The sequence below is a fragment of the Primulina tabacum genome, chromosome 7, assembly GCF_025594145.1.
Source record: "Primulina tabacum isolate GXHZ01 chromosome 7, ASM2559414v2, whole genome shotgun sequence".
Classification (NCBI taxonomy): domain Eukaryota; kingdom Viridiplantae; phylum Streptophyta; class Magnoliopsida; order Lamiales; family Gesneriaceae; genus Primulina; species Primulina tabacum.
Window position 1 is genome coordinate 14,989,769 of NC_134556.1, and position 72,089 is coordinate 15,061,857.

General features: G+C 38.6%; 1 protein-coding gene across 2 annotated transcripts; it reads right to left on the reverse strand.

Annotated features, from left to right (window-relative positions):
- Positions 1–31,391: 31,391 nt before the first annotated feature.
- On the reverse strand, positions 31,392–46,457 carry LOC142551156 (26S proteasome non-ATPase regulatory subunit 1 homolog A-like). Of its 2 annotated transcripts, XM_075660222.1 has the most exons (13): positions 46,183–46,457; positions 45,358–45,421; positions 44,976–45,081; positions 44,050–44,161; positions 43,794–43,962; positions 42,763–43,235; positions 42,521–42,656; positions 42,187–42,432; positions 41,871–42,091; positions 41,526–41,784; positions 41,038–41,270; positions 40,446–40,959; positions 31,392–32,080 (listed from the first exon to the last, which is right to left on the reverse strand). In XM_075660222.1, the coding sequence occupies exons 1-13, from the start codon at positions 46,332–46,334 to the stop codon at positions 31,757–31,759; spliced, it is 3,009 nt and encodes a 1,002-aa protein (XP_075516337.1). In that variant the 5' UTR covers positions 46,335–46,457; the 3' UTR covers positions 31,392–31,756. The 2 variants fall into 2 exon arrangements, with proteins under 2 accessions (XP_075516337.1, XP_075516338.1); XM_075660223.1 differs by lacking the exons at positions 45,358–45,421; positions 46,183–46,457 and adding an exon at positions 44,226–44,293 and having other exon boundaries at positions 44,050–44,136.
- Positions 46,458–72,089: the final 25,632 nt, after the last annotated feature.

Consider the following 72,089-nt stretch of genomic DNA (forward strand, 5'->3'; position numbering starts at 1 on the left):
TCAGTTTACTACTTTACTACAACCGTTGTACAATGAAAATTAAATTGTTCAACATTTTATCCAACATAATATATTGATTATTGATATTAAACCTAAAAATCTAACTCTTCTAGTTCATCTCCATATTTTTCCAATACTTCTTCTGTATCGGATTCAAACTCAAAATCCATGGCTTCTTCTTCCTCTTCATCCGATACAAATTCTTCTTCGTGAAGTTCCCTTACATCTTCAACGTTTGTCTCAACATCTTCATCTCCACCATCAACAATCCATCCTTGTGCCATAGTTGCTTCACTAGCAAGTAAAACATCCACTCCTTTTTCTTCTTGCCTTCTCTTCTTGTTGATGATCTTGGCATTGAATTGAACATAAACTAAATAGTTCAACCTTCCGGTATCTAGTCTATTTCTTTTCTTAGTATGGATCTATATTAAAAAAATATTAATATTGAATACATATATAAAAATATATAATAATAAGTATAGAATAATCAATTAAGTACTTACTCCCTCAAAAGTACTCAAATTTCTCTCACAACCGGAAGAACTTGTATAGTCAAAGAAAGAATTCTTTTGCCATTTTTTGCAATTTAGGTACACCATTTCCATAAAGATGTCACCATCCAACTAAACAAACAAATGAAACAATAAAAATTATCAAACAAAAAAACAATAATTTTTTTTAAAAAATTGTTCTTACCCGGATCATATTTCTCATCATTTTTTGTGCATCCCGCCATAGCCAATGCTCTTCCAAATCCACCATCTCTGTTGATATACTTCAACAACTCCACATTTACTACCTCACTTTGGCTATCAATGTCATCGGGAAAAAATGATTCAACACAAGTGAAAAACCCATTTGTGACCACTTCTTCACTTCCAATGCTCCGATCATTGAAGAAACAATAAGGGTTCAAGAGGTAGGCGGCCAAATGTAGTGGACGATCAAGCCGATTACGACTTTTCTCATCAATAATATCATAATTTGCTTTTTTTTTAAGTGTAAACCGCCTAGGCGGATTTTTAATTGTAAAATCGCCTACGCGGCTTTCGCGCCAGGCGGCCGATTAATATGGTGGCGCCTAGAAGTTTCGACTAGCCTAAAATCGTGGTGGTTTTGGACCGCCCAGCACCTAGGCGCCGCCTAGGCGGTCCTAGGCGGGGATTTTTAGAAAACTGTTAAAAACTCATTGTTTGCCCAAAACCGGTTTTTCGGGAAAAGCTCGACTCGTAAAATAATTTGAACTCCACTATTTTTATAAAATTTAAATCATTTTTAATCATATTAAGAAGCCTTGAAAATATTTAGCGAAAAATATTTATTCTAGTCTCGATCGTCCCCGGTCTCCTTTCCACTACCTATTATCGAATATCTGGGTAAAATCCTTCAATTTCATGAAATCATGTCATATAATCATTTAATAATGCAATCATACATTTAATCATTTAATAAATATCATGCAAGCATTTAAAAAAAATTAAATAAAACAATTATGCAATTCAAATAATACGTAGGTTAGGTTTTTCAGACGTTATAAATCTCCTCCCCTTAAATAGAATTTCGTCCTCGAAATTTTTCTTGTCTCTATAAATGCAAAGCTTGACTCTCCTAATCACTTCATACTTAACCCTCTGAGCTTAATTCTTACTCTTCAATTCGGTCCTCTCAAATTTCCAAAATTGCATTTATATCCCAAAAATTTTCAATGTTGACTCCTAAATCCAGCTCAAGTAGTGTATGCAACCTATTCTCTAAGTTCTTCATCTTCCTAAGCAATTTTGAAGGATCGTTTGCTGAGCAATCTTTCGGATGCTTCAAACAAAATATTCTCAAATGAGCTGTAATAGCTCGTGTTCTAAGAATATTAACACTGATGAATTAAATCCAGTTTGGTTAAAAACCAAGCGGAAGAAACTCGAAGTAATTTTTCGTGAAGAAGACTGTTATATTATAAAGATTTTATCTTATGTAAACTAAATAACCAAAAAGGGATAGATTAGTTTTTGCATTCATCAGTTTAGTTATGGTGACAGCTAAACTAATGGATACTCTAACTGATCCAAACAGTTTAAAAACAATAGTTAAACAGTTAAATACACAAGATATGTTTATGGATGTTCGGAGACTTCAACTGCTCCTACGTCACCCTTTCTGCCACCTCGGGTAGGATCCACTAGAAGACTTTGATTTATACAACATCTTGTACAAACCCACTCAGCTAGGACTTACCTACTGCCTAAACTGAACTCCTAGACTTAGATTGAAGGCACCACAACATCTATACAAACCCACTCAGCTAGGACTTACCCACTGCCTAAACTGAACTCCTAGAATTAGACTCAAGGCAGCACCTTCCAGTCAACACTTCTTTAATATCTATGTGAGAAAGACTACATACACAAGTTTAACGTCATTGTGCAAGACTGTATTTGAGTGAAATATGCTTCTAATCTTAAGCTGGTATATCTGTAAAGAGTTCCCTCGACTGGGCTGAATCCTTCTCTCTTTAAGCTGATATGACTTTGAAGCTGATATATCTGTACAAAGAATAAAAGAATAAATAATTCCTGCTATAGTCTTCAACCAATAACTGAAGTCAGTTGATCTTCATTTCTTCTTCTTTCCCTTGTCTTCTCCTTTCTGATCTTCTATTTCTCCTATTTCCCCCTTTTTGTCAAGCACATCAACTTTCTTGGATAGAATACGAACATCTGCTGCGATATCTTTTACAGCATTCATTACAGTGTTTTGCAGCATATCAATCCTTTTGGTGAGTGTACTCTCCAGAAAATCAAATCGTCTGCCGACTAATGCTTTAGTTTGAAAATGAAATTCAGTCGACAGTCTATCTTTCTTGATTTCTTCCATCTAGAGAAAGAGAGAGGTCACATTCTGATTGATTTGTTGTAGTCTGTTCGGGGTAAACTCATTGTTAGAGTTAATCTTCAATGAGTGTGAAAGTTGAATTGACTGTATTTCAGAAATGGCATTCATCATATTGACGAGGTTGGTCTGAACAGTCTGAATTTCTTCAAACAGGGCTTCAGTATCTGAAATACCAGGAGACATGGCTCCGAAGTTTCTGGAATCTGCACCCTTTCCTGATGAGTAAAGACAACCAAAGTGTCATCAATTGCTTCGGTTTCATGCATCACCATTCCTGAAATATTTTAGTTGTATGTTCCTGTTGATGATGGGGAGGAGAAGAGACATTAGGAAGAACAAAAGTAGTAGAAGGTTCTTCAGTTGGTTGAATAACTGGCTCTTCAGCTGGCACTTCTTCAGTTGTAACTGAGTGAAGCTGAGCCTCTTCAGTTTGTTCAAAAACTTCATGTTCAGTCATAACAACTGACTGAACTGGCTGTTCAGTTTCTCCAAAAATAGTCTTCTCAGCCGGTTCTTCAGAAATAATAGGTTTATCTGCTGGTTCCTCAGTCAAGATGTAAGGCTTGAGATTATTATTCTTCATTGATGTGAGACTCGGAAGATATGAGTATGCATGATATAAAATGAGAAGCACTAAGTGAGATGGGAATAGGAAAGACATGGAAAAAGATGAGAAAATATTCAAATAGTTGTGAAGGGCCGAAGATATGACGCACATGCGCGAAGAAATGCGTGCATATGCGCGACACATCCCGAAACATTGGCGCACATGCGCGAGATAAGGCGCGCATATGCGCGACACCTCCAGAGACTTTGGCGCACATGCGCGAGATGAAGCGCTCATATGCGCGAGGTGTTGATGCCGAGACAATATGTCTCGCGCATATGCGCGAGTTAAGGGCGCGCATATAAGTCCAGCATGCACACTAAGTTGACACATGGCATGAGCTATATAATGTGTAACACTTTCATTTCTTCATCTCCATCAGCAATAACCGAGAGAAAGAGATTCAGAAAAGCTCCAAGTTCTCCCTAGCTTAGAATTGTGATTGTCTCACATTTAGTTATCCGATTTTCGATCCGGGGTGATATTCGTACTCCTCTTGCTATTGGCTACAAAAGGAAGTAAGTATTGTTAACTTTCAACATGTTTTGAAGTTAAGATGTTGAAGAAATCAGATATTGATGGTTATTATGTATTCTTGTGATGTCTCCGAACGTATATTTGAAAACGGATCGAAGAAAGATTATCGTATGTGATTATTTTGTATTTTCAGAAAATGTGAATAGGAGATTATGCAGATTTTGAAGTGTGGTGAATGATTATTGAGAATTGGGAATTGTTGATATCATATATGTGTTATTGAGTTGATCGGTATCGAAATAATACGTCGTTATGCCGTCCAAAATGTACCGAGAATGAATATTGTTACGTACATGTATGGATTGAATAGAATGTTGATCTTGTATCTATTGAACATTACCATTTCAGATTCATTGTGCCTCACTTCGACTTCGAGACCTCGACATCGATAAAAGTTCAAAAAGAAAGGTATAATTCATGTGACTTTGGGGAGACACAACTCAAATGAGATTCAATTTGAGTTTCCCAACAAAATCACATACTAGATTATGTTTATATTTTGAATGTTTATGCCTTGTTTATAGATTATATTCAAGCCTTGAGATAGGAGTCATTGACAGATTTGTCAAACTAGATGTTCGGTAGTATCGTCGCATTGGAGCAGTTCGACTCCATGTGTAGACACTCGATACAGACATGACTGAAATCTAGGAATGAGACGTACCGTTACTCCGATTGGGAGGGTAGGTATCAGACAGCGACGTCTTATTCACATCGGAATCCCTAGAGTAGAGTCGAATTGACTCAGGACATGATTTGATTGATATTGCATGCTTATATTGATTTGGTTTCATAGACTATGGAACCTGTTGCTTTTGATATTATTCATGATAGTTGTTTCATGATTTATATTTTGTTTATGCATGCATACCATGTTTTATACTGGGATTGGTTCTCACCGGAGTTTCCGGCTGTTGTTATGTCTGTATGTGTGCATAACAACAGGTGGGACAGGATCAGGGTCACGACCGAGATGAGATCGAGATAGAGTGGTGACTTCGGGCACAGAGGACTGCTAGTGGTTATTGTACTAGACTTGTACTACTTATGATTTGGAGATTGTATGGTATGGAACTTTAGTTTGGTATGGATGTATTAGGACAAACCATGTATTTACGTTTGTTGTAATTAAATAAAGAGAATTCTTATGCTTGGTTTATATACATTTAATTTAAAGTTAAAAGCAAAAATTTGACCCAGGTTTTCTAACAACGATCCGATTAATCCCGTAAAGAACTCAGTTAGAGCCCGGGTCCCCACACAAGACAACATCTTCAACTGATTTGGATGTTCCCAGCTGAATATCAGAAGTGACTGATTTGATGACCTCATCAAGATTGGCCAATGATAATTCAGCTTCTGAATAAAGCTTCGGATCAGCAGTTGAAGTAGGTGCTGAAGATGATGATGGTTGAGCAACTGAAGTGGAAGGAGCAGTTGTTTGTTGAGAAGATTCAACAGTTGTTTCCTTGGAAGGCTCTTGAACTGATTGTTCAGCTGGCTCTTCTGATGAAAAATTTTGGGAGGCTTCTGGAATGATCAGTTCTTGATGCATTTCCAAATTTTTGATCTCCATCTGCAACGTGAGAAGATCCGAGTCCAGTTGGTCATGCACAGCTATGTCATTGTATGCAGTTTGACTGGTAGGATCATTCAGTCGCAGTTGAGCAACTATCTTCTGTAGCTTCTTTGCTCTCAGTTGATTGAAGAAATAATTCTTTGCCTCCAGAGCTTGAACGATGGTAGATGCCTTAACTACCTTCATAACAATATTTTCCAAGTCAACAAATTTCTTCAATTTTGACTTCTTCTGAAGCTGCTTGGCAAAGACTTCAGTTCTGAATTTGACCCATTCATTATAAGCCTTGAGCTTGTTTTCTGAAAATTCATTGATCTCTTGCCAAATTAGATCAATGTGCGTTTGGATTGCATTATTTGGTCCGGGCTCTTCTTTCAATTTGCCCTTGCCTTTTGAGTCAGTCAGGGCATGAGGAAGGCTCAATCCTGAAGTAGTCGCATCAACTTGTTCTCTGGTCACTAGCCCCTTTGGTCTGGCAAGAGGTAGAGGGGTGTATCCAAAGATAGTGATCAATGGAGACTTAACTCCAGCAAGCTTCTTCTTTTCACCAGATTCGGTGACCTTCTTATTTGTTAGAACAACAGAGGTAACTGATCATCAGTTGAGGATTCGGTTGGAATAGCTTTCAGAGGGATAGCCTTGATAGGTTGTTGAGCCCCCGACTGCATCAATTTTTCAGTTGGGATGGTTCCCACTGCAACAGCAGGTTTTGTCTTCAAGGTTTTGGCTTCTTGATGACCTTGGGAGATGGAGTTTTCTCCGAGTCAATTTCACTTATAATCAACTTGCGCTTGATTGTCTTCTTCTGAGGTATCTTCTTTTTCTGAACTGACTTGGGAGCCTCCTGTGTCCCTATCTCCTTCTTTACCTTCAAGAACTGATCAGGAGACATGTCCAGTTTCTACTTTGATGGCTGGACATTCTTAGCATTGAAGATTTTCAGTTTTTATGATTTTTCAGAGTCATCAGTCACCAGTCCTTTAACTTTCAGCAAATAGCTAAGCAGCACCGCATAACCCTTTGATTGCTTGGACGATTGAAACATATTCCTCAGATGTTGAAAATTATATTCTTCCTAGTTCAATCTCCGACCAGTCATGATAACAATCATAGCTTGAAATTTCTCAAGAGTAAGTGCAGCTAAGGATCCAGCCTTTGCTAAAAGCCATTTGGCTACTATATCTGCCAGCAGTTGTACCTCTGGCTTCAGCTCCTTCTTGGGATCGAAAACATTGATTTGTCGACCATCAGCAGACAGAATGGTTTGCATCTCTTCAACATCATATGCCTTTACTTCAGAGAGGTTAACTAGCCCATCAGTAGGCAGTTGAAATAGGTTGCAGAAGAAGTCATCGTCAATGATCAGCAGCTGATCATTTACCTTAGTCGCGATACTACCGGTTGTAGTTACATAGCCGTTGGCATAGAGATCCTGGATCTCTTTAGGATAGATTACTTGGGAAGATAATCCCAAGAATTGTTTCATTCTTGCTGCTTCAAGTTTGATGAATATTTTCTTCACAGCTTCATCAGATACAGTCATAACTGAGTCAAAGTTTATTGCCATTGCGTCATGACATGAGCTGGGATCTGATTTGCCATTTGAATGAATGTTTTTTTGCGAGAAAGAAAACTAGAATTTGTTTTTGCTCTGTAAATTTGAAATAAGCGTAAGGAGAAAGAAAACTGAATTGGAGCGGGTATAGTACTGATGTAAGTGATTGTTCAAATATTGGACACGTGTCAATCCAGGAAAATTTGAATTAAAAACGTGTGTGCGTGTGGTAAAAACGTGTGTATAGTATTCATGGATTATGTGGGTCCACATTTTAAAATACTATTCATTGAAAGACAGCAATTAATGCTTCGACAAACAGTCACATCATTTAATATAGAATATTATTCGATTTATTAGTTAACATATCGGAGAAGATCAGTTAGATCAGCAACTGAATGACCAGTTGAAAACTTAGTCAGTCCAGTTGAAGACCAACTGACTATTGTTTTCTAAGTTAACTTTTCAAATCAATATTCTCCCTCAATAAATGCATATAATTAAATGTAAGGGTAAGAAAAACTCAGTCTGAATAAGTCAAAAGATGTTTCAATTGACTTGAGTCTCTTCAATCTTCTTTAATATTAAGCTGTAACCTGTCTATAAATAAGATAAAAAAAAATGTCAGATAACAACAATTCAGTATGTCTAATTCAACCATTTCGGATGCCTGCAGCAGTACTCATCACTTAGGGACACAAAGGAAACTTCCTCAACTAGAAGTTGTGAATAAAAACATCGAAGAATACGTCTGCACTGAAGATCTCCAATCTATTCGACGACACGGTTCAATTCCACTACCAAACAGAGAGCTGTAGCAAGAAAGTACTTCAGGCGTTTTAACATCTGTCACGTTTCACAGTTTGTCACTGATGTAGTTCTGTTGCATGTGCTGCTGTGGAAAGAGTGGCATCAGCTTGAGAAGATATCTAATTCATAGTCCTTCAGAGAACTGCATTGCCATGAACTTATTAATTTGTTAAATGTTTGGCAAGATGCTGTAGGAAGAGAACTGAATGATCTTGTATTGTTTCGATTTTATTCTTAATGAAATCTTGATTTGTATCATTGCTGTTGTCTCTTTGTCTTTCTGCAAAACTTAACTTTCATCAGTTGATAAATAGCTAACGAACTGAATACAATAACTGATAAATGACTAACTGACATCAGTTGACAAACAGTTAACGAACTAAATATAATAACTGATAAATGACTAACTAACATCAGTTGATAAGCATTTAAATGATAAATGACAAACTGAATGAATAGCTATTGACAAAGCATCAATAAAACTGATATAATTAAGATAAATCAATTAAACCAAGTATATTGCGAAAGTGAGAAAACTTAGTCTCTGGCAATGGTTTGGTGAAGATGTTAGCAGCTTGTTGTTCAATTGAGACATATTCCGGTCTAATAGCTTTCTTCAGAGCATGATCTCTGATGAAGTGATGCCTGACATCAATGTTCTTGGTCCTTGAGTGAAGAACTGGATTGTAAGTTATTGCAATCGTGCTTGTATTATCACAAAATATGGGAGATTCTTTAGCATCAACTCCATAATCTTTCAGTTGTTGCTGAATCCAGAGTAGTTGGGCACAGCAGCTTCTAGCAGCAAGGTATTCTGCTTCAGTTGTGGAAGTAGCTATGGATATTTGCTTCTTGCTGAACCATGAGATCAATCTGTCTCCTAGAAACTGACAAGATCCACTGGTGCGTTTACGATCTAGCTTACATCTTACATTATCTGCATCTGAATATCCAACTAAATTGGAAGAAGAGTCTTTAGCGTACCATAATCCCACATTTTGAGTGTCTTTTAGATATTTTAAATTTCTTTTGGCAACTGTAAAATGCGATTGCTTAGGATTTGTTTGAAATCTAGCACACATGCAAACTGAAAATACAATATTAGGACGACTAGCAGTTAGGTACAATAATGGACCTATTAAATCTCTGTAGAGTGTCGTCTCAACTGATATTCTCCCTTTATGATTGTCCTAGTTTGACGGATGAAGTCATGGGAGTGCTTGCAGCTGAACATGTTTCCATGCCAAATTTCTTGAGCAATTCCTTCGTGTATTTGGTCTAATTGATAAAAATACCAGTGTCCAGTTGCTTCACTTGTAGTCCGAGAAAGAATGTCAGTTCACCCATCATACTCATCTCAAATTTGTCCTGCATTAACTTGGCAAATTCTTCACATAATTTAGGGTTAGTTGACCCAAATATAATATATATTTGCACAAGTAAAATGTGATCATTCTTAGAAAATTTGAACAAAGTCTTGTCAATTGATCCAACAGTAAAATCATGATCAGTTAAGAATTTTGAAAGTGTCTCATACCAAGCTCTTGGAGCTTGTTTAAGACCATATAAAGTTTGGTTCAAATGATAGACATGATCAGGAAAAGAGTTATTGATAAAACCTGGAGGTTGTTCAACATAAACTATAATGTACCGTACTTTTAAACTACTTAAGATTTGCGGAAAAATTAAAAATTTTCTTAAAATAAATTGTGAACCTTCAAAAATTTGATAAAATAAGTTGTTCATCCCAAAGTAGTTGCACAAAAGATCTCAATGTAAAGTTTGCCAAAAGTATTCGTTTAAAATTTCATAACCAGTAACATAGATCAGAGTATTTTTGAACATTCATAAAAACTTAAAACATGGCGGTCCTCGGGTTTAGCCTCCCACTCAGTCCAAGCCAGCTCACTGGTCCTCACCCCTCGTCTCCTCAAATGCATCCTCACCTGTATCGATCAAGTCTAGTGAGTCTAAAGACTCAACACGTATAAACTGGAAGTAACGAGTACTACGTAATAAAATCACATGCAACTTCAAAATAGAACGTACATACTTGAACTTGAACGTGCATATAAAAGCTTGAACTTACTTACATACATACACGTGCCATAACATGAAACTTTTCTTAAACGTGCTTGCATACTTGTACATACATGAACATACATAAAGTTCATCATTTTGCGTAGAGGACATGTTTCAAAGCAAGTGACCCATACATAATACGCCTGATCGGACTAAACCACAGTACTGAGCTGACAGGGAAAATCCACTGCCACATACATGAGATCTCCGTTCATGCTTTAACGGGTGGATTGGTCCCTAGTCATGCTTTACCGCTTTTCAATCCTGATCTAAACCCGTCCATTCTTTAACGGGGTGGATTGGTCCCTGATCATGCTTTACCGCTTTCCAATCACATAAATAAATTGGTCATAAGACATTTAGCATACCTCAAAAACTTAAAAATAATTTCTTTGCACGTCAAACATACTTACTTGGCGTTGAGGGATTCGTTGGATCTCGCTTGGGGTCGTTGCTACACAAACTAACACGAGTTCGAATACATAACTTGCATAACTTAGACGTAGATATTCGTGCTCACCACCGAAGTAAATAAATAGCTTATGACATTTTAGATCACTCGTGACTTGACCTCGTTTAATTATCGTACTAAACCATGACATAGACCCCAAAACAAATATCAAAGGGAAACCTAAACTATTCCCAAACAGGAGGTACATGGACCCCGTGCCCAGGTCCGGCTCCTGGTCCGTTTAGGTACTGTAAAATGCGTGTGAAGAAAAGGGAAGGCACGGACCCTATGCCTAGATTCGTGTAGGGGTCCGTGTAGATACTGTAAAAACACACCGAAAAGAATGAAGGGCATGGACCCCAGTGCTAGGGTCCGTGTGGAGGTCCGTGTAGGCTCACAAATTTGACACTTCAAAGGAAACAAAGGCATGGACCCCGTGTAAGGGTCCGTGTAGCCTCGGATAAAAATCAACCTGCGGAAATTCTTATATTGTGCTTATTTCTCCCAATTCAACAGAATGGACAAAGAATCGATACCTCAAGACCCATCCTAAGGTGCTACTACCTTGTTCCAAACCCATGCAAACAACGACATCCAACCTACGATACAATACAACTCAAAAACACAGAAATTGATACCAAATCGTTTCCTACGACTTCTAATGAATTCGAGTGCTTATCGACACTAACCAGCATATCAATTGCCGTCCCAACATCATACTAAACATACCTAAATGCAGAAATGGTCACCCGTCGATCCCCAACGAAGCTTTCAACAATAAAACTTCAAGAACACATCAATAACATAATTTTTCAGAAAACGCAGTTTGAGCCATCCCACGAAAATGATCATATCTCATTCAATTTTTATCCAAATATTTCGAATTTTATATCAAATCGAAGGTATAAAAAAATTCTACGTTTCTTATGTTTAAAGGTTTCCCAAAATCTCGACCAAAAAATCGTATTATTTAAAAGATCAGTAAAAACGAGATTTGAGATCCCAAAAATGGTTTCAAAAGTGACCAGAAACATGATTGCTTAAACTTCTACACATCACACCTGTATTTTTACGCATACAAACAACGCAACACATACTATGACATGATTGATGCAGGAAAAATAGAATATATGTGCCTTTAAATCTTTAACGTTACCGAAACGACGACTCCGAAGCGGGAAGAATGCGAGAGACGATCCGGGACGCTTGTGGAACGGTTTACTTGAAATAAAGTCAACAAAATTTTGCTGGAAGGTATAGAGGGAGGGGGCGGCTGCTCTTAGTTGGAGGAACCCTAGGTTTTCTCCTCTCCAAAATAATAAAATCTGAATTGAAATTTGTGTGTGTGTGTGTTAAAACGTGTTTGTGTGTGTGTGTGTCTCGGTGTATGTGTGTGTGTGTAGTCAAATTAGGGGATTAAAATATTGCTTAATTAAAAATTAACCCCTAATTAAAAGTTTATTAAACACTAAATAAAATACTAACTCCTCACAAAATACTAGCATCTAAAAAAAATTGAAATAAAATACACAATAGGTACACCTTTTAAAATTCTGAAATTTTAGAATCACCTAATAACCAAATTAGGATTTTAAAATGCTACAACTAAATAAATTATTTAAAATGTCCCAACCTTAACTTAAAATAAAATACTACATTTAAAAATTGCCAAAATCGTCACCGGTCTCCTTTCCTCGATCCCGCATCGAATAATCGCCTGAAACATGAAACTCGATAAAACAATTAACGTTATCACATAAATATTAAAATAATGCAATTTAATAAATCATGCATCACTAAAAATAATTTGAAATTTAAATAAATTATTTTACAATTAAATAAATGAATTGGTTTTACGTGTACTGATTTTGGGCTCTATAGTTCCTCCCCCACTTATATAAATTTCGTTCTCGAAATTAAATCTTACCAAACAGTTCTGGGTAGCGGTTCCTCATATCAGTTTCGGTCTCCCATGTGGCTTCCTCCACTGATTGATTCAACCACCGGACTTTGACCAACTTGGTCACCTTGTTCCTAAGTCTCCGCTCCTGTCTATCTAGGATTTGGACAGGTCTTTCCTCATGTGATAGATCTGGAGTCAACTGCAACGGCTCGTAGCTCAAAACATGCGAAGGATTAGCTAGGTACATTCCTCAGCATTGAGACGTGGAACACATTGTGTACACCGGCCAGATTCGGCGGTAGGGCTACACGATAAGCTAGTGTCTCAACTCTGTCAAGAATCTCAAACGGTCCAATCAATCTCGGACTAAGCTTGCCTCTCTTCCCAAATCTCATAACACCCTTCATGGGTGCTATCTTTACGAAAACATGATCACCTACGGCAAACTCTAGATCCCTTCTCCTCTTGTCAGCATAACTCTTTTGGCGACTCTGTGCGGTCTTCATCCTATCACGGATCTTGACCACTACATCTACAGTCTGCTGAACAATCTCTGGACCAAGCTCTGACCTCTCACCGACTTCATCCTAATGAATCGGCAATCTGCACTTCCTTCCATATAATGCCTCGTATGGAGCCATACCAATAGATGATTGGAAGCTGTGTTGTAGGTAAACTCCACTAGAGGTAGCTTAGATTCCCAAGTCCCCTGAAAATCGATCATACATGCTCGCAATAGATCCGCCAAAATCTGAATCACTCGCTCAGACTGGCCATCTGTCTGCGGGTGAAAAGCTGTACTGAATAACAACTTCTTCCCCATGGTTGTGTGCAAACTCTTCCAAAAGGACGATGTAAACCTCGGGTCCCTGTCGGACACAATAGAAACTGGGATTCCGTGCAATCGGACTATCTCCCTGATATAAAGCTCTGCATACTGCGTCATGGAGAAAGTCGTCTTTACTGGCAAGAAATGTGCCGACTTAGTAAGTCGATCCACTATAACCCAAATAGTATTGGATCCCCTGACTGACCTCGACAATCCAACAACGAAATCCATGGTGATATTCTCCCATTTCCACTCGGGGATAGGGAGTGGCTTAAGCATTCCTGCTGGCCTCTGATGCTCTGCCTTCACCTGCTGACAAGTGAGGCATTCAGACACAAATCGGCGGATGTCTCTCTTCATCTCTGGCCACCAATACAAAATCTGTAGATCCTTGTACATCTTGGTACCTCCCGGATGAATGGAATACGGAGATGCATGTGCCTCTGTCAAAATATCCTCTCTGATCGAATCAACACTAGGCACCCACATTCTACCTCTGTATCTCACAATACCATCGGACATTGTGTAAAGTACACTGCCATTGGCTTCGTCTTTCAGCCTCAATTTCTGCAACTGCTCATATGAAGGCTTTCCCTTACGGATTCGGTCTAGCAAATTGGATTTGACTGTCAGATTAGATAGTTTGGGAGCTCTGCCCTTGGGATAAACCTCCAACCCAAAACTCTGAATCTCAGACTGAAGAGGTCTCTGTACTGACAACTGTGCTATGACTGTAACCTTTCGGCTCAAGGCATCTGCCACGATGTTAGCTGTCCCTGGATGGTAGCTAATCTCGCAATCATAGTCTTTCACCAATTCTAACCACCGTCTCTGTCTCATATTCAGCTCTTTCTGCGTGAAGAAATACTTGAGACTCTTATGATCAGTGAATATCTGACATTTCTCGCCGTACAAGTAATGTCTCCATATCTTCAACACAAAGACAACGGCGGCTAGTTCTAAATTGTGAGTCGGGTAATTCTTCTCGTGCACCTTCAACTGCCTGGAAGCATTAGCTATGACCCGACCCTGCTGCATCAACACTGCGCCTAATCCGATCTTAGATGCATCGGTGTATAACACAAAGTCTCCTTGCCCTGATTGCATGACTAACACTGGTGCGGAAATAAGAGCTTGCTTCAAAGTATCGAAGCTCTTCTGACATTCATCACTCCACACGAACTTGGTATTCTTCTTGGTCAATGAGGTGAGCGGCACTGCTATTGACGAAAACCCCTGAATAAACTTACGGTAGTAACCTGCCAAACCCAGAAAACTGCGGATCTCTGAAGCATTCTTCGGCTCAACCCATTCCTTAACGGCTGCTACCTTTGCTGGATCCACCTCAATACCACTGCTAGATATTATATGGCCCAAAAATGCTACCTTCTCCAACCAAAATTCAAACTTACTGAACTTCGCAAATAACTTGCGACTCTGCAAGATCTGTAAAACTGTCCTCAAATGCTGACTGTGATCCGCATGGCTCTTCGAGTAAATAAGAATATCGTCAATGAATACTATGATGAACTGTGACGGCCCGTATTTCGTGTTCATAATTTTGCGGAATTATTAAAAATTTTCTCTTTAAATAAATAAACTTGTAACGCATAAAAACTTTCGTAAAATAACCCAACGGTTTAACATAAACATAGCAGCAGAAACTGAATAATGTTTTAAACAATTACTTAAAATATATAAAAGTTATAACAAGAGTTTGAACATAAAACTGAATAACTAAACATATGGTCCTCGGGTTCGTACTACTGCCGATCCGAGCTAACTCACTGGTCCTCGCCCTCAGCCTCTGCATCGTCAGTACCTACAACAATCAAGTCTAGTGAGTCTAAAGACTCAGCATGCATATATCGTGAATAACAAGTAAATATATCATAAAATCGCCTGCAATGTAAAAATATCGTATCGTAAAGCGTAACGTGAAAATCGTATCGTGAATAATTATAAATACGTGCATATCTGAAATCATACGTCAAAGCTTTGCTCGATAGAGCTCTGTCATAACATATCATATCGTAATTTTTCTGTAGAGATAATGTTCTACGCAAGTGGCCCATAACATAACATGCACGTCTGATCAGACTAAACCACAGTATACTGGGCGGTAGTGATCATCACAGCCCTTGGACTGGATATCCGTACCCATACATAATCGTAAACCGGTCGTAAGTCACCGGGTGAAGCAATCCCATAAGCATAAGGTGGCCACAAGACATATCGCATATATATCAAAAATAAACAATTTATATTTTTATGCACGTAATATAATTATTATCATGTTTTAATTTACCAATTGAGTTGGATCGTTCCCAGGCTCGCTGCGACCTAATTCTAACATGAGACACATCCAAATAATCTCAACTTGACCAACATCTCATAATCGAACTAAAAACGAGACAATTACGCCCAACAAACTTAGTATCTAACCATGACTCCGTACCAACCCAAAGCAACATCGAACCATCGTTTAGTCATGATTAAAATACACCTAAAATACTGGAAAATATAAACCAAGGGCTGTAATACACGAAATTTTTGCATGGAGGACAAAATCATGAAACGCTCTTTCGAGAGTCACTTTGGCACATTGCACCGTAAATTCTCGTACGACCTCTAAACTTAACCAAATCACAAACGGCCAAAAACATGACCTTCCTAACTCAATAAGGTACTGTCCAGTCCAAGTCCATAGGCTAAAAGCCAAGCAAGAACTCGAAACAGCCCTCTGAACCGAAGCTCAAAGCTGCTGTCCTGAAAATGCAGCAGCGGCTGCTGTGATTCCTTGGCTTCGGTTTCAAGGCTTTGGCCATTGGGGGCTTGAACCACTGACCAGAGCCTCTTACCAATATTCTAAGGAGTGGCTCAGACCATGACTAAGGGCTAAAAGACAACCACAATCCAAGCAACCACCCAAAACAATCCAAAGCTTCACCCGAGAACACATATGCTGTACCGTGTGGAGTGTTGCTTGTTCTTGCTGTCATGTATCATTCCAGTGGCCATATGATCAACCATGGCATGATCCTAACATCATGAGGTATTGTGTGAACCATGGCTAAGGGCTAGAAGCCAAATAAGATCCACCCAAACACCTAGGACAACACAAAGCTCAAACCGAGAACACAAGAAAAATTCTGTACCATGCGATTGTTTGGATCGCTTGCTGTCATGTGTCATTCCAGTGGTCATATGATTGACCATGGCTCGATCTAGACATCATGAGTTACTGTTTGAACCGTAGCTAAGGGCTAGAAGCCAACCAAGATCCACCACAAACCAAGAAGCCGAAGCTTCACACACACAAACAAAATTCAGAAAAACTGAAACCGAAGGGGCACTTGTCTTGTTTATTTTAAAAACCGACGGGACCATGAACCAAGCCATGAAAGGGCATCTAGGCCATGTCCTAGACATGTAAGAAATTATTCTAACCATGGCTATAGCCCCTAGGACAGCCATGGTTCGAACACATACCTTAGACAACAAACCAAGAAAATCGAAACTCAAATCTGCACTATGGAGAGTTGCTGTCCATTCAGTGTTGCTGGGGGGAAAGGGACTTAAACCAATGGACTAACACCTTCCTAACACACTCTAAATCATGTCTAGATGCAGCCTTGGGTGCCTGGAAATCGAGCCAACCTCCTGAACCACAAAACAAGCCAAAACCGTGAGGTACAAATGAAAGCCAAAAACATACTGCACAGAATTTTCAAAGGTTTCTTGACATGATTTCGGTTTTGTCATGGATCAAGCACATGGAATGGTTTAAAAATAGATATATAACTTGATTGAAGAGCAAATAAATAATATAGACATGCCTTAAGTTGTTTTTACAATAAACAACACAATACGTCGGATCGGGAGACACGGCAACGGAAATGAAGACACCTTGATATTTTTGTTGTCTTGGCCAAGAATGGGAGCTGCCAAATCTCCTAATTTTTGTGCTAGGGAGAGTGGAGAAGGTGGTGAAGGCTTGTGGTCAAATAAGGTGGTGCATGGGGGAGTAAATGATGCCAAGTTGGGGGGGGGGGGGGGGGGGGGGGGGGGGGGGGGGGGGGGGGGGGGGGCGGGACATGCATGATGAATGGGTGGCCATTGTTTTCTTGTTGGGGGAGTTAAATGGTGTCAAGTTGGGAATGCATGATGAAATCCACTTGATTTCATTAAAATAAATTATTTCTTAGCTCAGAATAAATTTAGGAATATTTTTGGATCATAAAATTCATCTCCGATTTGCTATCTCCGGTCCGGTCTCGCGTATATATCTAAAAAGCTAAAATTTGAAATAAACTGATTTAAAAATCCTTAAAAATTACGTAAATGATTTAAATGCAATTAAATCAACAATTTCTTAAAATAATAACCATTTAAAATTAAATAATAGAAATTATGCACATATCTAGGCATATTGGTTTTTCGGGTACTACACGAACTGATCTAGGTAGGGCTGAAACACTCGGTTCATGAGGTCCATGAATATTGCTGGAGCGTTTGTCAGTTCAAACGGCATTACCAAGAACTCGTAATGCCCATATCTGGTTCTGAAGGCTGTCTTATGAACATCTGCCTCCTTCACCTTGAGTTGATGATACCCTGACCGAAGTCTATCTTAGAGAACATTGTAAGCTCCCTGCAACTGATCGAACAAGTCCTCGATCCTTGGAAGTGGGTATTTCTTCTTGATCGTTACCTTGTTCAGTTATCGGTAATCGATACACAGCCTCATGCTCCCATCTTTTTTCTTTACGAAGAGTACTGGTGCGCCCCATGGTGAGAAACTAGGGCGAATGAATTCCTTGTCTAGGAGCTCCTGAATCTACTGTTTGAGCTCTAACATCTCAGCTGGAGCTAATCGGTACGGTGCCTTGGAGATTGGCACAGTGCCTGGCATAAGATAAATTGAAAACTCCACCTCTCTCTCTGTGAAAGGCCTGTGACATCATATGGAAAGACGTCAGGAAGTTCTCTGACTACTGGTACATCAGTTATAGATGGAGTGGGCACGTCAGGTGTGGAAACAATACTGGCCAAGAAAGCCTGACACCCTTTGTGCATAAGTCTCCGCGCTTGCATGCAAGAGATCATGGGAGGGAAACTCCTCCATCTAGCTGGCTCGAAGAGAAACTACTCCATGCCCAAAGGTCTTACCAACACTGACATTTTCTGAAAATCCAATAAGAACTATGTTCTTTGTCAGCCAGTCCATTACCAAAATGATATCAAACTCTAGCATCGGCAACACAATCAAATCGGCGTACACTAGGTGGCCCTGCAGTTCCAGATCGATGTCTCTGACCACGCTAGTAGCTAACAATTCTTCCCCTGATGGGACTGTCACTGAGTAGCTCACGTCGAGTCCAATAGACTTGACGTCCATGTGACTAGCGAATGTCCTCCGAAATAAAGGAGTGGGTGGCTCCTGAGTCTATCAGGGCCTTCGTGGCTAGTCTCTTTATGAATATATTTCCTGAGAGATGTTAGCACACACAAACTTATGTCCCAAGTTCTAACCACAACCTCAAGCATAGAAAAAATTATATCCCAAGTCACCAAAATATTAACTAGCACACTAAAATCTCGAATACGATTCAAAACATGAAAGGCAAAAATTTAATACTGTACTGAATTGAATAAGTTACCAGTCAACAGTGTCGTGTCTGGGTTTGCCTCCTGTGCATGCATGGCGAATACTCTGCCTTGAGTTGGCTGCCTCCACTGTGGGCAGTCCTTTAGCATGTGATCACTGGCTCCACATTTAAAGCATTTGCCTGATCCATATAAACATTGTCCCGGGTGCTGGCGGTTGCACTTCGGGCACACCGGGTGCTCACCCGGCCTCTGGGCGCCCTCTGCTGTGGCATAGGACCCTTGCCTTTCTGTGATCCCTGAAAAGGCTTCTTCCCTGGCTGTCCCTGGAATGGCCTCTTGAATTGAGGTCGATGTTGCTGCTGTTGCGGCGCCTGATAGGGCCTCTTGCCCTGTCTGTCAACCTCAATATCTCGCTGATCCTGCTCTGCCGCCAAAGTTCTTGACACGGCAACTGCATAAGTCGTAGGACCAGCAACTCGAACATCATGGCGCAAGATCGGCCGCAACCCATCCATGAAATGCCTCAACTTTCCCTGGGCATCATTAGCTATCAGGAGCACAAAGTGACACCCCTTCTCAAACTTCCTCACGAACTCAGCTACGCTGCTGTCTCCTGACGCAACGTCATGAACTCCCTGGTCAGTCTAGATCGTACTTCTTCAGTGAAGTACTTGAAGTAGAATACCTCCTTAAATCCACTCCACGTCAGTGTTTGCAAGTTAACTGACACTAATGCACTATCCCACCACAGTCTGGCGTCTCCTGCCAGAAGGAATTGTGGCACACCAAACTCTATCTGCATCTGTCAGTTCCATAAAGTCAAAGATTACCTCGATGGACTTAATCCATCCTTCAGCTATCATCGGGTCAGTAGTCCCCAAAAAATCCTTTGGGTTCGTCCTCCTGAACCTCTCATACACTGCCTCTGGTCTGGGCCTAGCCCCGTATCAACTGCAGCCTAGTTCTCCGTAAACTGTGCGAAGAACTGAGTCATTCTTTCAAGCATCTGTGCCTGCATATCTGGCGGTGGCGGAGGAGGAGCGTCTCTCCCTTCCTCTCGAGCCTTCCTGTCCTCATCCTTTACTTCACGGTTAATTATGCGTCTAGGAGGCATACTGTTCCAACAATTTACCCAACACGTAAACCCAAGATGCATGCATGAACATAATATCAATAGCATAAGATGCACGTAAATCTAACTTAAAACATGGACATGCTGAAATCATGGCTTAATGCTTAATACATGGGATAATTCAAAACCTTAAAACTTACAGACTTGAGGTGTGGCTTCGTGAGCTTCTCGTAACTGGCAGTAGGCGTAACCATTTACAAGAACACCGCTCTGATACCAACTGTAACGTACCTTACTTTTAAACTACTTAAGATTTGCGGAAAAATTAAAAATTTTCTTAAAATAAATCGTGAACCTTCAAAAATTCGATAAAATAAGTTATTTGTCCCAAAGTAGTTGCACAAAAGATCTCAATGTAAAGTTTGCCAAAAGTATTACTTTAAAATTTCATAACTAGTAACATAGATCAGAGTATTTTTGAACATTCATAAAAACTTAAAACATGGCGGTCCTCGGGTTTAGCCTCCCGCTCAGTCCAAGCTAGCTCACTGGTCCTCACCCCTCATCTCCTCAAATGCATCCTCACCTGCATCGATCAAGTCTAGTGAGTCTAAAGACTCAACACGTATAAACTCGGAAGTAACGAGTACTACGTAATAAAATCACATGCAACTTCAAAATAGAACGTACATACTTGAACTTGAATGTGCATATAAAAGCTTGAACTTACTTACATACATACACGTGCCATAACATGAAACTTTTCTTAAACGTGCTTGCATACTTGTACATACATGAACATACATAAAATTCATCATTTTGCGTAGAGGCATGTTTCAAAGCAAGTGACCCATACATAATACGCCTGATCACACAAAACCACAGTACTGGGCTGACAGGAAAAATCCACTGCCACATACATGAGATCCTCGTTCATACTTTAACGGGTGGATTGGTCCCGGGTCATGCTTTACCGCTTTCCAATCCTGATCTAAACCCGTTCATGCTTTAACGGGGTGGATTGGTCCCCCTGGTCATGCTTTACCGCTTTCCAATCTCATACATAAATTGGTCACAAGACATTTAGCATACCTCAAAAACTTAAAAATAATTTCTTTGCATGTCAAACATACTTACTTGGCGTTGAGGGATTCGTTGGATCTCGCTTGGAGCCGCTGCTGCACAAACTAAGACGAGTTCAAATACTTAACTTGCATAACTTAGACGTAGATATTCGTGCTCACCACCGAAGTAAATAAATAGCTTATGACATTCTAGATCACTCGTGGCTTGACCTCGTTTATTTATCGTACTAAACCATGACATAGACCCCAAAACAAATATCAAAGGGAAACTTAAACTATTCCCAAACAGGAGGTACATGGACCCCGTGCCCAGGTCCGGCTTCGGGTCCTCGTAGGTACTGTAAAATGCGTGTGAAGTAAAGGGAAGGCACGGAACCCGTGCCTAGGTTCATGTAGGGGTCTGTGTAGATATTGTAAAAACACACCGAAAAGAATGAAGGGCACGGACCCTGTGCTAGGGTCCGTGTGGAGGTCCGTGTAGGCTCGAAAATTTGACACTTAAAAGGAAACAAAGGCACGGACCCCGTGTAAGGGTCCGTGTAGGGGTCCGTGTAGCCTCGGATAAAAATCAACTTGCGGAAATTCTTATATTGTGCTTATTTCTCCCAGCTCAACTGAATGGACTAAGAATCGATACCTCGAGACCCATCCTAGGGTGCTACTACCTTGTTCCAAACCCATGCAAACAACGACATCCAACCTACGACACAATACAACTCAAAAACACGGAAATTGACACCAAATCGTTTCCTACGACTTCTAATGAATTCGAGTGCTTATCGACACTAACAGGCATACCAATTACCATCCCAACATCATACTAAACATATCTAAATTCAGCAACAATCACCCGTCGATCTCCAACAAAGCTTGCAACAATAAAACTTCAAAAACACATCAATAACATAATTTTTCAGAAAACGCAGTTTGAGCCGTCCCATAAAAATTATCATATCTCCCTCAATTTTTATCCAAATATTTTGAATTTTATATAAAATCGAAGGTATCAAAAAATTATACGTTTCATATGTTGAAAGTTTTCCCAAAATCTCGACCGAAAAATCGCAGTATTTAAAATATCAGTAAAAACGAGAATTAAGATCCCAAAAATGGTTTCAAAAGTGACCCAAACATGATTGCTCAAACTTCTACACATCACACACACCTGTATTTTTACGCATACAAACAAAGCAACACATACTATGACATAATCGACGCAGAAAAAATAGAATATACGTGCCTTTAAATCTTTAACATTATCGAAACGATGACTTAGAAGCGGGAAGAATGCGAGAGACGATCCGGGACGCTTGTGGAACGGTTTACTTGCAATAAAATCAACAAAATTTTGCTGGAAGGTATAGAGGGAGGGGGCGGCTGCTCTTAGTTGGAGGAACCCTAGGTTTTCTCCTCTCCAAAAATAATAAAATCTGAATTGAAATGTGTGTGTGTGTTGTGTGTGTTAAAACGTGTTTGTGTGTGTGTGTCTCGATGTGTGTGTGTGTGTGTGGTCAAATTAGGGGATTAAAATATTGCTTAATTAAAAATTAACCCCTAATTAAAAGTTAATTAAACACTAACTAAAATACTAACTCCTCACAAAATACTAGCATCTAAAAAAAATTGAAATAAAATACACAATAGGTACACCTTTTAAAATTCTGAAATTTTAGAATCACTTGATAACCAAATTAGGCTTTTAAAATGCTACAACTAAATAAATTATTTAAAATGCCCCCCCAACCTTAACTTAAAATAAAATACCACATTTAAAAATTGCCAAAATCGTCACCGGTCTCTTTTCCTCGATCCCGCATCGAATAATCGCCTGAAACATGAAACTCGATAAAACAAATAACGTACATCACATAAACAATAAAATAATGAAATTTAATAAATCATGCATCACTAAAAATCATTTTAAATTTAAATAAATGATTTAACAATTAAATAAATGCATGGGTTTTACGTGTACTGATTTTGGGCTCTACATAAACTTCTTCTTGCAACTGACCATTCAGAAATGCATTTTTTACATCCATTTGATAGACTTTGAAGTTATTGAATGATGCATAGGCAAGGAACATTTTGATTGCTTCCACTCTTGCAACTGGTGCATACGTTTCATCATAGTCAATTCCTTCTTCCTGCCTATATCCTTGTGCGACAAGTCTTGCTTTGTTGCGTGCAACTGAACCAACTTCATTCAGTTTATTTTTGAATACCCATTTGGTACCTATAATTGTTTTGCAAACTGGTCTTGGAACGAGTCGGATGGATTATCTATCACCAATTCTAAAGGATGTGATTTCTTCCATCTGAGCTCAGTATTTGTTGCTTCCATATCAGCAACTGCTTCTGTTGGCAACTGAATGTTTTCAGTTTCAGTTGGAGCTGAATCAGTTGGTAACTGAATACAATCTGTTTGCTCCACAAACTAATTATCAGGAGCAGGTTCATGTTCAACTGATTGATCTAGTATTTCTGGTTCAGGTGTTTGAAGGATATTTCTACTGATATGATTTTTTTTCTTCATTTTCATCCTCCAAACTGATCTCTGTAAATCGATCAACTAGCTCAACTGGATCAGTTGGCTTATCAGTAAGTACAGTTTCATCAAAAACAACATGAATAAATTCTTCAACATTTAAAGAACTTATATTAAAAACTCTATATGCTTTGCTAATTGAAGATTATCCAAGAAATATTTCCTCTGCAGATTTAGCATCAAAGGCTTTTAAATGATTTTTACCATTATCAAGAATAAAATATCTGCAGCCAAATACCTTGAAATAAGAAACCACACTTTTTCTTCCATGCCAGATCTCATATGGTATTTTCACATGATTCTTATTAATCATTGATCTGTTCTGAGTATAACATGCAGTGTTTACTGCTTCAGCCCAAAACCTTTGAGAAATACCAGAATCAGCAAGCATTGTTCTCGCAGCTTCTTTAAGGGTCAGATTTCTTCTCTCAGCTACACCATTTTGCTGAGGTGTTCTAGCTGCTGAGAGCTCATGCTTGATTCCAGTATTTTATAAAAAAGTTGAAAGATTTTGATTGATGAATTCAATCCCTCTGTCAGACCTTATTCAATCAATCCAATTTATTTTTTATTTAAAATTCTTTTGAAGAGCTTAATGAGTTGTGCAGCAGTTTGGTCTTTGGATTTGAGAAAAATAACCCAACTAAATCTTGAAAAGTCATCCACAACTACTAGGGTATATTTCATTCCCCCTAAACTCATGACTGATATTGGACCAAAAAGATCCATATGTAACAGTTCTAAGCATCGGAAAGATGATTTGCAACCTCTGTTTTTGAATGAAGATCTTACTTGTTTACCAAACTGACATGCTGAACAAACTTTATCTTTTGAAAAAACTATTTTGGACAAACCAGTTACAAGATCATGGTTACTCAGATAGACAATAGATTCAAAGTTTAAGTGGTTCAACCTCTTATGCCACAACCAGTTTTTAGAAGACTTGGAAGCAATGAAACAAACTGGTGCATAAGGTTGTTCAGTCCAACTGACTTTGTAAGTATTTCCACAATGATTTCCAGTTAGGATAACCTCATCAGTTGAGTCTCTAAATGAACAAGTGTATCTGTCAAACTGAACTGAGAAATTATTGTCGCATAATTGACTGATGCTTATCAAGTTATACTTCAAATTCTCAACTATCAAAACATCTTTAATTGTAAAGTTACCATGGATAAGCTTACCCTTACCCACAGTTTTACCTTTGGAGTTGTCTCCAAAACTGAAGTTTGGTCCAGTATATTTGATCAATTGAGATAGCAAATTTGCATCTCCTGTCATATGCCGCGAACAGCTTATGTCTAGATACCAAGTTGATTCTTTGTTTGTACCTGTTATCTACAATCACACAGTATATATAATTTTGGTACCCATATTCATTTGGGTCCTAAACTGATTAGTCCTTTAGGAACCCAGACTTGGACCAGTCTAAATGACTTCCCAATTGCTGTGTTCCAAATGGTTTTTCTCAAATTCTTGGCAATATGTGTGTGATGTGAGGATGAAACAGTATGATTTGTATCCTTTTTCAACTGACTATTCTTTTGATATCATTTCTGAACTGGCTTACAGTTTTAGTAATTGTAATAGCCATTGGTTGATTACTGATTTTTGTAACTGAATCGTTTAGGTGACCAGTTTCTTGTATCAGTTGAACTCTCATAGCTATATCCAATTCCATACCGTTTGCTTTTTTTCTTACTTTCAGTCAATTGAACAGCTGGTTAACTAGGTTCTGAGAGTTCATTTACCATAGTTAATTTTACAAAGGTAATGCACTTTCCTTTGTTTTCATTCAACATTGATTGTGTATCACTTGCAGAATTTTCATCATGATTGTTAAAGCCTAAACCAGTTTTATTATCAACTGATTTTTGTGAATTATGCATTTCAGTCAGTGCAACTGAAGACTTGTTCCAAGCTTGAATCAGTTCAGTATGTTTTCGAAATTTCTGTTTTTAGCTGACATATCAGAGCTTGATTTTCAATCATTTCAGATTTTTGTTGTGCAATCTCCCTTTTTAGACTCAACAGTTCAACTGACTCATCAGTTTCTGTTTTGTTGTCATTGGGATCAGTTTGCTCAGTTTTAACCTTCTCAAATGATCGAGCAATTTTGTGATACTCATTTACCATGTCATGCAATGTGGTAATGAGTTCCTCAAGAGTGAAATCAGTAGAGCAAAGTCAAATACATGTTCCCTTGCTGACTCCAGTTCAGCATCATCTGTCATTAAGCACTTGACTTCTTCTTCATCTTCATTTGAATTGATTGGGCTTTCTGGTTTTGACTCGTCACTGTCAGTTTCTGCCCACTTAGATTTGCTCTCTTCAGCCAAAAGCACTTCATGTTTCTTTTTAAATGATTTCTTGTCATCCTTGGTCCTTATTCTGTGCTCATAGGGCTTTTTTCCCTTTTCAGTTGATCCTCGACTGTCCTTCTTTGGCTTAGGACGGTCTGCTATGAAATGATCAGATTTTCCACAGTTGTAGCAAGCATAGGATTCTTCTTTGGACTGATTTTTCTGATATTGCTCTGGAAGTTTCTTTGATTCCTCCTCATAAACCTTCCAAATTTCTCGACAAATAATGACATAGCATCATTGCTCAATTGATCAGCAGATTTGTCAACTGAACCAGTTGGTTCCAGTCTGACAACAATTAAAGCAGTTGTGGCAGCACGTGTAGAAAGTTCTCCTTCTCTGGTTTGTAGTTCAAACTCGTAAGCCTTTAGATCAGCAAACAAGTATTAAAGTTCGACCTTGTTAAGGTCCTTTGACTATCTCATTGCCATGGTCTTGACATCCCATTCTTTGGGAAGACCTCTGACCACCTTCAGTGCCACTTCTTTGTTCGAATACACTTTTTCAAGTGCATTCGGCTCATTGATAACACCACTGATCCTTTCGTCATATTCGTGCATAGATTCTCCAGCCTTCATCTTGATGTTGTCAAATTTCTGAACAGCAACTGATAGCTTGTTCTCTTTTGTTTGCTCGTTTTCTTCACACAGCTGGATCAGTTTCTCCCATATCTCTTTGCCAGTTTTGCACATCTTGATTTTGCTGAAACTGACTTTATCCAGCGTTTTATATATGATATCATTAGCCACATTAACTAGGTTGGCTTTCTTTTTATCCTCAGTTGTCCATTCCTCTCTGGGCTTTTCTATGCGATGAGGTGCCCCATCAGTAATGGCAACTGCTGTATTTGCTTTTAGGATCTTCATGGGACCATCAGTAATGACATACCACATGTCGTCATCTTGTGCAGCTAAATGAGCCTGCATTCTGATTTTACAGTCGTCAAAATCTTCTCTGAAAAACATCGGTATTTTATTGAATGAATACATTTTGATCAGTTTTGTGAATAAGAGTATTTTGAGACAAGATTCAACTGCTCTGATACCACTTGTTAAGATCGGTTGATTGGTTGAGATGTGTTTAGAAGGGGGGGTTGAATAAACACTCACGATTTTAGAATCTTTTCGAATGAAGTGTTAGTTCTGTGACAAACTGAAACTAGGAATCTTTTCAGTCAATGACAATCAATTTAACTGATAACAGTTGCGAAAATAAACTGACTGAAAGATAAAATAAATAACTGAAGTAGTAACACACAAAGATTTATGGATGTTCGGAGATTGAAATAACTCATACGTCACCCCTTCTATCACAAGGATAGGATATGCACTAAAAGACTTTGACCGATACAAAACTTGTACAGACCCACTTAAGTTTGGATTTAACACTGCCAAAACTGAAACACTTAGTTTACTAAATATCTCACAGTTCTTCGACTAAACTTAGCACAACTGATCTAGTTAAGATCAAATAAACAATAAAACAGTTTGTGCTTGTAAGCTCGAAAGAAGTACTTGTTTGATCAACATAAACACATCTCAAGAAAATCGGAGTATTAAAAAATGTCATGCATAGAATCTTAAAACATGGGCAGTCCTCGGGTTTAGCCTTCTGCGCAGTCCAAGCCGGCTCATTGGTCCCTACCTCTCGTCTCCTCAAAGTCATCCTCACCTGCATCGATCAAATCTAGTGAGTCTAAAGACTCAACATATATAAATTGGAGATAAAAAATAATACATAATAAAATAACACGCATATTTAAAGTAGAACGTACATACTTGAAACTTGAACGTGATAACATAAACATAGACGTGACATCCTCATAAAACATTTCATGAACATACTTGCATCATACATACTTGAACATGCGTAACTTCATCATTTTACGTAGTGATATGTTTCAAAGCAAGTGACTCATAAATAAATGCACCTGATCAGACTAAACCACAGTGCTGGGCTGGCAGAGAAAGTCCATTACCACATACATGAGATCCCCGGTCATGCTTTACCGGGTGGATTGGTCCCTGGTTATGCTTTATCGCTTTTCAATCCTGATCTAAACCCGGTCATGCTTTACCGGGGTGGAGAGGTCCTCGGCCACGTTCACCGACTTCCAAACCCGTTCATAATTTGGTCACAAGACATTTAGCATACCTCAAAAACTTAAAATATTTTCTTTTGCAAGTCGAACAAACTTACTTGGCGGTTGAGGGATTCGTTGGATCTCACTTGGGGCCACTGCTGCATATACTAACATGAGTTCAAACACTTATCTTTCATAACTTAGACGTATTAGTCATGCTCACACCCAAAAATGACAAATTTCCTTATGACGTTCTAAATCTCTCGGGACTCGACCTTGTTTAATCATCGTACTAAATCATGACATCAAACCCCAAAACAATCCTTAAAAAAATTAAATTTTTTTTTATGGAGGACACGGACACCGTGTAAAGGTCCGAGTACGGGTCTGGGTAGATGCTGTGATTTTGCATTTAGAAAGAAACAAGGGCACGGACCCTGTGTCAGGGTCCGGCTAAGGGTCTGTGTACATGCTGGAATTGTAAACCAACAGAGAAACACTACACTTATGGCTTATTCCTCCTAACTCGATCATACGGACCGTGAACCAACGCCTCGAGACCCATCCTAGGATGCTACGGATTTAACTCAAACCTTACAAACGCCCCAAACGACGACGCACTCCAAACAATGCAACGCAACCCGTAAACACAATATTTTGACACCAAAACGCATCATACGACTTCTAACGCAATCAAGTGCCTATCGATGCGAACCGACACACCAAAAACCATCCGAAAGCAGCAGCGATCACCCGTCGATCCCCAACGGAACCTGCAACAATAAAACTTCAAGAACAAATTTTCAGAAAATCGTAGTTTGAGCAGTCCCAAGAAAACCATCATAACTCGCTCATTTCTTATCCAAATATTTTGAATTTACTGTCAAATCAAAGGTATCAAAAATTTCTACGATTTACGTGTTGAAAGTTTTTCCAAAACATCGACCGAAAAATCGCAGTATTTAAAATGACAGAAAATTTCGAGTTTTGAGATCCAAAAATCATTTCAAAAGCGATCCAACCATTTTTGCTCAAACTTTTGCATAACATACACATGTTTTTCATACAATAAATATCAAAATTATTACTATAACAAGATCGATGCGAAAACGAAATAATATACATGCATTTTGATTTTAAAAGTTACCGAAACGACGATACCAAAACGGGAATGATGCGAGGGACGATCTGGAACGAACGTGGCACGATTTTTCTTGAATAAACCCAACGAAAATTGCTGAAAGATACAGAGGAGAGGGGCGGCTGCTCTTGGTTCTTAGAACCCTAAAATTTTCTTCTAAAAAAATGAGATGGTATGAAATGAAATATGTGTGTGTTTCAGCCGTGCAAGTGTGTGTGTAGATGTGTGTGCATGAGTTTGTGTGATTAATTAGGGTTAAAATGTTTAATCATCCAATTAACAAGATAATTAAAAATACTCATTAAATTGTTACTAAAAATGCTAGTTTAAATGCTAATAAAAATGCTAACTCTCTTTAAAAATTAAAATACACAATTGATAAATCTTAAAAGTTTTTTTAAAACAAATCTTAAAATCACTAAATAATTAAAGTAGGCTTTAAAAATGCAAAAAACTTAATAAATCATTTAAAATACCCCATACCTAATTTAAAATAAAATATCACATTTTAAAATTGTCAAAATCCTCTCCGGTCTCTTTTCTTCGATCCCGCATCGAATAATCTCCTGAAACATGAAACTCAAGAAAACATTTAACGTGCATCACATAAACATAAATAATTTAAAAAATACATTTAAATAAATCATTTTAAACTTAATTAAATAATTTAACAATTAAATAAATATATGAGTTTCACGTGTACTAAATTTGGGCTCTACACGTTGATTAAAAACTCGATGAAACGAATAAGTTTAAACGTATTATGTATCAAAACGAGTTTTAATCAAGTTTTTTAGCACATATATAATTAAACCAATGAGTTTTCATGCATATTTTATATCAAAATACCGTATATAACATGATCGATACATAAAAGGAAATGTTTAGACATGCCTTTGAGTTAAAACACACGAATTATCAAATATCGACATGGAGAAGAACGGAGGATGAACGAAGGGTGTTGTGTTGAGTTTTTCTTGCTCGAAAGTTGCTAAATTAATCAAGTATAGTGGGGGGATGATCGGCTAGGCTATTGGTCGAAGAAGAAGAAAAACTTCAAGCTTTTCCTTGCAAAAACTTTTGCCGAGAGTTTTGTGTATGTGTGTGTGAGATTTGGTGTTCAATGTGTGTGTGCGTGTGATTTGTCAAGATATAGTAGGACTCTTCCTCCATATAGAATAGAGTATTAGTTAGATATGTTAGTTTAATTAAAACATTAATTAAATTTACTAATTAAGCTCTTACAATTAAATTACTAATTTATCCTTCCAACTTTGAAATTAAGAGTCCTACAAATTTTAAATTCTTTCTTTAATCAAATACCACCTAGTTTAATTAAGTCATAGAAATAATAAATAAATTATTTTATTTCAAGTGGACAAATTTAATTTCTTTATTTTTTCGAATTATGCTAATTAAAATTTTTAACGCCTTTAATACACTCGATAAGTTAAATTTAATTATAAAATACTCAAATTTAAATTTATTAAAATACGAAATTTATTGACATAAAATAAAATTTTAACTTTAAATTTTTAATATTTTAATCGTCTCCGATCTCATTTCCCTATTCGACATCGAATATTCGTTTGAAAACTAAATTAATGAAAACATCTTAATTATAATAAAATTTCATAATAAAATAAATATATCTACTTTTGAAATGATTTAACACATAGCATGCATTGCTTAAATTATTAACTAAATAAATAAATTAATTCAATCATGCATGGGATTTACGTGTCCTGAGTTTTGGACACTATATATCAAACTCGAGTCGAACATTTTCGAGTTGAACTCGGACCAAAATTATTTTTCGATAGTTCGCGAGCTTTAAATTTTTATCAATATAATATAATTATATATTAAATATATATGCATTTCAAGTTTTCAAACTTTCGAACATTCATTTTCGAATCTTAATCTTATTGTCTAGATATATAACTCATGAATATATTCGAATATTTCTAACCAAACTCAGAACTCATATCTAATCAAATTCGAGCCAAAAATTAAAATTTTTAAGCTTTGAATCAAGCTCTAACCCAAGCACAGTTAATTCGAACCAAATACGATCAATATGTTTTTACTAATATATGACCCAATCCGATTCTTTTACACCTCATGTCATTCAAAATTCAAATTTTTCTAAATTTTATTTCACTCTTATCCAATTCAAATACTTCCATGAAAGGGATAATATCCTCAAATTACTTTAAAACCGCAGTTCTTGTCGTTAAGTACAAGATAATTGAATTAAATTGACAATTAATTAAACTACAAAAAATAGTGAGACGATTCAAGAATTCAACACCTAGAAATGGACACACCTTTCAATCCACTGAAATGCAGATTCAAATACTGTTTCTTCTTCCGGACGGAGAATAAGAAAAATTACACGAAATAATTCTATTGGCAATGGCAATTCAAATTTTTCCAATCTCTTCTCCCCAATTGCATTCCTGTATGCACCAGCTTAAAAAACGTGCTCTATGATCAAGGTTGGGAAAAGATGGGTCTGTCGTCCTCCGGTCATTTGTAGCCGCCAGTGTGAAAGCTACTGAGCTTCTTCTGTGTAAACTTACAAAGAACAGAGCAGTGCGAAAAACTCACGACGTGTATTCAAATGGTTGTGGAGGGGCAGGCTCATCATCAACAGCCATTGCAAAGGTTGAACCCTGTTGTCCAGCAGATGATCCACCTGCATTTGATGTTGTCGATGATGGTGCATCGGTAAGTGATAACTGTTCGGGTTCGTGCGGACGCAAATCTTTCAACAGAACAAATCCTGAGGGAGCAGACTTCACAGGGACATATCTACTTTCTTCAAGGAATTTGATAAATTTTTCTTGCTCGGGAACGACTCTGGCAGGGTTGGTCAAGACTTCAAAATATGGCTCGGGTTCAGCCTTCTTTTCTGCTGTGCTATCAACCTGACAGATGACAGACATTCAGAATCTTCTATTTAGGCACAGTTTGAAGTTATACATAATTAATCCTTGATAATTTATCTTCATCCTATCTCATGTCTTGTCGTATTATTTATCCATCTACTAATCATTTATTTTACCTCAATCAAATCATTAAATTTTAATTACAATATTATATTTAATAAATAATATTATTAATATTTTATTAATCATTCGAAAGACAAAATTTAATCAATCAAATCAAAGAAACTATTATTTATTAATCAAATCAAATACTATATTATCTATTATTATTTATTTATATTAAATTATTTATCACAATTGTAATGCCCGAGCTTTTGATTCTGTTAATATGAGATTATTGATTATGAATTGATATAATTATAGACGGACTATTACGAGACCAGATTGGCCAAAACATATGAAGGGTGCAATTTTAAGACGGAACTTTGGGCAGAGGATGCGGCGCCCGAGCGGTAGTTTGTGACCGCCCGAGCGCCAATGCATCACAAGATTGGAGTTTGGGCAGAAAGTCTGGCGCCCGAGCGGCAATCTTTAACCGCCCGAGCGCCAGAGTTTAACAAAGATATGTATCGGGCAGAAGGCTCCGCGCCCGAGCGGTAACTTGCGACCGCCCGAGCGCCGACTGAAAAGCATAAAGAATGATGACACGTATCATTAACATGCAGCTGATATATATATACGTATCACGCCTTCAGAATTTGGCAAGAAAACCGAGAAAAGGGTCAGGGGAAAGTGATAGAAAATCCTTACGCCTTTTGTGAGAAATTCGTCCGTCCGATTTTAAATCCGACTTCAGTACCGTGTTCCTATCGACGTAGGCTACAACTGGACGTAAGTTTTACTACGTTTTGATATGTTTTGAAATTATGATGTTGTCAGAATTGAATGGAATTCATATATGATGTTCTTGACATGTTAGACATCATAGAATCGAAGTCGGATTAAGAAACGGACTGATTATGTAATTGTTATGAATTTTGGAGTCGATTTGACTGAGATTCGATATCAGATTTGTATTATCATTGAAATTATGAGTTATACCGGTATTGATTATGAGTTCTGGAATTATTTCTGAGATGTTGGGATTTACGGGGTTATCGAGACTGTATTGTTATGTCGTCGAAACCTCAGTAGATTGATATTGACCAGATTTACGATTGACTGAGATTGTATTGTTATACTATATGTCGATTGACATTGATCAGATAGTATGTTGATTTGAGTATTGATCAGAACAGGTTCTGAATTGAGTTACATATTGATATTGTGTCTGTTCGGTATTGTTATTACCAGATTGAGAATGGACAGAGTTGAATTCAGGACTTCGTCTTCGTCAGACCGAGAAGATAAAGGTATAAGTCAATGTGGTATTGGGACATCGACTCAAGTAGGATGTACTTGAGTTTCCCTAAATCACATACTTTACTTTATTGCATTGATATTTGCATTGATTTGATTGATATACTTGTTCTCTTGAATTATAGATAGCAGGTATTAGACGAGTAATCTTGTGACAGAAATGCCTGATAGTGGTGGGATCGCCACGGGCACATTGCACTATGTCACTAGATGGTGTAGAAATCTTGGGACAGATGTGCCTGATAGTGGCGGGATCGCCACGGGCACATTGCACGATGTCACAAGATAGGATAGTGGCGATAGAGCCACAGTCCATGATGGATAGGTCAGGACACCGGATGTTGGTTATATCGAGTAATAGGATTGGAATTCTTCTATTACGGAATTCGATATAGGAACACCATATTTGGTTATATCGAGTAATAGGAACAGAGTTCCTTCTATTACGGAATTCGATATAGGAATACCACATTTGGAAACTGGGATCCCTAGACTAGGATTGAGTCTAGTCTGAGTCGTGGAGTCACGAGCATTGTCGACAGTTTGATATTGATTATGTTTCAGCTTTTGATGATATATATTGCTGTTATCTATCCATGCTTCTATGTTTATCATATGATTGCATGTTTCGTTGATTTATACTGGGATTTATTCTCACCGGAATTATCCGACTGTTGTCTTATCTGTATGTGTGCATGGCAACAGGTGGCATAGGATCAGGGTCAAGAAGAGAAAAAGGCTGGATTAGATAGCGTGGAGGTCCGGGCTTCGAAGCAACTTAGGATTCAACACTGAGATATAGTTGAACCTAGTTGAATTCTTGTAGATAATACAGGATTTGTATATTTATGTTTCATATGTAAATTGAATTGAATTACATTACGCTTCCGCTTTGTATTTAAAAAAAAAAAAATTTAGACCCTGTTTATACTAATCGATTAATTAGTCCCAATGATGAGTAAGAACATGATTAGCGTCCGGGTCCCCACAACAGGTGGTATCAGAGCATTAGGTTCCAGAACAGTAGGTTCTAGAACTGTAGGTTCTTGAGACTGAGGTAGAATAGAGTGAGCGGGGTAGATTGAGTTATCTTTCCTGCATGTGATTGCTAGCATGTGATTTACTTATAATGTTGATTTACATTGTGTATGCTAGCATGATATTATATGTTACTGCCTGGATTTATATAGCATATGATTGAATATAATGTTGAAATTACATTATATATGCTAAGAATTCAGTATGTTTTTACTGGCTATTAAGCTACATGTTACCTGAATATCTGAGTTGATTTGGTAATATGTATTAGTTGAAACTGGATCAGAACCAATTCTTGATCAGAGGTAAGCTGATCAGGATTGGGATTGAGACGGATTAGTCTCCTGTTACCACTAACATCTGTGATTATCAAATATTCTTCTTAGAAGAGTGCGAGAACGAGGTAGTACTTCGACTGATCTGATGGATGTATCAGAAACTCTGATGGAAACACAGTTGATGAGATTTCAATCATTTCAACCGCCGATTCTGAGAGGTATTGAGGTGCCAGGCGATTGTGAGAATGGGCTGGAGGATATAGAAATGTTATTTGAATTTCTGGGGTTCACAGATGATTGTAGAGTTAAACTGGTTGGGAATCAACTACGGGAAGCCGCTAGGAGTTGATGGCTGGTAACTAGGGAAGCCCTAGCACAGCGTGGTTCCATGATTACGTGGAAAATTTTCAAGGTCGGATTTTATCAAAGATTTGTACCTCTATCATACAGAGAGGATAAAGGTGCAGAGTTTACAAATTTAAGACAGGGTCAGTTGAATGTCGATGAGTATTTGGCCCAGTTTTTTACCTTACTACATTTTGCTCCTCAAGTGGCTAGAAATGATACAGCTGTATCTAATCAGTTTATCCAGGGATTGAATCCGGAGATACGCACATTGGTGAATGTGAAACCACCGAGTAATTTTGCTGATACTCTGAATCGAGCCAGAAGAGCAGAAACCGTTCTGATAAGACAAAAAGAAGTTTCATATGTTCTTCCCACATCGATACCACAACTACTGCCGTCCAGACTCGAGATTGGCAACAGCAGTGGTGGAAAGCAAGAACAATTGAAAGCTCGAAAGAAACAGTTTAAGAAGTTAGGAAGTGGACCGATTGGTTCATCTAGCTCCAGTGGTTCTAGCCCGAGTTATACTGGAGTTTATTGCAGGACTTGCGGAGGGAGACATCCCATGGAGCAGTGCCAGGGAGTGACTGGTCGGTGCAATATCTGTAAACAGCAAGGACACTTTACTAGAGTCTGTCCACAGAAAGGTTCCCGAAGATTTCAGGGAACAGAATCATCTGGTGATAGTGATCGAGGAACAGACCCAGGACACATGTGATGATATAGTGGCAGGTAATAATCTGTTATTATTATATTGCATATGTATTGATATATACTAATGCATTCCCTACAATTATCTTTGACTGAGTTATATTGATATATGTTGTATCTGCTGGGTCTGTATTACTGTAGTATTGATCTTTGTACCTCTTGGGGAGAGGAACTGATATCAGTGAATTCTGTGACATATTGGGTACTGCAGTAAAAAGAGAATGAGATTGAATTAGATTGTATTGTACTTGTGTTATCTGATTTTGATTACATTATTGATATTGATATGCTAACAAGTACAGAACTATTATAGATTCTTGCCAGGAGATGGTAAGATTCGGACCTGAAATGGCCAATGAACGAATGATATACGGTAAGGATTCTCGATTTTGAATTCCTTGATATCCGTATTATGTATGATTCGATGATTTTCGAAAAGAATTGAGTAATTTCTTATGTATTCAGTTGATTACTGAAGTTGAGCCTATCTGGAAATGATTTGTTAGTAGCAGGAGAGTTGCTATAGTCTTTCCAGATGAAATTCCGGGTTTGTCTTATATCCGAGAGAGCGATTTCAGCCTTGATTTGATATCAGGTATGAATTTCATTTTAGGCTTCTGTACAGAATGATATTGATTCAATTGAAAGAATTGAAATGTCAGTTAGAAGATTTACTGCCTGAGAATTAGAGTTACATCTGATTATGTGTTTCTCTGAGGAATATTTCAGTTCTGTGTATGGGTTGATAAATCCTGTGTTCCGAAGTGTTCTGATGACCTTATGCTCGTTTTATCTATGATATTTTAATATATTCGCAGCGTATGATTGATTGAATCGAACAGTTGAAATTTGTATTGAATATTCTGGGAACTGAGATTGTTGTATACAGAATGGTTCGGCTATGAATTTAGATTGCAACAGATTGTATTCAGAGTCTGTGATATCTGAAGATAGTATACTGATTGGTTGTAGCACAGTTGAGACAGTGATCAGATTGTTCAGAACTTGATTACGATAGTCAGAACAGGGGGTCAGATTGTATTGAATGCCAGAGTAAAGTATATCATACCGTGATTTTGGTTGATTTTATACTTTTGGCAGAATGTATAGCATGATTTTTATCTATGGGTTATAGATTGACGGATAGTCGGAGCGAACTATCTAGATACTGGAGGCTATCTAGGAACTGTAGTGCTGGATTTTAGCACTAGTGACCTGATGTCTTGTCACTTTATGAATTATTGTATAATGATAGCTATCAAATGAGTATTGAGATAGCCACAGATAAGACGTTGTACAATGAGTACTGCGGATTTCCTCGAAATGGGAATGATATTACGGTGATATCTGAGATTGGATTTGATAGGATCAGAGATCTGATAAAGAAAATGAAACGGATTCAGAAGCAAATGAAGATAGCTCGGAAATGGATATGAAATAAGCCAACGTCGGATGAGGACTGTTGGTATGGAAGGCCGAAGATTGAATATATCCTTGAATAGGGTTAGCAGATGATGATATTAATTTGCTATCGAGTTGTTGATTAGTATATACGGATGTTGTATAGCCAATAGCTGTGATTGATTCTATCACAAGTTATTTTGAACAGAATCTTGATATTATACTTCTTAAATGACTCCTCTAGTCGGGGATCAGAATCAATAAAAGAAAGATAAGTCAGAATGAAGACTATTCTGTTGTTGAAGGTATAATAGAGTAATTAGAATATCGAAGAAGCTACCTGGGAGACTGAGTCTGATATGAGACAGAGATTCCCAGAGTTATTTCACTGATGTGAGTTTTCTGAGTAGCTTCTATTATACATTTCTTCTGATATGAATTGATTGCTTGTGATTTCGGGGACGAAATCAGACCTTAGAGGGGGAGAAATGTAATGCCCGAGCTTTTGATTCTGTTAATATGAGATTATTGATTATTAATTGATATAATTATAGACGGGCTAATACGAGACCAGATTGGCCAAAACATATGAAGGGTGCAATTTTTAGACAGAACTATTGGCGCCCGAGCGGTAGAAAATAACCGCCCGAGCGCCAATGTTCAACAGGAGCATGTTTTGGGCAGAGGATGCGGCGCCCGAGCGGTAGTTTGTGACCGCCCGAGCGCCAATGCATCGCAAGATTGGAGTTTGGGCAGAAAGTCTGGCGCCCGAGCGGCAATCTTTAATCGCCCGAGCGCCAGTGTTTAACAAAGATATGTATCGGGCAGAAGGCTCCGCGCCCGAGCGGTAACTTGCGACCGCCCGAGCGCCGACTGAAAATCATAAAGAATGATGACACGTATCATTAACATGCAGCTGATATATATATACGTATCACGCCTTCAAAATTTGGCAAGAAAACCGAGAAAAGGGTCAGGGGAAAGTGATAGAAAATCCTTACGCCTTTTGTGAGAAATTCGTCCGTCCGATTTTAAATCCAACTTCAGTACTGTGTTCCTATCGACGTAGGCTACAACTGGACGTAAGTTTTACTACGTTTTGATATGTTTTGAAATTATGATGTTGTCAGAATTGAATAGAATTCATATATGATGTTCTTGACATGTTAGACATCATAGAATCGAAGTCGGATTAAGAAACGGACTGATTATGTAATTGTTATGAATTTTGGAGTCGATTTGACTGAGATTCGATATCAGATTTGTATTATCATTGAAATTATGAGTTATACCGGTATTGATTATGAGTTCTGGAATTATTTCTGAGATGTTGGGATTTACGGGGTTATCGAGACTGTATTGTTATGTCGTCGAAACCTCAGTAGATTGATATTGACCAGATTTACGATTGACTGAGATTGTATTGTTATACTATATGTCGATTGACATTGATCAGATAGTATGTTGATTTGAGTATTGATCAGAACAGGTTCTGAATTGAGTTACATATTGATATTGTGTCTGTTCGGTATTGTTATTACCAGATTGAGAATGGACAGAGTTGAATTCAGGACTTCGTCTTCGTCACACCGAGAAGATAAAGGTATAAGTCAATGTGGTATTGGGACATCGACTCAAGTAGGATGTACTTGAGTTTCCCTAAATCACATACTTTACTTTATTGCATTGATATTTGCATTGATTTGATTGATATACTTGTTCTCTTGAATTATAGATAGCAGGTATTAGACGAGTAATCTTGTGACAGAAATGCCTGATAGTGGTGGGATCGCCACGGGCACATTGCACTATGTCACTAGATGGTGTAGAAATCTTGGGACAGATGTGCCTGATAGTGGCGGGATCGCCACGGGCACATTGCACGATGTCACAAGATAGGATAGTGGCGATAGAGCCACAGTCCATGATGGATAGGTCAGGACACCGGATGTTGGTTATATCGAGTAATAGGATTGGAATTATTCTATTACGGAATTCGATATAGGAACACCATATTTGGTTATATCGAGTAATAGGAACAGAGTTCCTTCTATTACGGAATTCGATATAGGAATACCACATTTGGAAACTGGGATCCCTAGACTAGGATTGAGTCTAGTCTGAGTCGTGGAGTCACGAGCATTGTCGACAGTTTGATATTGATTATGTTTCAGCTTTTGATGATATATATTGCTGTTATCTATCCATGCTTCTATGTTTATCATATGATTGCATGTTTCGTTGATTTATACTGGGATTTATTCTCACCGGAATTATCCGACTGTTGTCTTATCTGTATGTGTGCATGGCAACAGGTGGCATAGGATCAGGGTCAAGAAGAGAAAAAGGCTGGATTAGATAGCGTGGAGGTCCGGGCTTCGAAGCAACTTAGGATTCAACACAAAGATATAGTTGAACCTAATTGAATTCTTGTAGATAATACAGGATTTGTATATTTATGTTTCATATGTGAATTGAATTGAATTACATTACGCTTCCGCTTTGTATTTTAAAAAAAAAAATTTAGACCCTGTTTATAATAATCGATTAATTAGTCCCAATGATGAGTAAGAACATGATTAGCGTCCGGGTCCCCACAACAATATTATCATCCCATCTTTTAACTTCAAACAGTACCTCAGGGTTTTAATTATTTTTATAGAATGCTTAGCATGAATGCAAATGAATCAACTAGGCTCACCACAGCTTTCTGAGCCATCTCAAATTATATTTTATTCATATTTAAAAATTAGAGTTCAGTTGCTTAAAAAAAACGAGTTCAGCTCAGGCATTTTCTAGACTATTTTAATCAAATTTGTAATCAAATTATTTTACAAGATAAGCTAACTGGAACATAAGCTAGGCGTCATACTTCAAACTTCGCTCTACAAGAGCACGATCAACAAGTTTACGTTCAAGCTCTAATTCGAGTTGAACTTCTTCTAGCCTAGTTAATATTGATATTTTGTGTTCACGTACGAAAACATCGAGTAACATTAGGCTAAGTTCAACCTTTTGCAACCCTAATCTCTAGGGTATCCGGAGAAGTGTCTTGTGGGGGGGGGGGGGGGGGGGGGGGGGGGGGGGGGGGGTGTTGATGCCATAATAGTAACCAAAGAAATGAAAAGCAAAAAAAAACCCAGGAAAAGCACCATGTCCAACTAAAATGGAAAAAGGTCCAGAACTTGAAAAACAGCAAGCAATCTAACCTGCATAGCATCCCCATCCTTGTTGACAGCTTTCCCCTTTCCAGATCCAATGACGGCACTTGGCCCTGCACCATATGTCTTATCTGAATATGCCTTCTCTGCCTCCTTCTTACTAGCCCTGGCCTTTGCTCTAGCTGAAGTCGATAAAACCGCGGTGGGTAGCTTAACAGAGGTTGTTGTCGTCGATATCGTAGTAGGCTTAGGGTACTCGAAAAATGATGGCTTAGCATGAGACAAGAATTCAAACTTCGGCGCTTTAAGATCGTGGTTCAGACCAATGAAGGCAGTTGGTGAAAATGCCAGGCTAATGAAATAAATAAGTGGGTACCAATACCAAAACTGGCTAAACACAGCAAGACCAACAACAGCAGTAATTTTATCATGTTTTGACTTTGAAAGTAACTTTATTGTCACATTCCTTCCACCAGCATCCAGGATCCCAGACGCCAGAATTGCACCCATCTTGCTCATTGTGTCTTCATGCTTATCAATGATAATTTTTTCCAATTGGCGCCTAATAGTTAAGACATGGTTACCAGAAAAAAAAGGTGATCGATCAACTGAATCTTACCTATGTGTACACACACAATACCTGAATGTACCAACACGAGAATCACTGGCTTCACTTGTCTGAACCATAACCATTGCCATTGCAATTAGAGCACCTTGACGCACAAAATCAACAACATCTGACATTAAAGGTTCCAGCAATGATATGGCCTCGCTAAGACCAGTGCCAGCACATGAAATTCCAACAGCCAATGCGGCGCCATATCGAACATGAGGGTTGTAGGACTCGGACAACAAGGAAACTATACGAGGAGTCTGCAATGTTAAAAAAATAGATAACTGCATTGGAAAAGACCCAGCCAACATCCCTACTTAAAAACTCCCCTTTGTGAAAAATATTATACATATACAACATTAGCTATAAGCAGGCCACGAATCAGAGGAAAATACAAAGTAGTATTTGGGTTCTAAACATCTTGCAAACGGCTAGATAAACAATTGAAGATGGAATTCAAAAAACAGAGAAATCTATATAGAAAAAGAACTTCGAAGAAATAAAAAGGTATGGACCTGCTCAGGATCAGAATATAAAACAAATCCAAGTGCAAGAACAGCAGTTCGCCGGACGTCATCGCTCACATCAGAGACAGCAAAGTGCAACAATTGACGTATTGCCTTATTGTTTGCTGTTCCCCTGTATGCCAAAGCCAAAGCATACATGCCTCCATAGCGCAATATAGGGTCTTGATCGCGAGTCATTTGCTCAATGAGTGTATCGGCTTCTTCTTCTCTCCCATAGACTGTAAGTGCTATCCCCAATGCCAAACCCCTGACAAGCCATACACAACAAGATAGTGACAAGAAAGATTAATAGAGAACATAACTGTTTCAGGACAATGCATAATTCAACATTACCTGATTATCTTCTCGTGCTGGGTCTCATGTGCATATGCAAGCAATTCCTTGGCTTTCTCACTGGCAGTTCCAACCATCAGTAAACCCAGGCTAATGCCAGCAGCTTCACCGGCAACAGCACTGTCTGTATATAGCACATTTTTTATGTTTTCAAAGATGTCATCATCAGCAGTTCCTAAAGCAGCCAAACCAAGACCTAGGCAGGCACCATGTTGAATAACCTGCACCGATAAATATCTCCCAGAGTTCAGCTAAAAGTCGATGGAGAAATGTAGTGACAAAAGAATAATATCATTAGGTAAAACAATGGTTAAACCTCAACATTAGTACTCCCCAAGCTTTCACGAAGAAACTGTTTTATTCCTTCTCCATGATTTGCATGAATTAAACCAAGAGCATATAAAGCTCCACCTTCAGAATATGGACTGCCGCCGCCAGTTCCACCCTGTGGCAAGTATGGAGCCATAAGTGATCTTCCTTGTTGCAGATGGCCTCTGTGGATAACACCAAGACCTGCTGTGGCACTAAATTTAGCCCAATTTGTAGCCCTGCTCAACCAGTCCTATCAATTGGCAGGACACGTCAATCGGTGATAACATCAAAATACATTTAAACAATAAATGAAAACCAGGGAATATTCAATAGATTACCAGATTCTCGCGAAGAAACGTATCCACAGTTGTTCCAGCATGCATAATAGCATTAGCATATATAGTTGCACTATGGCAAACACTGTTTCTAACCTCGACAGATTGCTTTATGGTCTTAAGAATGAGAAGATCCGATCTGTATATAGATAAGCAATCAAATGTTCCGTCACAATTTGAACCACATAATGTAAGCATGTAACAAAGAATTTGGCTGTGTCTCAATCTAATAGCAAGAAACTTACTTGTTATGACTATACAAGAACTGCAGAGTCAGCTGTATTGAAGTCTCTCCAGACAAAATTCCTCTTATTTTTGCCAGCCTCTCTGCATAAACTCCATCGCGCTGATCTAGATTTAAGGAATTACTACTTTCATCATTACCATCTGTCATTTGAACATCCTGTAATTGTACAACACTTCCACTTTGAGCAGAAACGGGTTGACTAGACCCTGACTGTGCGGTCGCTGAAAGCTGGGGCTTAGAACTTGGAAGCCCATCTCGGACACTCAGAAGGAAAGCCTGGTGCTCATTCTCCACAAGATCAAATGCTATTTGAAATGCCAAAAGTGCATCATCCTCGACTTCTGATCGTAATAGTTTCTCTAATATACTTGCCACAACCTCACGTTCATCCAAAAACATTAGGCGCTGACAAATGCTCAAATAATCAGGAGAAGGCAATTGCTGATATACTTTGACAAGCAGACGAAGTACCTGAACCCGAATTACATGGATCAGAGCATTAGTTTTATTTGCTTTTTGAGCCAGTAAGATGGCCTCAAGTATGATGGATAGAAGCATAGAAACTTAATAGGTTCAAAAAGACCAAGTTTCTTCTCCAGCAGATACTTTCATGTTCATATGATAGAGAAATCATTGCATTTAATATAAAAAAATAGGAAGAAAGCAAGATTAAAGCTCATAACATTCAATTTGAATTACATCTTAAATAAATTGCAAAACTATAAACACGGATGCATTTCATTACTCTTTACATGTCAAAATGAGTGAAGTGTGAAATTCATCACTTCATATAGACCATGAGCCCCCTGGTGCAGCTTTAGATTAACAACGCATTAGACACATCATGTTAGTATAGAACCTTATTATACATTTCTATGTTAGTGTCAAAAGCAATTGACGAACATCTTCATCGTACTGAAAATTTTGCCTTTTACCAAAGTGCAAACCAATATGAGACCATGAGAGCTTAACAATTGTTAGAAAAAAGGATACAGAAACATAACAAGGGCATGTACAAAATGATTTCACCTCACGGCGATATTCTCTTCGATTCACAAACGAATGCGAGACATCGATGCAATAATTGATAGTAGCATGAATATTGTCACTCTTTATAACTGCTTCCTCGAGTTTATCCAATCGTCTGCATTCAATGGCCATTCCTATAGCTTGTTGGTTTTTCCCATCGACTATACATCTGGAAAAAAGGGTAATCAAGACATGAGCTAGTAAGAAGACGCCACATGAACTGCATATAGCAACACAGGATACAACTTAAACATACTTATCAAGCATTCTCTCAACAATCGCCTCCAGTCTAGAGTCAACCTTCATGGATTCATCCTTTGTCTCAGCTGCCTTAGTCTTGAGACTAGCATATTCATCGATTGCTTTGGCTAAGTGATACAATAGCACGATAAAAACTATAAGCAGCTTTAAATTACAGGAAGCAGCACACACCTTCAGTGATACTTCTTCAGTTCTTAACAAGCATCGCCCATCAACAGGCCACACTTATTTCAATGAAGCTACATACACTTCCATCAGAATCCATCTTGGGTAGCTATTATGATTAGTCTCAGAAACTTGGACAGGGTTATAAAATTTGTCCTAGACGCCGACTGACCTCACTGAAAAAGTTCTAGTCGGCCATCCTAGGCGACCCTAGGAGCCAACTAATGGGCCTATGCATCCTAGGCGCTACAGACGATTAGGGCTTTTAAGTTTTTTTTGGGCTTTTTCCAAAAGTTTTTGGGCTATTAATTTTAAAGTCCAATTAAAAAAAAATAAATGGTAATTTTTTTTAAGGCTTTAAATCAAAGTCCAATAAGAAATGCGATTTGTTGACTTGTCCTAACACATCAAACTTCATCTTCATATACGATATAGAGTGAAATCTGAAGAATAGCAAGATCACAATGATGATATGGAGTTTCTGTTCGAATTTCGAAGATGAACAAGTTGAAAATTATGGAGAAAATTAATTGGAGTAAATTTGTGATATTCTATTAGTTGTATAACTTTGAATAAATTTTAAATTTGATATTGTGTTGGAGTTAAGGTATGATTTATCATGTTGATACCGCCGTGGAAACCGCCTAGCGACGCCTAGGCCCTAGACGTTGGTCTGGCGCCCGACTAGCGCCTAGCAAATTTTAGATCCTTGGTCTCGGACAATATGTGAAGATAAGGGCAGGAAAAAAATCTCACCAAGAATAGTATGAACATAGTCCGAATCTTCTGACACATCAAACAGAGGGCCAGCTCCCAGGGCATAGGATAACGAGTCATTGAGCTCACCAAGATAATAGAAAACCTGAAGAAAAAAAAGCAAAACCGGTGAAGAATAAACAAAGGTACAAAAATAATAAAAACACAACGGAATCAAGAATTTCTGTTCATCTTTTAATAAAGTGTAATCAAGAGGAAGTTCACAAAACAAGAACAAATCAAAACATCACCAATTTAACATTTTTTCACACGACTTTCCTTTAGTTCTATAGGAATTACTAAATTTATCAGAGTACTAATACAGCATAAAACTCCCAAAACATATGGATGAAAATAAACTTTGCGAGAAACATGGTTTTACCTTTGAAACAAGCAAAGCAGCAAGTTGCCTTTGATCAAACTCTTCATCTTCATATAAGCTTTCTCTGCAACCAAATATTAAACATCTATTACCAGGAGAAAGTAAGATAAAAAAAAATACCAAAATCGCACAGGAACTATGCTTAAATTATAAGTAAAACTAAAACATAAATTAAAAGCAAAATTTTTTCATAAAATTAGACAAGGATACAGAAATTTATTGTTACTGAACACAAACATAACAATCAGAAGAATATTGGCGTTAAAATAGAGAATACAAGAATTGACTGGTACCCGCATTTGGAAAGAAGACAAACCAAAAAGAAGGGCGAAGCTGAGCAAAGCTTAAACCAAGATATTAACTTAGCGGAGGTGAGAAATAATCGGTCAAAAGATATTGATTGCAAAAAATTAACAAAAAATGAGACCACCCAACATTCTCATACTGAAACATTACACTCCCCACTGCCACAGCATAAAACAAAAAAAAAAACCTTGCCACCTAAAGCTTCGAATGATGCGAAAAGTAAGAAAACTGCAGCAACAAGCCAACAACAATACATTTCTAACAAAAACTAATTCATAATCTTTCCTGCCTACAAAATAGCCTGCCATCAATACAAGGCAACAAAAATTAAAACTCAGGCGCCCCAAACTCCACCTCACACAAAGAACAAAACATTCCCCCCAAACAGTACAAAGCTACTCAAACTCCATATCACCAAAAAAAAACCAATCGCATAAAAAAAAAAAAGCCTAACCAAACATCGAGCTTGGAAACCACAATTCACGTATTTGACTGAAAAGGAAAAAAGGGATAGATTACATAATCGGAACGGAAGTCGAGATCTCCGGCCAGAAGTAGTCCACGAAGGAGTTGAGGTTGGAGAGCGCGTGCAGCTTAAGCGCCGGGTGGCTCTCGTTCAGCATCGCCAAAAGCCCTCCGGCAGAACCCACAATCGTCGCCTCGGCCGCCATCGAACAGATCGTAATCGAGAATTCGGCGTAGAGATCTGAGGGAGGGTTTTAAAAAGATAGAAATGAGAGTGGGGTTTCTTGTAGCAAGGGCAAAGTGAAGTGCCTAGGTTAAGGTGTTTGGTTGGTTGAACCCGGGGACGTAAATGAACTAAATCGTTTTCTGAGCTATTCGAAGCTCGGCTCGATAAAAAGCTCGTTTGAATTTGTTTGTTAATCATATCAAACCAAGCACAAGCTCAATTTTGAGCTCGAAAATTTAATCAAATCAACCTCAAGTCTAAAGATATTCGGCTCGTGAGCTCGCAAACATGTTCGATAATAGGCTCGCGAGCTCGAGCTCGAGCTCGGCTCGTTTAGGTGGCTCGTACTCAAGCTCGAGCTCGGCTCGTTTAGGTGGCTCGCAAACAAGATTTTGGAATGTTCAATAATATACCGATTTATGTTTTTTTTAGCTCTTATTTGTGTCGTTTTGGTTATTTATGAATGAATTTACATTTTTATGTCTGATTTAAAATTAGTTTATAGATATATTTAATTTTTAACAAGCTCGATTCAAACTCCAACTCGAGCTCAATTCTATGCTTATCGATCTCGAAAACGAGACGAGCTCAAGCCAGGCTTGTTAAGCATGTTAAACGAGCTATTAATGAATCAAGCTCGAGCCTGGCTTGATAAACATGCTAAACGAGCTTTTAACGAGCCGAGCTCGAACTTTTCTCGAGCTCAGTAATTTCAATACAAACTGAGCTCGAGCTTGGTAATAGAAGCTCGAATCGAACTCGAGCCTCAAACAATCTTAAACAAACCAAGCTCAAGCCTGATACTGTTTGGTTTGGTTTGGATCGTTTACATCCCTAGTTGAAGCCCGATCAATATTTGATTATTTGAATTGAATATATATCCTCTGATCCTCGTCACATCTTATGTTAATAAAATAAAACTGATAGAATAAAACAAAAAGAAATTGAGAACTATTTATAATAACAATTTTGTATAAACCAGTGGACTACAACCATCAATTAGTGCCTTGACCTGGCACAGCTCTTCATTTGGCGGGGTAGAATCGGCTGGTGCAGCAAGCCTATCTATTTTTTAATTATATCAAACAGGCTCGGGAAATTTATCAAGACGATTATGATTATAATATAATCCAAAAAATATATAATAAAATAATCAACAAGAACATAAAAATTGATGTGGTTCATACTTTCACGGAGCTACTGCATATATTTATTATACTGAAAAAATTACGATTGTATACAAAACACTCAATAACTCACAGTCTCAACCCGAGTATAACCGAGAAAATAATTTCTCAAACTCACTCAAAAATAACACTCAATTTTTCTTCTCACTTGAGTTGCTCTTTTGAGCTTGGGATGCTTAGAAATCTTGGATGAGATATCTAGCAAACGAGCTCTATATATAACAAATTCTTCAATTGTGAGAGTCAAATGTAAATTCAAACTTTGTTAGTCACCATTTAGACGGTAGTGCGGACGTTCGTGTTAGAAGACATATATGTGAACATAGACACAATATTCGTGACTACAATTTTGATCAAAAAACACATGTTTGAATATTAATTATTCTCTCACTTGAAGACTTGATTTCAATCTTATCTTCACACCATCAATGCAGTAGCTAATGTATCCCTTTTTATACTTATAATCTAACTGAAGTTGAGCGTCAATGGTCACAACCTTTGTGAGCATATCGACTGGATTCTTGTTTCCCGAAATCTTATGAAACATTAAGATTTTATAACGCCCGAAAATCAGTCCACATAGATCGCATGCATGAAAATTATTAAATTGCTAAACTATTTTAATTAAATGATTTTGGATGCATGAATGATATATTTTGAGTGACTAAATGATTAATTGTGTAATTTTGCTCGATTTCATAATTTAAAGATTTTCAGATGAATATCGATGGTTGGCCGGGGACGGAGGACCAGAGACGATTAAGGTGTTAAAGATTTAAAAGTTAAATTTTTATTTTAGTTTAGAAAATATTTATTTTAAATATTTTAAAAATTATTGCATTTTTTAAGGTCAAATTTAAATTAATTAGAGGGAGCAAGGAATTGTATTTGTTTTATAAAGGATTTTTTTGTAAATATATATTTTTAAATCTTTTAATTTGAGGCTTAACGCTTTATTAATCTTAATAGGCCTAATTAATTATTTAAAAAGTTAGGCTTAGTTAATCTCATTAATTAAGTGTTTAGGAAACTTTTTAAAATTCTTTTTAAAAGAGTCATACACACACCTAAACACCTAAATTGAAACGACCCTTACTTTTTAACTTTGAAATTCTACTAAAAAAATTTTCCCATTAATTCGAAAATCATTATTTTTAAATAACTTAACAGTTCCATAAATCAAAATAATTTAACAATTTAAATCTCACGTAAATAAAATCTCTAAAATCGTCAATTACCACAATTCGACTTCTACCTTTAACTTGATCAAAATTAACTTCAAAATAAAAGCATAAAATCTCTAATAAAATCCTTAACAAGATCTTTTAAACTTCGCTTATTAATCTAGTGCGGAAATAAATGTCCCTCGGGAATATATTGTCGTACTCGATCCACTCAAGTGTCAGCGTCTCCTCAATATCATCATCTTCTGCAGCATTCAAACCTAGTGAATCTAATGACTCAACATGTTTTAAACATGAGTAGCAAATAATACATATACAAGCACATGCATTAAAATAATATTTTTATTTAAAATAATTTTTAAGCATAAATAAATCATAAATCGTAAAATCATAAAATAGTAAAGCTTTCATAATTTATCATTTTAGGTGAAGCATGATCCATGAAAGTTACTAGCCTTTTATCCTCTGATCGACTGATAAGTCTTAGCTCACCATAGTGTATGGGGACGGGGATTAGGCACCGCCATGGAAATACGATCGTCGGGCTCTCTCTGGGGCTTTGTCCCGTAAACAGGCTCCCTCTGCGGCCTTTTCCCTGACAACATTCCCATAAAATTGTAAGTTCATACTACAACAAAAATGGCTTTTCGCAGCGCGCAAATTCTCTTTCCGCGGCGCACATTGCATGCTGCGAAGTTGCAAGATGTTGAAAGTTCAAGATTATCCGCGGCGTACATGTGCACTGCAGAAGCCCTAGAACTTCTTGCTTGAAAATTTGCGGAAAATTAAAAATTTTCTTTTTAAGAGAACTTAAATGGCCTCATTCATAAAATCAATGGTGAATCAAGTTCAATATTTCAAAATATTGCAGCGGAAGAAAATAAAGTTTGCCAAAAATCACAATTTAAAAATATCCAACGACTGATAAAATGTTTGCGGAATAAAATAACAACTACTGCTCTGAGGTCCTCGGGTGCCACTACTGCCGACCCAAGCTGGCTCACTGGTCCCCGCCCTCGGCTCTGGCCTCATCAGTACCTACAACAATCAAGACTAGTGAGCCTAAAGACTCAGCATGCATATATCGCAGGTAACAAGTAAAAATCTGAATTAAAATATGCATGTGATAACGTATCCTGTCCTGAGGCATGCTGAAAATAATCTGTACTGAGCAATTATAATACGTGCATAACTGAACTGATAATCACAGTAAAAAAAATGTTTGATCCTTGGAGCCTGTACTGAAATAACTGGTAAAATTTTCTGTTGAGATTATGTTTTACGCCTGTGGCCACTGCACTAAGCTGAACTGATCGGTAACTGGCTACCGGGGAGTCTGAAACTGAACTGAGCTGGCCGGTCACTGGCGACCGGGTGGTACAAAACTGAACTGAGCAATCACTGGCGGCCGTATAAAATAATACTCCCACATAGTGAATGAACCACAAGCCATATCGCATAAATCTCAAAAATAATCATTTTCTATTTAATGCACGTAAAATAATTAACCGGCATAATGAAAATGTCCCGTAAGTTTACCAACTGGATTGGATTGGATCGTCCCCAGGCTCGCTGCAACCTAACTGTTCCATGAAAAATATGCAATAGCTTAAACTTGACCAACTATGCAATTTAGTTCAAAAGATGCGACTATGACGCCTAATGACTTCGCATTTAATCATGACTCCGAGCCAACCTGAACCGACACCGAACCGACGTATAGTCATGATTAAAATACGCTGAAAAATCATAAAATAATGCTCCTAAAATGATAGGGTCGAAATCTAGGTGGAATGGAGGCCAAAACACGAAACGCTCTTTCGAGAGTCAATTTGGCACATCGCACCGTAAATTCTCGTACGAGCTCAAAAATGATCCGAATCACAAACGGTTAAAAACATGACCTTCCCAACTCAAAGGGCACTGTCCAGTCCAAGGCCATAGGCTAAAAGCCAACCGAGAACTCGAACAAGCCACCGAATCAACACCGCAACTTGCTGTAAAATTCCAGCAACTGTACAATCGTGTAACTTGTGTTGTTTTCGAGACTACCGGCCATTGGGACGTGAACCACCGATCAGAGACTCTTACCAACATCCCAAGGAGTGATTTGAACCATGGCTAAGGGCCCTAGGCCAGCCACAACCCGCATCACACCATAACTCAACCGAAACTCCAACCGAGAACCAACGTGCATGCGTGTGTAGTATTTTGCTTAGATCGATGTCTTGCGTTGTTCCAATGGCCATTTGATTGACCATGGTACGATCTAGACATCTAGGGGCATGGTATAAACCGTGGCTAAGGGCCATAGGCCAACCAAGATCCACACTAACCCAACCAACTCGAAATACATGTGCTGAAAAATGGAAGGGGCCGAAGGGTATAGGGGGCTGTTTTGATGTTTTGATTAAAAACCGATGAGCCATGGACCAAGCCACCAAAAGGACGACTTAGTCACATCTTAGACATGCTAGGGGAGTGGTCCACCCATGGCCATGAGCCCTGGGGCAGCCAAGATCAGATCCTTTCTGCTAGACAACCAAACTGAATTTTCGAAAAGCGTAAATGTATAGAAGTGAAGTTGCTGTCAATTTCTGAATTTCCAGCAACAAAGGGCTTGAACGAACGGACCAATCTGATCCTAATGCATCCTATTACGTGTATAGATGTCACCTTGGGAGCCTGGAGTCGAACCAATCACCCGAAACCACAAAACTCAGAAAAACGTGAAGCTTGGTAAGGGAAGGGCCGAAATCTGCATGCTAAAATTTTCTGAAAATTTCTGTCATGTTTCGGTTTTTGCACATAAAAGATGATCACGTAATGTTAAATAGATGATAATAGGACTTGATTGAGGTTTTGAAAGAAAACTAGACATGCCTGGTTTCGTTTCGAAAGAAAACGAACGAAACGACGACGACGCGGCACGGAGGAGTGGAACGTTTCTTTCCTTTCTTGCTCTCGGTTTTTTCTCCCTTCTGTTTGGCTATGAAACTCACGACTTTTACCTCTGAAATACTCTAAATTTCGGTGGAGAGGGAGAGGGATTGAGTGGTTATGAAGGTGAGGAGAAGGGTGCACAATATAAGGAAGATCCAAGACCAAGTCTCCAAGCATTTGAATTTTGAATTTGAATTGTGGTTTGCTATCAACTCTTTGTTGTATGCTTCTAGAGTATAGTGGCCAAAATATAGAGCTTATTAGACTAGGATGATGCTAAATATTTACTTAATTAAGGTGGACTAAAAATAAAAAGATCATTATGCTAATTAAACCAAGAATGGGTCAAAAGGTGGTGAGTTGGCAAATGCATTGCCTAGCAACTATGGGGTGGGCCGAAATCCACTAATAGAAGGAATGTGGAGTGTTGTTTATTTACTAAATTAATAACTCTTAAAAGCCTCACTAATCCCTTAAATAATTTAGTGAATAAAACCATTAATTATGCAACTTAAATGAGCTTATTTCTTAATCACCTCAAGCATCTTAAATTAAATCCTCAAACCTCCTTTTTAACTTAAATGAACTTACTTGCTAGCTAAATTAACTTCTGGAAATATTTCTCGAATCTTAAATTCTATCTCCAAACTCCGACTCTAGTCCGGCCTCACTGAAATAACTGAAATGCTAAAAATCAAACTACTGAACTGAGATAATAAAATAATTAACTTCAAAGAAATGCATTTAAATAATCATGCAATGAAGTCAATTAAATTTAAAACACTAGAATTATGCATTGCCTATACGTCTACTGATTACGGGTTCTACAATCCTTCCCCCCTTAAAATAAATTTCGTCCTCGAAATTAGAACTCACCGAATAACTCGGGGTAACGCTCCATCATCTCTGACTCAGACTCCCACGTAGCTTCCTCCTCAGAATGGTTAAGCCATTTGACTTTGACTCGCTTAATCAGCTTGTTACGAAGCTTCTTCTCCTGCCTGTCTAGGATCTGCACGGGTCTCTCCTCATAAGATAAGTTCGGAGTAAGCTGCAACGGCTCGAAATTCAGCACATGCGAAGGATTTGCCATATACTTCCTCAGCATGGAGACGTGGAACACATTGTGTACTCCGGCCAGATTCGGCGGAAGAGCCACACGATACGCTAGCGTCCCAACTCTGTCAAGGATCTCAAACGGTCCAATGAATCTCGGACTGAGCTTCCCTTTCTTGCCAAACCTCATGACACCCTTCATAGGTGCCACTTTCACAAAGACATGCTCGCCCACTGCAAACTCTAAGTCTCTCCTCCGTTGATAGGCATAACTCTTCTGTCGGCTCTGAGCAGTCCTCATCCTATCACGGATCTTGGCTACTACCTCTGCTGCCTGCTGAACAATCTCTGGACCCAACTCTGCTCTCTTTCCTACTTCATCCCAATGAACAGGAGATCTACACTTGCGTCCATACAGCGCTTCATACGGAGCCATACCTATAGACGACTGGAAACTGTTGTTATAGGTGAACTCTACCAATGGTAAGTTCGACTCCCAACTCCCAGAGAAATCAATGACGCAAGCGCGAAGAAGATCCTCCAAAATCTGAATAACTCGCTCCGACTGCCCATCTGTCTGCGGAAGGAAAGCTGTGCTAAACAGCAACTTCGTACCCAAAGTCGAATGCAAGCTCTTCCAAAATGAGGAAGTGAATCTGGGATCTCTGTCGGATACGATCGAAACTGGAATACCATGAAGTCGGACTATCTCCCGGTTATACAACTCTGCATACTGAACCATGGTGAAAGTCGTCTTAATAGGCAAGAAGTGCGCTGATTTGGTAAGACGATCTACAATCTCCCAGATGGCATTCGATCCTCTGGCTGACTTCGGCAAACCGGTCACAAAATCCATGGTAATGTTCTCCCACTTCCACTCGGGAATAGGAAGAGGCTTGAGCAAACCTGCTGGTCTCTGATGCTCGGCCTTCACTAACTGGCAAGTCAGGCACTCGGATACAAAACGCCTGATGTCTTTCTTCATCCCTGGCCACCAATACAATAGCTGCAGATCTTTGTACATCTTCGTACTCCTAGGGTGAATGGAGTACGGGGACGTATGGGCCTCTGAAAAGATGTCTGCTCGGATAGAATCACTGCTAGGAACCCATATCCTATCTCGGTATCTCACAATACCGTCGCTGACTATATACAAAACACTGCCCTTAGCTTCATCTCTCTTCTTCCACTGTGGCAATTGCTCATCTGCTGACTGACCACTGCGAATACGGTCCATAATGGAAGACTGAATGGTCAAGGTAGATAGACGAGGAACTCTACCTCGAGGATAAGTCTCGAGATCAAACCTCTGTATCTCAAACTGAAGAGGTTTCTGAATCGTCAAATGAGCCATCACTGCGACTTTTTTGCTCAATGCATTCGCAACTACATTAGCTTTACCCGGGTGGTAGCTAATGTCACAATCGTAGTCTTTCACAAGCTCCAACCAACGCCTCTGACGCATGTTCAGCTCCTTCTGCGTAAAGAAATACTTGAGGCTCTTGTGGTCGGTAAAGATCTGGCATTTCTATCCATACAGATAGTGCCTCCAAATCTTCAAAGCAAAAACTACGGCCGCTAACTCCAGATCATGGGTAGGGTAATTCTTCTCATGGATTTTCAGCTGTCGAGAAGCATACGCTATCACACTCTCCCATGCTGCATCAAAACTGCACCTAAACCAAGCTTCGAAGCATCGGTATAAAGGACAAACTCACCAGATCCTGACGGTACAGCCAAAACGGGTGCTGAGATAAGAGCTTGCTTCAAAGTATCGAAGCTCTTCTGACACTCCTTGCTCCACACAAATTTCACATTTTTCTTGGTCAGTGCTGTGAGTGGAACGGCAATGGATGAGAATCCCTGAATGAACTTCCTGTAATATCCTGCCAACCCAAGAAAACTGCAGATCTCGGATGCATTCTGAGGCACAACACAATCTCTGACTGCTGCAACTTTTGCGGGGTCTACCTCAATACCACTGCTGGAGACAATGTGGCCCAAGAACGCCACCTTCTCTAACCAGAATTCGCATTTACTGAACTTTGCGAATAATTTGTGCTTCTGCAATGTCTGCAACACTGTGGTCAGATGCCTGCTGTGCTCCTCCCGACTCTTGGAATAGACGAGTATGTCATCTATGAACACTATCACAAAATGGTCGAGATACGGCTGAAATACGCGATTCATGAGATCCATGAAGATCGCTGGCGCATTCGTCAGACCGAACGACATCACAAGGAACTCGTAGTGGCCATAACGAGTCCTAAAAGCAGTCTTGGAAACATCAGCATCTCTCACCCTCAACTGGTGATAACCAGAGCGCAGATCAATCTTGGAGAAAATCGAAGCTCCCTGCAACTGGTCAAACAGATCCTCAATCCTCGGAAGTGGGTATTTATTCTTCACTGTAACCCTGTTCAACTCCCGGTAGTCAATGCAAAGCCTCATCGAGCCATCCTTCTTTTTCACAAATAAGACCGGCGCGCCCCATGGTGAAAAGCTCGGGCGAATGAACTCCTTGTCGAGAAGTTCCTGAATCTGCTTCTTAAGCTCTGCCATCTCTGTCGGTGCTAGTCGGTACGGTGCTTTGGATATCGGAGCCGTACCTGGCATAAGCTCAATGGAAAACTCCACCTCTCTCTCGGGTGGCATACCAGAGACGTCTTCGGGAAAAACGTCTAAGAAATCTCTGACAATCGGAACATCTGAGGCTGACTGGCTGGGTTCCTCGGGGACAGATAAAAAGGTCGCTAGAAATGCCCGACACCCTCTATGCATGAGCTTCCTGGCCTGAACATACGGAATAATTTTCGATAAAGGAAAGTACCTGTCCGGCTCAAATAAGAACTGCTCCATTCCAGGCGGTCGGACAAGGACAGATCTCCGCTGGAAGTCTATCAACACTCTGTTCTTCAATAGCCAGTCCATCCCTAGGATAATGTCAAATTCCGGCATCGGTAGCACAATCAGATCCGCATAAACAAGATTACCGTGCAGCTCCAGGTCTATATCTCGGATAACATTGGTGGCTGCCATCTCCTCGCCTGACGGCAACACTACTGAAAAGGCTATGTCTAGCCCAATGGTCTTGATCTTGAGAAAGTTAGCAAAGACCTCCGAAATAAACGAGTGAGTGGTCCCTGAATCTATCAAGGCCTTGGTAGCGGAACCAGATATAAAAATTCTCCATGAAAGAGCGGAGCTCTAAGTTGAATCCAGTAGTTACAAGAACTAAACTTATAGACATGCAATGGTCAAAGTTCTTCTAACTTAAATCTCCAAAATACTACTGAGTAGAGCATGCAATCCTATCACAGTTCTAAGTTCAATCTTAATCCTTATTCCCAAAGCACGGAAATTCAAATAATAACTTAAAGTTTAAAGGTACCTGTCAACAACATAGTCTCAGGGTTGGTTTCCGCGGCATGGAGAGCAAAAACTCTGCCTTGGGTAGGCAGATTCCTCTGAGGGCACTGCAGCAACATGTGGTCTGGACTGCCACACTTAAAACACTCTCCTGAGCCAGACATACATGCTCCAGGATGGCGGCGTGAGCACCTGGGGCAGACTGGGTGCTCATAAGTCCTCGGGGCTGGGCGTCCCCGCTGCTGCTGCTGTTGCTGGCCTCTGTTTCGAGGCGGTCCATAAAAAGGCCTCTTGTTCTGCTGCTGATGCTGATGAGGAGGAGGGCGGTGTGGTACCTGGACTGGGCGCTTGCCCTGGCGATCCCTCTCGATATCCCGCATATCCTGCTCTGCGGCTAGGGCTTTGGAGACAGCAATCTCATAAGTAGCACGGTCAGATACCCTAACATCCCGACGCAAGATCGGCCGTAAACCCACTAGGAAGTGCATCAACTTGGCTCTGGCATCATTCGCGATCAGGGGCACAAAGTGACAGCCCCTCTCAAACTTACGGATAAACTCCGTAACCGTCATATCCCCCTGTCTCAGACTCATGAACTCGGTGGTCAGCCTGGTGCGAACCTCCTCAGCAAAATACTTGGAGTAGAAAACTTCCGTAAAGCGGGTCCATGAAAGTGTAGCCAAGGTCAGGGCTACTGATGCTCCTTCCCACCATAAGCGGGCATCTCCACTGAACAGATAGGTGGCACAACGGACTCTGTCTGCATCTCCCAGCTCCATGAACTCGAAGATAACCTCGAGGGATTTGATCCATCCCTCGGCAACCATGGGGTCAGCTGTCCCGGAGAATTCCTTCGGGCGCATCTTCATGAATCACTCATAAACGGCCTCTGGCCCTGTCGGCCTAGTCACCACCGCATTGTTCCCCGCAAACTGTGCGAAGAACTGTGTCATCCCAGCTAGCATCTGGGCACTCATGTCCGGTGGGGGCGGTGGAGGAGGTGGTAGGTCTCCCTCCTGTCTACGCTCCTCTCTGTCCTCTCGGCGAGGCTCCTCCTCTCTATTGCGCTCTAGAATACGTCTAGGGGGCATACTGTTTCAACATAACCCATACGTAACTAACATGCATAATTCCATAATTTATTTTGAATGAACACTGAATTACTGAAAATCTGGTTGAAATTATTTCATGGAAGCATGCTGTCAAAATAATTCATGCTATAAATAAAATGCTCAACTGTAAAACTTACAGACCGAAGGCATGGCTTCGTGAGCTTCTCGTGGTCAGTAGTAGTGTAACCTTATACAGAACCACCGCTCTGATACCAATTGCGGAAGCCCTAGAACTTCTTGCTTGAAAATTTGCGGAAAATTAAAAATTTTCTTTTTAAGAGAACTTAAATGGCCTCATTCATAAAATCACTGGTGAATCAAGTTCAATATTTCAAAATATTGCAGCGGAAGAAAATAAAGTTTGCCAAAAATCACAATTTAAAAATATCCAACGACTGATAAAATGTTTGCGGAATAAAATAACAACTGCTGCTCTGAGGTCCTCGGGTGCCACTACTGCCGACCCAAGCTGGCTCACTGGTCCCCGCCCTCGGCCCTGGCCTCATCAGTACCTAACACAATCAATTCTAGTGAGCCTAAAGACTCAGCATGCATATATCGCAGGTAACGAGTAAAAATCTTAATTAAAATATGCATGTGATAACGTATCCTGTCATGAGGCATGCTGAAAATAATCTGTACTGAGCAATTATAATACGTGCATAACTGAACTGATAATCACAGTTAAAAAAATGTTTGCTCCTTGGAGCCTGTACTGAAATAACTGGTAAAATTTTCTGTTGAGATTATGTTTTACGCCTGTGGCCACTACACTATGCTGAACTGATCGGTAACTGGCTACCGGGGAGTCTGAAACTGAACTGAGCTGGCCGATCACTGGCGACCGGGTGGTACCAAACTGAACTGAGCGGTCACTGGCGACCGTATAAAATAATACTCCCACATAGTGAATGAACCACAAGCCATATCGCATAAATCTCAAAAATAATTATTTTCTATTTAATGCACGTAAAATAATTAACTGGCATAATGAAAATGTCCCGTAATTTTACCAACTGGATTGGATTGGATCGTCCCCAAGCTCGCTGCAACCAAACTGTGCCATGAAAAACATGCAATAGCTTAAACTTGACCAACTATGCAATTTAGTTCAAAAGATGCGACTATGACGCCGAATGACTTCGCATTTAATCATGACTCCGAGCCAACCTGAACCGACACCGAACCGACGTATAGTCATGATTAAAATACGCTGAAAAATCATAAAATAATGCTCCTAAAATGATAGGGTCGAAATCTAGGTGGAATGGAGGCCAAAACACGAAACGCTTTTTCGAGAGTCAATTTGGCACATCGCACCGTAAATTCTCGTACGACCTCAAAAATGATCCGAATCACAAACGGTCAAAAACATGACCTTTCCAACTCAAAGGGGCACTGTCCAGTCCAAGGCCATAGGCTAAAAGCCAACCGATAACTCGAACGAGCCACTGAATCAACACCGCAACTTGCTGTAAAATTCCAGCAACTGTACAATCGTGTAACTTGTGTTGTTTTCGAGACTACCGGCCATTGGGGCGTGAACCACCGACCAGAGACTCTTACCAACATCCCAAGGAGTGATTTGAACCATGGCTAAGGGCCCTAGGCCAGCCACAACACGCATCACACCATAACTCAACCGAAACTCCAACCGAGAACCAACGTGCATGCGTGTGTAGTTTTTTGCTTAGATCGATGTCTTGCGTTGTTCCAATGGCCATTTGATTGACCATGGTACGATCTAGACATCTAGGGGCATGGTATGAACCGCGGCTAAGGGCCATAGGCCAACCAAGATCCACACTAACCCAACCAACTAGAAATACATGTGCTGAAAAATGGAAGGGGCCGAAGGGTATAGGGGGCTGTTTTGATGTTTTGATTAAAAACCGATGAGCCATGGACCAAGCCACCAAAAGGGCGACTTAGTCACGTCTTAGACATGCTAGGGGAGTGGTCCACCCATGGCCATGAGCCCTGGGGCAGCCAAGATCAGATCCTTTCTCCTAGACAACCAAACTGAATTTTCGAAAAGCGTAAATGTATAGAAGTGAAGTTGCTGTCAATTTCTGAATTTCCAGCAACAAAGGGCTTGAACGAACGGACCAATCTGATCCTAATGCATCCTATTACGTGTATAGATGTCACCTTGGGAGCCTGGAGTCGAACCAATCACCCGAAACCACAAAACTCAGAAAAACGTGAAGCTTGGTAAGGGAAGGGCCGAAATCTGCATGCTAAAATTTTCTGAAAATTTCTGTCATGTTTCGGTTTTTGCACATAAAAGATGATCACGTAATGTTAAATAGATGATAATAGGACTTGATTGAGGTTTTGAAAGAAAACTAGACATGCCTGGTTTCGTTTCGAAAGAAAACGAACGAAACGACGACGACGCGGCACGGAGGAGTGAAACGTTTCTTTCCTTTCTTGCTCTCGGTTTTTTCTCCCTTCTGTTTGGCTATGAAACTCACGACTTTTACCTCTGAAATACTCTAAATTTCGGTGGAGAGGGAGAGGGATTGAGTGGTTATGAAGGTGAGGAGAAGGGTGCACAATATAAGGAAGATCCAAGACCAAGTCTCCAAGCATTTGAATTTTGAATTTGAATTGTGGTTTGCTATCAACTCTTTGTTGGATGCTTCTAGAGTATAGTGGCCGAAATATAGAGCTTATTAGACTAGGATGATGCTAAATATTTACTTAATTAAGGTGGACTAAAAATAAAAAGATCATTATGCTAATTAAACCAAGAATGGGTCAAAGGGTGGTGAGTTGGCAAATGCATTGCCTAGCAACTATGGGGTGGGCCGAAATCCACTAATAGAAGGAATGGGGAGTGTTGTTTATTTACTAAATTAATAACTCTTAAAAGCCTCACTAATCCCTTAAATAATTTAGTGAATAAAACCATTAATTATGCAACTTAAATGAGCTTATTTATTAATCACCTCAAGCATCTTAAATTAAATCCTCAAACCTCCTTTTTAACTTAAATGAACTTACTTGCTAGCTAAATTAACTTCTGGAAATATTTCTCGAATCTTAAATTCTATCTCCAAACTCCGACTCTTGTCCGGCCTCACTGAAATAACTGAAATGCTAAAAATCAAACTACTGAACTGAGATAATAAAATAATTAACTTCAAAGAAATGCATTTAAATAATCATGCAATGAAGTCAATTAAATTTAAAACACTAGAATTATGCATGGCCTATACGTCTACTGATTACGGGTTTTACATGCACGCTGTTAATACAATTATAAATGGCGTGCATATGTACGTCGTTAATACAACTATCTGCAGCGTGCAATGTACGTCGTTAATATTCATAAAACATCTAAATATTAGCGACGGTTTTTGACAAAACGGTCGCTAATCGGCGACGGTTTAAAACCGAAGACGCCGTTGCTAAATTAGCGACGGATTATAAACCGTTGCTAATTTAACGACGGTCTTTAAATTTAGCAACGTTAAAAACCGTCGCTACATTTCGCGACAATTCAAAAATCTTCGCTAAATTTTGCGTAAAAATAAAAAAAATTACTTTTATAATTTAATAAATTTAAAAAAAAACTACAATACAACTATGATAATAATACTAATGATCTTAACTAACACTTAAAAAATTAACCAAAAATTGAAACAAAAAATCGTACCTAAATCGAAGTTAAAATCGTATGAGAGAGAAAAAATTTAGGTGTTGTGAAGTGATGTGGAGAAAAGTGAAACGGAAATCGGATTTTTATAGACAATTTGCGACTATTAGCGACGGTTGTACATTAAACCGTCGCTACTAATATAACCGTTGCTAATAGCGATGGTTTTTTTTTATAAAACTGTCGCTGATTTACGACTATTAGCGACAGTTAAATAACAAGCGACGGTGTTTTATTACACCGTAGCCGATTTTAAATCGGCGACGGTTTATTTTAACCGTTGCTAAATATAGCGACGGTTTGTTAAATCGACGCAATCTTTAATTTAGCGACGGTTTCACCAAAACCTTCGCTAATTTAAAAATTCGCACCCATTTTCCACAGCGTGCTAATAATATGCATGCCGTGAATAATACTTGTAGAATCCGTAAATCAGTTTACGTATAAGCCATGCATAATTCTAGATTTTTAAATTTAATTGACTTCATTGCATGATTATTTTAAATGCATTTCTTTGAAGTTAATTATTTATTATTTCAGTTCAGTAGTTTGATTTTTAGCATTTCAGTTATTTCAGTGAGGCCGGACGGGAGTTGGAGTTTTGAGATAGAATTTAAGATCCAGAAAATATTTCCAGAAATTAATTTAGCTAGCAAGTAAGTTCATTTAAGTTAGAAAGGGAGGTTTGAGGATTTAATTTAATTATTTGAGGTGATTAAGAAATGAGCTCATTTAAGTTACTTAATTAAGGGGTTCGCTCACTAAATTAATTAAAAGATTAGTAAGGCTTTTAAGGGTTATTAAATTACTAGATAATCAATTTCCCCCTAGCATTTATCATGCATGTTTCGGCCACCCGTTGCCTAGACCACACATTTCCAACTCATCAACTTTGACCAATTCTTTGCATGTAATTAGTAGGATAATTCTAGGATTTTTGGGAGCACAATTTAATTAATTAATGGGCACATCCTAGTCTAGATATCAAGGGAGGAAATCGGCCACTACCTCCTAGAAGCATCCACCAACTCATTTGATATCAAACCATAATTCAAAATTCAAAATGAGAAGACTTAGTCTTGATATGATCCTATTATTGTGCACCCTTCTCCTCACCTTCATAACCATCACTCCCCCTCCATCACCACCGAAAATCAGACCACTTTTCAGTGTAAAATACGTGAGGCATAGCTAGAAATAATAGAGAGAAAAATCGAGAGCTTAGGAAGGAAGAAAAGCAAGCAACTCCGTCTCCTCCGCGCCGTCTCGTCTCTTCTTTTCGTTTTCATTTCAAACGATAACCAGGCATGTCTAGATTCTTTCAAAACCTCAATCAAGTCATATTATCATTTATTTTTCAGTACATGATCAAGATTTATCATTTCAAAAACCGAAATTTTCAGTAGACAAGAAACGAAAATTCTGCACAGATTTTTTTTATCGACTTCCATGCTTCACGATTGGTATGTTTTGTTTCGATTTCAGGGATGGATCGTTCCAGGGGCTCGAGGCTGCATATGGACATGTACTAGGACATGTTAGGGCCATGTTAGAACGTTTATTTCAGTCCCATGCTTGCTGGAAAAACCGAAATGACAGCAAGCCCCATAGGTGCAGAAAATGGTGTTCGAAAATTTCAGTTTCCTGTCATGAGGGTTTGATCTGATCATGGCTGCCCTAAGGGCTCTTAGCCATGGTTAGATCACTCCCCTAGAATGTCTAAGACGTGACTAAGTCGCCCTTTTGGTGGCTTGGTCCATGGTGCATCGGTTTTAATCAAATCAACAAGAACAACCCCTTTCCCCATTCGGCTTCTTCATTGGTTCAGCATATGGTTTCGGTTTTTGGTTGCTTGGTATGGATCTTGGTTGGCCTATGGCCCATAGCCACGGTTCATACTATGCCCCTATATGTCTAGATCGTGCCATGGTCAATAAAATGGCCTCTGGAACGACGCAAGACATCGATCTAGGCAAAACACTACACACGCATGCACGTTGGTTCTCGGTTGGAGTTTCGGTTGAGTTTTGGTGTGACGCGGATTGTGGCTGGCCTAGGGCCCTTATCCATGGTTCAAATCACTCCCTGGGATGTTGGTAAGAGTCTCTGGTTGGTGGTTCACGCCCCAATGGCCGGTAGTCTCGAAAACAACACAAGATACACGATTGTACAGTTGCTGGAATTTTACAGCAAGTTGCTGTGTCGGTTCGGAGACTCGTTCGAGTTATCGGTAGGCTTTTAGCCCATGGCCTTGGACTGGACAGTGCCTCATTGAGTTAGGAAGGTCATGTTTTTGACCGTTTGTCATTTGGACCATTTTTGAGGTCGTACGAGAATTTACGGTGCGATGTGCCAAATTGACTCTCAAAAGAACGTTTCGTGTTTTGACCTCCATTCCACCTAGATTTCGACCCTATCATTTTAGGAGCATTATTTTATGATTTTTCAGCGTATTTTAATCATGACTATACGTCGGTTCGGTGTCGGTTCAGGTTGGCTCGGAGTCATGATTAAATGCGAAGTCATTAGGCATCATAGTCGCATCTTTTGAACGTAAATTGCGTAGTTGGTCATGTTTAAGCTATTGCATATTTTTCATAGCACAGTTAGGTTGCAGCGAGCCTGGGGACGATCCAATCCAATCCAGTTGGTAAAATTACAGGAATTTTCATTATGCCAGTTAATTATTTTACGTGCATTAAATAGAAAATGATTATTTTTGAGATTTATGCGATATGGCTTGTGGTTCATTCACTATGTGAGAGTGTTATTTTATACGGTCGCCAGTGACCGATCAGTTCAGTATGGTACCACCCGGTCGCCAGTGACCGGCCAGCTCAGTTCAGTTTCAGCCTCCCCGGTAGCCAGTTACCGATCAGTTCAGCTTAGTGCAGTGGCCACAGGCGTAAAACATAATCTCAACAGAAAATTTTATCAGTTATTTCAGTACAGGCTCCAAGGAGCAAACATTTTTTTTCTGTGATTATCAGTTCAGTTATGCACGTATTATAATTGCTCAGTACAGATTATTTTCAGCATGCCTCAGGACATGATATGTTAACTCATGCATATTTTAATTCAGATTTTTACTCGTTACCTGCGATATATGCATGCTGAGTCTTTAGGCTCACTAGACTTGATTGTTATAGGTACTGATGAGGCCAGGGCCGAGGGCGGGGACCAGTGAGCCAGCTTGGGTCGGCAGTAGTGGCACCCGAGGACCTCAGAGCAGCAGTTGTTATTTTATTCCGCAAACATTTTATCAGTCGTTGGATATTTTTAAATTGTGATTTTTGGCAAACTTTATTTTCTTCCGCTGCAATATTTTGAAATATTGAACTTGTTTCACCAGTGATTTTATGAATGAGGCCACTTAAGTTCTTTTAAAAAGAAAATTTTTAATTTTTCGCAAATTTTCAAGCAAGAAGTTCTAGGGCATTTTACAATACTATTGACGCCGTGCGATTAATGAACGCCGTTAATGTCTAAACACAATTTTTTTTTTAAAATTGATTTTCTTTTAACAGCGCACATAAACATGCACGTTGTTAATAATACTATTAACGGCGTGCCTTTATTGTGCGCTGCGAAAATTGCATAGGTTATTTACAGCTCACATATAACTGCACGGTGTCGTTTATACACGCACATATGGGTGCAACAATATTAACACGCACATATGGGTGCACGCCGTTAAAAGTACTATTCGCAGCGTGCTTTACACGCTGTTGGTGATGTGCTGCAAAAAATCATTTTTCTTGTAGTGTCGCTGTTCCTTCTTAAAATGGATCCCCCACATATTATCTATATCATTTGTCAGAGTCAATTCACATCCCTCAAAATATTTTTCTTTTTATCTTTTTTAAAGCATAAAATATCATGACTTTTCAAAAATAGCATTTTAACATTAAAAATTGCATAGCTTTACCATAAATCATAAAATTCTATTTTTTCATCAAAATCATCATAATATATAATTTAACATGTGTTATGACTCTTCGGAACGTTGTCAAACCTTTTCGTACAACCCAAGTGTAAAATGATCGTTTTGCCCCTAAATGTAAAATTTCTCGTTTTTGACTTTTTCTAACTTTTATTGACTCTTGACCATCCGAAATAATTATTTAAGTTTAAATTAAATTTAAGATATTTTTGACGTAAATTGGAGGATTCGATTTAATTCTTTAGTTGCTAATTCGTGAAGCGTTTTATTCCCAAATTAATTCAAACTAATATTTTCTTTCCAAATTTTAAACATAGACTTTTTATACATAAAATACCCTCGTGAACCATGATTCCACCCCTTGGACCAAGGTTCGACTCTTTTTTTCCATATCCATAACTCGAACCCTACCTTATTCCCTCGAGCCCTCTTGTGTTTTTCTCGAGCCACCTCAAGCCATCACCTGACCAGACCTCCTAGGGACCCTATTGGATCCACCTAACCCATTAACCAGCCCTTAACCATGCATGGGCCTCCCTGCACAAGCCATGAACAAGTGCTGTGGTTTAAACCTCACACCTAGGACTCCTACTCAACTAGGACTCTCCTACTTGAGCCACCACTGAGCCCCAACCCTCCTGACCCTCACTAGACCATGCCCCAACCCCTGCACACCAGCCCCAGCCAACTCCGAGCCCACAGCAGCCGCGCGAGTCACCTGCGTGCAGAGTGAAGAGTCCTACCCCACAAGACTCTTATTTGGTTGCTATCCAAGGCTTGCTAGGACTCTTCCTAACGCATAAACACATCCATCCTAGCCCCTAGCCCAGTTCTGACCGAGCCATGCACGGTGCCGAGCCACTTGCCGAGCCCTTGATCATTTACTGTAGTTAGAAAACCCTAGGTGCTATCTTCCTAGCCAGCCTCGACTTTCAGCCTTTGTTTCAATCCTTGACAACTCTTTTCCCGTCCCTAATACATCTCCTAATGGCAGCGTGTCTTTAGGAATCATAGCGTTAAAGAAAAAAGCGTAAAAACGTCAAATTTTTTGAAAATAATCATTGTATCGTTAAACCATCGAACATAATTATTTTTCCATGAAAAATAATTAAAACATGCATAATATGATTTGAATATTGTGTAAAATATTTTAGAAAACGTGCATTTGCGTTTAAAACGATCGAATACAAGATCGTCAGCGAGGGGCATGAAAAGGGACGAACATGTGACGAAGAATCCTAGCATTTTCCTCCTTGAATTTTTCAAAAATATGATGTATTATGTGTGCGGTGTTTCGGCTGATAGGTGTCTCCAAGACCTAGCTTTTTATTTTTTTTTATGGATTTAATTTGCATGATAATGAGCTTAGGTTTTGGGCCTTCAAGTATAGGAGAAATTGGGCCTACTCTGTAGGACCGAGCGCTTGCCGCTTTACCAGAAGCTATAGCTGGTGCTAATGGTGCAACTCAAATCTTTTAAACCGCACAGCAGCTCAAGCACCACGATTCGATCGCTCTACTAATCATGAACAATTATTGCACCCAACAATCTCCCTCCCAATAATTGCACTCCTTGCAATCAATGGGAATCGAACCCGTGACCTTGGCTATGATACCAATTGTAGGACCGAGCGCTTGCCTCTTTACCAAAAGCTATAGCTGGTGGTAATGGTGCGAATCAAACCTTTTAAACCGCACAGCAGCTCAAGCACCACGGTTCGATCGCTCTACCAAGCATGGACAATTATTGCACCCAACATGTAACGCCCCGAAAATTTAAAGGTCCACGCGAACCACATGCATGCAATTATTAAATTCTCTTGTATTTTAATTAAATATTTTAATTGCATGCATTAATTATGTTATGCATATTGATGTGTTTAAAATATATTTTTCTACATGGTTACATTAAATTTTATTTTTTAAAGATTATTCAAGTTGCGATCGAAGAACGGAGACCGAGGGCTGAAGAACGAAAAATGTTTTTATTAAATAATTATTTTTAATTATTTAAAATATGAGTGTTGCTTTTTCATATTTTTGAAAATAAGGGGTTTTGTGTTGATTTTATACGTCGGAACGTAAATTTTATCGGTGTTGGTTTTTCAACAAAAATTCGAACGTTTTGGCGATCCGGCTAATAAATTCACAAATTTATTTAAACAAAATTATTTTTATATTTTATTCAAGCACTAGTGGGCCTAATTTGGGGGCTTAATGGGCATAAGCTTAATTAAGAAATTAATTAGTATATTATATGTAAACTCACCCCAAATCCCTACACAAACCCATGCCCCACTTTTCAGAAAGTATTGCACACCAAAACACTCCAACATACTGTACACACACCATATTTCTAAGGAGAAAGTTCGAAATTTCAAGGGGAGTTTCATGCCTAGGTTGCCGTCACCGTTCTTCGCAATCGCTAACGGTTTTTCGTGCGTTAATTACGCAAAGGAAAGCCATATTCTTTCTTTCAAACATCTATCATACCATAGTATTTTATTTAATTGAATTTGCATGAAAAACAAGTGCATCATGAAATAATTTTCGTTTTTTTGTGGCTTATGTCAATTTTAAAACTTGTATTTTCATCAAAAATAATATTTAATATGATAATATAAAGGGGCTGCCATGATTAGGATATGGTTGAGGGTTGAATTTACATGTTTTAGAGAGTCCCAATTTACCCCAATATGCTGCAAACGTGAATAAGAACAAGCTGGATGCCATCGGGTAGCATGGGGTTTGAGGGGCACGGGTAATGAACTTGGATGCTTGGCTTGGCTTTGGTTGGGACCAGGGCTTGGCTATGGTCCATGAGGGGCCTAGGGAAGAGTCCTAGCCATGCTATGACTCGAGTTAAGAGGGCTGGGAGGAGTCCTAGACAACAAGGACTCCACCCGAGAAGCAAGTGTGCAGGCGCTGGTTGTGCAGCTGGCGCAGGGTGAAGTAGCTTGGCTAGGGGGCTTTGGGGCTGGGCTAGGCTAGTTCCTTAGGGTCCTAAGAGGGTGCACAAGGGTCTGGGCAGGGGTTGGTGCAGCTTGGCTGGTTGCTGGTCGAGAAGGAACATGATGAAAGCATGGACATCAGGTTATGCGAGGATGCTGCCACTGGTTCAGTGGGTTGCTGCTCATGTCCAGGGGCTTGGTTTGGTCTGGGTATGGTCTGGGCGTGTTCCAGGGAGGGTAAGGGTCATGGGTGGTCATTGGTTAAGTGGCTTGATGAGTCCTAGGCAACTAGGAAACCTAATACACTTAGGACACCAACACACGCACACATGCAGAATTTTGAGTTAAGTTCCAGCAGGGATTGTGCGACTTAGGGGCTGGTTCTTGGGCTTAGGGCTGGTCATTAGGGTTCATAGATGGGTTGGCTTGGGTTTGGCTTGAGGTGGCTCAGGCGTGGCTCGTGTAAATTAGGAGATGGCTCGGTGTGTTTGGTAGGGTGTCAAAAACAATAATTAAAAGGCTAAAATGGAATCCATGGGTCCACGGGTGTGGGTCATGACTTGGAAGGGTAGAATAAATCATAAAAATATTTTAAAATTTGGGATCAAAATAATGAGTTTTGGATTTATTTAAGATTTAATCGCCGCACGAAACGCTAATTAACGAGTTAATTCTAAAGCCTAGTTTTAAGCTTTATAAAATTATGAAAAATTATATTTAAACTTAAATAATTATTATAAGTCTAATTTTTGAATTTGGGAATTTTATATTAAGGTTTGGTTTAATTCGGGATTAAAACGCAGTAATACGTCTTATTTAAAGATTAATTTAAAAGTCATTGAATTAGGCTAAATAAAAATATGAGAAAATACTAATAGGCTTAAATAATTATTTGGGACATGTTAGAGTCAATGAAATTAAGAAAATGTCAAAAATGAGAAATTATACGTCCAGGGGTAAAACGGTCTTTTTACACCTAGAAACTAGTAAACGTCATGGCATTGTCCTGAATGCTATTTTATGTGCTAATATGATTATTTTCAATGATTATGGATGTTTATATGTTAATATGTCAATTTTAAATGTTTATGGAATTTTAAAGATGCTAATATGTTTAAATGTTTTATGATTTAATATGTTAAAACGTTTATTTTAAATGTTTACGGATTTTTAATCTGTTAAAAATGTTTATTTTAAAATGTTTATGGATATTTATGATTTAAATATGTTAAATTATGATTTTTAAATGTTTATGAATTTTATGAAATAAATTGGACATTTAAAAGATATGTTGCATGCTTGGTTTAAAAGAAAATTGATATTATATGCATGTTTTTATTAAGTGATGAAAATACGAAATGTTGAAGGACGTGAAGGGATTGTGACTACTACATGTTGGAGATATCGTGAGGGTTATGGTCCCAGTGGGAGCCCGACGATCGTGTTTCCATTGATACGAATACGAATATGTTAACACGTTGGCCAGGGCCCAGTTGACCGGTGATAGTGTTGCTGGTGTCCCCCGCCGCCCAGTACTATGGTTTTCTCTAGATGGATCCATCGTCCAATACGTTTAAAAATACGAGTCACAATCACGATCTGAATTCAACAAACACGAACATGAATATGAATATATTGATACGAATATGAATATGAATATGTTGATACGAATATGTTGATATGAATATGTTTATGAAAATATTTATGAAAAAGGAGCATGAAAATGTTTTTAAAGTTTATGCAACATGAAAATGTTTACGAAAATGTTTAAGTTTAAAGTTTATGCATTATTATGAAAATGATATTTTAAGTACAAGTATTTTTCACTGTTATATGTTAAATGTATTACGTATTACTTGTTGTCAAGAATATGATGTCTTGAGTCTTTAGACTCACTAGGTGTGATTGACGAAGGTAATTATGAAAAATGTTATGGAGGCCTTGATGGTTGACTTTGCTGGACTGAATGTGCACATAACCCGAGGACCGACGCTAGTTTTCCGCACTAGTTATGATTCATGATTTTAAGTTATGTTAAAGATATTTTTACGACTTTTATTTATGTTATGAGAGATTTTTAAGAGGTTATAGTATGAGCTATACTTTTCAAATAATGTTTTTAGGTTGGTAAAACGTTTGACGATTTTATTCTTTAAAATATTTTCCTTTGGATTTTTAAATGTTAGTTGGATGTTTATTTTTAAGATGGTTCCAAAATATTTTATAGTTCTGCTGAATGCTATGTGAGGTTTGGAAAAAAAAAATTTTCTAGTACATTTTAAGAAAACGAATAAGCAGACGTTTCAGTTGGTATCAGAGCGATGATTCTGTAAAGGGTTGTGCCACCATCAGTGCCGGGAAGCTCAGTCGTCAAGCCTCAATCTGTAAGTTTACATACTTTATATGATTTTATGATGTTACCTGCATAATTACACGAATTATATGTTTACGTCACATGTTTAACAGCTTTATGATAATATATGATTTATATGCTTTAGAATTTTTATACGTGATACGATATGAAATAAGAAATTATTTGATTTCTAGCATGTTGGCTTCGTGGTGGAATTGGACTATGTTGATTTTTGGGTTTTAGTATTGACGTTCTACTTTTTGGGCCATAAGTTAATCGTGAATAATATGAATGCTTTTGGGACTCGTAGATCTTTCTAAGAAAATATTGATGACTCTGGGGTACTAGTTGAATTAATTTTTGAGAATTGCTCATAAATAATAATTATTCGAGGATTGCAACGACTTTGGGAATATAAAAATGTATAATTTGGGATTTTAAGTTTTGATAAAAGATAAGATTGGTTATAGGAATTGATTTTTGGGTAAATAAGTTTAAATTTTCGAAATTTATGTTATGAGAAACCTATAGAAGGGAATAAGAATGCCAAAAACTTATGAGTTAACTGTAGGATTTTTGAAATTAAGGACCAATGAAGATGATTTTTGAGGAAATTAAGAATTGATTTTGCAATTTTTAAGGAATTTGGGACCTAGTCTAACAATAAGTGAGAATTGAATGTGTTAATTGATAAGAGTTTTCGATGATTTAGACTTTTAAGGATATTTGGAACCTTGAGATATCTTGGTTATAGTGTGATAAGGAATGTTGATCATGGGTTTTTAAGTATGAATCAATACTAAGTTTGAAAAATCTAAGCGTTAGCGGATGCGTTTGGGATTTTAAGGTTGAAATATGATAAGTTGATGAAAATTTTGGATATGAAATAAGGAAAATAATATGCGATATGTATGGTCATCCATATTTTAATATTGGGAATTGTAAGAAAGGTTGTGATTCGAGGTTATATTAGTAACATCACTAAGTCATTATGGGTCTTTTTAAGTTGCGAGTTGCAAATAAGGATTTAGAAGGGAAATTTAATTGGGATCAAGGAGACGTAAGAACATTTTAGAGTTTAAGTTTTATCAGAGTAGCACAGTGGAAGCGTGGATTTTTGGGATACTAGAACTAAGCCTAAACTTTGGGTTATCAAGGATAAGCGAATTTCGAGGACGAAATTCAATTTAAGGGGGGAAGATTGTAACGCCCTGAAAATTTAAATGTCCACGCGAACCACATGCATGCAATTATTAAATTCTCTTGTATTTTAATTAAATATTTTAATTGCATGGATTAATTATGTTATGCATATTTATGTGTTTAAAATATATTTTTCTACATGGTTGCATTAAATTGTATTTTTTAAAGATTATTCAAGTTGCGATCGAAAAACGGAGACCGAGAGCTGAAGAACGAAAAATGTTTTATTAAATAATTATTTTTAATTATTTAAAATATGAGTGTTGCTTTTTCATATTTTTGAAAATAAGGGGTTTTGAGTTGATTTTATGCGCCGGGACGTAAAATTTATCGGTGTTGATTTTTCAACAAAAATTCGAACGTTTTGGCAACCCGACTAATAAATTCACAAACTTATTTAAACAAAATTATTTTTATATTTTAATCAAGCACTAGTGGGCCTAATTTGGGGGCTTAATGGGCTTAAGCATAATTAAGGAGTTAATTAGTATATTATATGTAAACTCACCCCAAACCCCTACACAAACCCACGCCCCACTTTTCAGAAAGTATTGCACACCAAAACACTCCAACATACGGCACACACAAACCATATTTCTAAGGAGAAAGTTCGAAATTTCAAGGGGAGTTTCAAGCCTAGGCTGCCGTCACCGTTCTTCGCAATCGTGAACGGTTTTTCGTGCGTTAATTACGCAAAGGCACGCCATATTCTTTCTTTCAAACATCTATCACACCATAGTATTTTATTTAATTGAATTTGAATGAAAAACA

Excerpts from the sequence above, each read along its gene's own strand:
- LOC142551156 (XM_075660222.1), bottom strand. The coding sequence starts at position 46,334 with ATGGCGGCCGAGGCGACGATTGTGGGTTCTGCCGGAGGGCTTTTGGCG. Across the intron at positions 42,657-42,762 it reads TTCTTGTATAGTCATAACAA|ATCGGATCTTCTCATTCTTA; the intron begins GTAAGTTTCTTG and ends ATCTATATACAG. Across the intron at positions 32,081-40,445 it reads AGGATGGGGATGCTATGCAG|GTTGATAGCACAGCAGAAAA; the intron begins GTTAGATTGCTT and ends GTCATCTGTCAG.